The 72,089-nt window shown below is 39.1% G+C and overlaps 2 protein-coding genes across 2 annotated transcripts; one reads left to right on the top strand and one right to left on the bottom strand.

The window, feature by feature from the left end:
* The first annotated feature begins 22,962 nt into the window (after positions 1-22,962).
* PLA2G12B (phospholipase A2 group XIIB) lies at positions 22,963-41,138 on the top strand. The gene is made up of 4 exons (XM_055425492.1): positions 22,963-23,173; positions 32,898-32,986; positions 35,615-35,780; positions 40,542-41,138. Exons 1-4 carry the CDS (start codon positions 22,963-22,965, stop codon positions 40,661-40,663), a joined length of 588 nt encoding a protein of 195 aa, XP_055281467.1. The 3' UTR covers positions 40,664-41,138.
* On the bottom strand, positions 41,139-68,685 carry OIT3 (oncoprotein induced transcript 3). Its single transcript, XM_088841964.1, has 9 exons — positions 68,592-68,685; positions 63,917-64,291; positions 63,048-63,155; positions 58,197-58,319; positions 54,208-54,330; positions 52,500-52,660; positions 50,478-50,893; positions 44,403-44,502; positions 41,139-42,954 (listed from the first exon to the last, which is right to left on the bottom strand). The coding sequence occupies exons 1-9, from the start codon at positions 68,650-68,652 to the stop codon at positions 42,781-42,783; spliced, it is 1,641 nt and encodes a 546-aa protein (XP_088698090.1). The 5' UTR covers positions 68,653-68,685; the 3' UTR covers positions 41,139-42,780.
* Positions 68,686-72,089: the final 3,404 nt, after the last annotated feature.

The following is a 72,089-nucleotide window of genomic DNA, read 5'->3' as shown; positions in this document are numbered from 1 at the left end:
TAGTAAAATCTTCTATACCCATAAATTTGTAGTTAAGGGATACACAAACCAACTAGATATTAAATACTCTGCCAAAAGCTTTGAATGTGTGTGTGTGTTGGTGGAAGGACTAAAAATGCAGGGTTATTAGAATGTGAACTTAAGATAACCATATATATATATATTTACATATATAGTTATACTTCTATATTTGAACCTCATGGTAACCACAAATCAAAAACTTGTAATAGATACAGAAAAAAAAAACCAGAAAGGAATCTAAACATAACACAAAGATAGTCAAATTACAAAGAGCAACAAAAGAGAAATACAAAAGATCCAGAAAATAATAACAAAATGGTAGAAAGTATATACCTGCTGCTGCTGCTGCTGCTGCTAAGTCACTTCAGTCGTGTCCAACCTGGAAATAATTATTTTAAATATAAATGGACTAAACTCTTATCAAAATCAGAGTGGCTGAATGGATACAAAAATAAGACCCATATATATGCTGCCTAGAGACTCACTTCAGAGTTGAAGGCACACACAGACAGTGAGGGGATGGAAAAAGGTACTCCATATAAAAGGAAATAAAAAGAAATCTGGAGTATCAATGAGATAAAATAGACTTTAAAACAAAGACTGTAACAAGTGACAGAGGATATTACATAATGATAAAGGGATAGCTACTATAAAAAGATATAATAAATATAAATTTATATGTACTCAGCATAAGAACATCTAAATACATTAAGCAAATATTAACAAAAAAAAAGGGAGAAAATCGATAGTCATACAACAAATAAGAGACTCTAACACCCCACTTACATCAATGGAAAGATCATCCAGACAGAAAATCAGTAAGGAAACGCAGGCCTTAAACAACACCTTACATCAGAGGAACTTAATAGATACATACAGAGAACATTCCTTTAAGAAGCAGCAGAAAACATATTCTTTTCAAATGGTCATGGAACATTCTCCAGGATAGTTCACATACTTGGCCCCAAAAAGGTCTCAGTAAATTAAAGAAAGTTGAAATCAAATCAAGCATCTTTTCCAAACACAATACTATGAGACTAGAAATAAACTACAAGAAAAAATTTGCAAAAAAGCAAACATGTGGAGGCTAAAAAAATATCCCACTAAATAACCAATGTGTCATTGAAGAAGTCCAAGAGAAAATTTAAAAAATACTCAGAAATAAGTGAAAATGTAAGCTTTGATCCAAAAATCTATGATACGGCAAAAAACAGTTCTAAAATAGAGGCAGTTTATAGCAGTACAAGCCTACCGCAGGAAACAAGAAAAATTTCTAATAAACAGTCTAACCTTGCACCTAAATGAACTAGGAAAAGAAAAAAAAAATAGAAAGTTAGTATCCAGGAAAGAAATAATAAAGAGCAGAGCAGAAACAAATGAAAGAGAGACTAAGGAATAATAATAATAAAGATTAATGAAACTAAGAACTGCTTATTTGAAAATATAAACAAAACTGGTAAACCTTTAGCCAAACTCATGGAAAAAAAGAGAGGCCTCAAATAAAATCAGAAATTAAAGAGAAGTTATAACCAAACCATAGAAATACAGAGTGTCATAAAAGAGTACCACAATTATATGTCAACAAAATGGACAATTTAGAAGAACTAGATCAATTTGTCGGAGAAGGCAATGGCAGGCCACTCCAGTACTCTTGCCTGGAAAATCCCATGGATGGAGGAGCCTGGTAGGCTGCGGTCCGTGGGGTCGCTACGAGTCAGACATGACCGAGTGACTTCACTTTCACTTCTCACTTTCACACATTGGAGAAGGAAATGGCAGCCCACTCCAGTGTTCTTGCCTGGAGAATCCCAGGGACGGGGGGGCCTGGTGGGCTTCCGTCTATGGGGTCACACAGAGTCGGACACGACTGAAGTGACTTAGCAGCAGCAGCAGCAGCAGCAGCAGATCAATTTGTAGAAACACACAATGTCCTAAGACTGAGTCAGGATGAATCAAAATATGAAGATACTGGCTACCAATAATGAAAATGAGCCAGTAATAAAGTGTTAGTCATTTAGTCATGTCCAACTCTTTGTGACCCTGTGGAGTGTAGCTCACCAGGCTCCTCTATCTATGGAATTTTCCACACAAGAATACTGGAGGGGGTTGCCATTTCCTTCTCCACCAGTAATAAAAACAAACAAGCAAAAAAAAAAAAAAAAACTCCTAACAAAAGTCCTAGACCAGACAGCTTCACAGGTAAATTCTGCCAAAAATTTAAAGAAGAGTTAACATCTATCCTTCTCAAACTATTTCAAAAAATGGAAGAGGAAGGAATACTTCCAAATTCATCCTATGAGGTCAGCAACCCTGATACCAAAACTAGAAAAAGACAACCCTCGAAGAGAAAATGATAGGCTAGTATCACTCCTGACACTCGAAGATGAACTCCCCAGGTCGGTAGGATGCTGGGAAAGATTGAAGGCAGGAAGAGAAGGGAACGACAGGAACGAGATGGTTGGATGGCATCACTGACTCAATGGACATGAGTTTGAGCAAGCCCCAGGAGACGGTGAAGGATGGGAAGCCTGGCGTCCTACAATCCATGGGGTCATAGACAGCCAGACATGACTGTACAACAATAATCACTCCTGAACATAGATGTCAAAATCCTCAACAAAATATTCCGTTCCGTCGCTCAGTTGTGTCCGACTCTTTGCGACCCCGTGGACTGTAGCCTACCAGACTTCTCCGTCCATGGGATTCTCCAGGCAAGAATACTGGAGCGGGTTACCGTTTCCTTCTCCAGGGGATCTTCCTGACCCAGGAATCGAACCCGGGTCTCCCGCATTGGAGGCAGACGCTTTAACCTCTGAGCCACCAGGGAAGCCCCCTTAGAAAGCCAAATTCAACAACACTCTAAAAGTATCATACACCACGAGCAAGTAGCATTTACTCCAAAGATACAAGGATGGTCCCATATCCACACACACACAAATCAGTGTGATAACACCATATTAACAAACTGAGTAATAGAAATCACACGAACATCTCAACAGATGTGACTAAAAGTTTCTGATAAAATTGAACATTCATTTATGATTTAAAAAAATGTTTACAGTGAATGTAGAAGAAACATACTTCAACGTAATAAAGGCTAGATATGACAAACATATAACCAACATAATACTCAAGGGTGAAAAGCTGAAAGCATTTCCTCTAAGATCTGGACCAAAACGAGGATGCCCACTATGATTATTTTATTCAACATAGTATTGGAAATTCTAGCCATAGCAATCAGAAAAAGAAATAAAATAAATCCAAACTGGAAAGGAAGAAGTAAAACTGTCACTATTTGCAGATGACATGGTAAATATATATTTAAAAAATCTTAAAGACATTACCAAAATATTAGAATTAATTCAGTAATGTTGCAAAATATTAATATACAGAAATCTGTTGCATTTCTATACACTAACTACAACTATCAGGGGAGCTAAGAAACAATCCCATTTACAATTGCCTAAAAAACAATAAGATATGAAGGAATAAATCTAACCAAGAAAGTATAAGGCTTCTATTTAGAAAACTATTGTACAATGATGAAAGAAACTGAAAATGACACAAGCAAATGCACACGGAGTGGAAGAATTAATATTGTTAAATAACCATATTCCTCAAGGCAATCTACAGGGTCATTGCAATTCCTGTCAAAATACCAATGGCATTTTTCATGGAACTAGAGCAGGTAATTCTAAAGCTTTTATGAAAACAGAAAAGATCTTAAATAGGCAAAAGAATCTTAAGAACAAAGTTGGAAACATAACAGTCCCTCATTTTAAACTATGCGACATTGCTACAGTAACCAAAAAGTGTAGTACAAAAAAACAGACACATTGATCAGTGGAAAAAAATTGAAAACCTAGAAATAAACCCACATTACATGGTCAGTTAATCCCAACAAAAGAGAAAAGAATATACAAAGGGGAAAATACAACTTCTTTAATAAGTGGTGCTTGGAAAATTGGACAGCTATGTGTAAAGATTCAAATTGGACTACTTTATCACACTGTATACAAAAATAAACTCAAAATGAACTGTATTCAAATGTAAGACCTGAAACCATCCACTTCCTAGAAGAAACCATAGACTGTATGCTCTTTGACAATAGTCTTACCAATATTTTTTTGGATATGTCTCCTCAGGCAGGGGAAACAAAAGCAAAATAAACAAATGGGACTATATCAAACTAAAAAGTTTTTGCATAGCAAAGGGAACTATCAATGAAACCAAAAGGTAGCCTACTAAATGGGAGAAGATATGTGCAAATGATTTAGCCGATAAGCAGTTAATAACCAAAATACACAAAGATGTCATATAAACAACAACAAAAAATAAACAACCTGATTCAAAAATGGGCAGAGAAAAAACAAAAATGAGCAGAGAACCTGAATAGACACTTCTCCAAAGACAACATAGAGATGGCTAACAGACACAGAAAAGATGCTCAACATCTCTACCCATCAGAGAAATGCAAACCAAAACCATAATGAGATTAACATCTCGTACTTGTCAGAATGGCTATTACCAAAAAGACAACAAATAAGTGTTGGCAAGGATGTGAAGAAAAGAGAAGAGGCAGTCCTAAGATGGCAGAGGAGTAGGACGGGGAGACCACTTTCTCCCCCACAAATTCATCAAAAGAACATTTGAATGCTGAGTAAATTCCACAAAACAACTTCTGAATGCCAGCAGAGGACATCAGGCACCCAGAAAAGCGGCCCATTGTCTTCAAAAGGAGGTAGGAAAAAATATAAAAGATAAAAAGAGAGACAAAAGAGGTAGGGATGGAGATCCATCCTGGGAAGGGAGTCTTAAAAAAAGAGAGAACTTTCCAAACACCAGGAAACACTCTCACTGGTGAGTCTGTGGTGAGCCTTGGAACCTCAGAGGGCAACATAACCAGGAGGAAAAATAAATAATTAAAAAACAAAGATTACGTGCCCAACTAGCAAACAGGGGCTGGGCAGGGAGGTGCGGGCTGCATTGCTTAGAGTAAGGACTGGGTCTCAATGCCCTGAGGGCAATCTGAGGGAACTAACTTGAGATGGCAAACCAGACTGAGGGACAGCTACTCCATGAAAAGCCCTAAGACGGAGAAGCTCTATACAGTCAGCAAAAACAAGACCGGGAGCTGACTGTGGCTCAGATCATGAACTCCTTATTGTCAAATTCAGACTTAAATTGAAGAAAGTAGGGAAAACCACTAGACCATTAAAGTATGACCTAAATCAAAACCCTTATGATTATACAGTGGAAGTGAGAAATAGATTTAAGGGATTAGATCTGATAGAGAGCCTGATGAATTATGGATGGAGGTTCATGATATTGTACAGGAGACAGGGATCAAGACTATCCCCACGGAAAAGAAATGCAAAAAAGCAAAATGGCTGTCTGAGGAGGCCTTACAAATTGCTGTGAAAAGAAGAGAAGCGAAAAGCAAAGGAGAAAAGGAAAGATATAAGCATCTGAATGCAGAGTTCCAAAGAATAGCAAGGAGAGATAAGAAAGCCTTCCTCAGTGGTCAATGCAAAGAAATAGAGGAAAAAAACAGAATGGGAAAGACTAGAGATCTCTTCAAGAAAAGTAGAGATACCAAGGGAATATTTCATGCAAACATGGGCTCAATAAAGGACAGAAATGGTAGGGACCTAAGAAGCAGAAGATATTAAGAAGAGGTGGCAAGAATACACAGGAGAACTGTACAAAAAAGAGCTTCACGACCCAGATAATCACAATGGTGTGATCACTCACCTAGAGCCAGACATCCTGCAATGTGAAGTCAAATGGGCCTTAGAAAGCATCACTACGAACAAAGCTAGTGGAGGTGATGGAATTCCAGTTGAGCTATTTCAAATTCTGAAAGATGATGCTGTGAAAGTGCTGCACTCAATATGCCAGCAAATTTGGAAAACTCAGCAGTGGCCACAGGACTGGAAAATGTCAGTCTTCATTCCAATCCCAAAGAAAGGCAATGCCAAAGAATGCTCAAACTACCGCACAATTGCACTCATCTCACATGCTAGTAAAGTCATGCTCAAAATTCTCCAAGCCAGGCTTCAGCAATATGTGAACCGTCAACTTCCAGATGTTCAAGCTGGTTTTAGAAAAGGCAGAGGAAGCAGAGATCAAATTGCCAACATCCGTTGGATCATGGAAAAAGCAAGAGAGTTCCAGAAAAACATCTATTTCTGCTTCATTGACTGTGCCAAAGCCTTTGACTGTGTGGATCTCAATAAACTGTGAAAATTCTGAAAGAGATGAGAATACCCGACCACCTGACCTGCCTTTTGAGAAACCTATATGCAGGTCAGGAAGCAACAGTTAGAACTGGACATGGAACAACAAACTGGTTCCAAATAGGAAAAGGAGTACGTCAAGGCTGTATATTGTCACCCTTCTTATTTAACTTATATGCAGAGTACATCATGAGGAACGCTGGGCTGGAAGAAGTACAAGCTGGAATCAAGATTGCCGGGAGAAATATCAAGAACCTCAGATATGCAGATGACACCACCCTTATGGCAGAAAGTGAAGAGGAACTCAAAAGCCTCTTGAGGAAAGTGAAAGAGGAGAGTGAAAAAGTTGGCTTAAAGCTCAACTTTCAGAAAATAAAGATCATGGCATCTGGTCCCATCACTTCATGGGAAATAGATGGGAAACAGTGGAAACAGTATCAGACTTTATTTTGGGGGGCTCTAAAATCACTGCAGATGGTGATTGCAGCCACGAAATTAAAAGATGCTTGCTCCTTGAAAGAAAAGTTATGACCAGCCTAGATAGCATATTAAAAAGCAGAGACATTACTTTGCCAACAAAGGTCTTTCTAGTCAAGGCTATGGTTTTTCCCGTGGTCATGTATGGATGTGAGAGTTGGACTGTGAAGAAAGCTGATCGCTGAAGAATTGATGCTTTTGAACTGTGGTGCTGGAGAAGACTCTTGAGAGTCCCTTGAACTGCAAGGAGGTCCAACCAGTCCATCCTAAAGGAGATCAATCCTGGGTGTTCACTGGAAGGACTGATGCTAAAGCTGAAACTGCAATACTTTGGCCACCTCATGCGACGAGTTGACTCACTGGAAAAGACTCTGATGCTGGGAGGGATTGAGGGCAGGAGGAGAAGGAGACGACAGAGGATTAGATGGCTGGATGGCATCACTGACTCAATGGATATGAGTTTGAGTGAACTCTGGGAGCTGGTGATGGCCAGGGAGGCCTGGCGTGCTGCGATTCATGGGGTCACAAAGAGTTTGAATCGACTGAGTGCCTGAACTGTGCTGAAGACACCGCCAGGCCCGCTCACAGAACAAAGGACTGACTAGAGCTAGCTGGCTGAGGACTGGCCCATCCCCTGCCAGAAGCAGGCAGGGCAGGGTAGCCAGAGCTGGAAGGGGGCAATTGCGGCCCCACAGAGGCATCATCTACAAAACTGTAAGCAGACTTCATTGCTAATCAGAACTTCTTAGGATTCTGGATGGTTGACATCCACCTGAGAAGGTACACCAGTTGCACACCCAGAAAACTGAGCAGCAGGGACAGGGGAGGTGATAAGTCGCAGCGACTGTGCTCACCAAACACTTGGTCACCTGAGATGCTTGGACCTGGGACAGGTACAAAATGCAGACCCAACCGAGTCTGTGCCTTTGAGGCATATCTGAGTACCTGAGCGGCTTAGACCTGGGAAGTGCATACAACCCAGAGCATATAACCTCAGACAGTTCCCAGCAGAGTAACCTAGAGCCTAAGCAGTGTAGACAGGGAAAGTACACACGCCATGAGCAGGGGCAAACCCAGTGTGCCCAAGACACTGTGAGCACTCCCCACAGATGCCAGTGTTATTTGTTTGCAGCATTCCTCCCTCCCCACAGCACGACTGAACAAGTGAGCCTAAAAAGGTGTCCTCCACCACCCCCTTCTGTCAGGGCGGAAATTAGACACTGAAGAGACCAGCAAACAGAAGAAGCGAAAACAGAGGGAACCGCCTTGGAAGTGACAGGTACGACAGATTAAAACCCTGTACTTAGCACCGACTACATAGGAAGGGGTCTATAGATCTTGAGAAGTAGAAGCTGGATCAAGGAACTGTCTGAAAATGAACTTACCCCACACTGTCTACAACACCACCAAAGAAAGTCCTAGATATATTTTAACTAATATCACTTTAAATTTAAAAATTTTTTTTTAAATTTTAAGTCCTCTATTACTCCTTTAATTTTCATTTTTATAACCTACTATTACTTTGCAAAAAAAAGACCCTATTTTTTAAAGCAAACTTCATATATATATATATTTTATAATTTTTGTGACTTTTTTTTTCTTTAATATTGTATTTTTGAGAATCCAACCTCTACTCTAGATTTTTAATCTTTGCTTTTTGGTATTTGTAATCAATTTTGTACATTTAGGAACCCAATCTTCAGTACCCATTTTTACTTGGGAGCGAGATCACTGGCTTGATTGCTCTCTCCTCCGTTTGACTCTCCTTTTTCTCCACCAGGTCACCTCTATCTCCTCCCTCCCCCTTCTCTTCTCTACCCAATTCTGTGAATCTCCTTGTGTGTTCCGGACTGTGGAGAACACTTAGGGAACTGATTACTAGCTGGATCTGTCTCTCTCCTTTTGATTCCCCCCTTTTATCCTCCTAGCCGCCTCTGCCTCCTTCCTCCCTCTTCTCTTCTCTGTGCGACTCCGTGAACCTCCAGACTGTGGAGAGCACATAGGGAGGTGATTACTGGCTAGCTGGCTCTCTCCCCTTTTGATTCCCCCTCTTCTCCTCCTGGTCACCTCTGTCTCCCTCCTCCCTCTTCTCTCCTCCATGTAACTCTGTGTACCTCTCCAGGTGTCCCTCACTGTGGATAAACTTTTCATCTTTAACCTAGATGTTTTATCATCGGTGCTGTATAGATGGAGAAGTCTTGAGGCTACTGTAAGAATAAGACTGAAAATCAGAGGCAGGAAGCTTAAGTCCAAATCCTGAGAACACCAGAGAACTCCTGAATCCAGAAACATTAATTGATAGGAGCTCATCAAACCCCTCCATACCTACACTGAAACCAAGCACCACCCAAGGGCCGACAAGTTCCAGAGCAAGACATACCATGCAAATTCTCCAGCAACACAGGAACATAGCCCTGAGCTTCAATATACAGGCTGCCCAAAGTCACTCCAAACCCACTGACATCTCATAACTCATTACTGGACCTTCATTGCACTCTAGAGAGAAGAAATCCAGCTCCACCCACCAGTGGAGTCCCAAACAGGATAAACCCAAGGCAAAATACCCCAAGACACATGTTAATCAAATTAACAAAGATCAAACACAAAGAACAAATATTAAAAGCAGCAAGGGAAAAACAAAAAATAACACACTGATACAAGCTTCCCTAGCCAGGAAACCTTGACAAGCCACCTGTCCAACCCCACCCACAGTGAGGAAACTCCACAATAAAGAGAACTCCACAAACTGCCAGAATACGGAAAAGCCACCCCAAACACAGCAATATAAATAAGATGAAGAGGCAGAGAAATACTCATCAGGTAAAGGAACAGGATAAATGCCCAACAAACCAAACAAAAGAGGAAGAGATAGGGAATCTACCTGATAAAGAATTCCAAAAAATGATAGTGAAAATGATCCAAGATCTTGAAAACAAAATTACAGATAAAGAGCCTGGAGACAAGGGTTGAGAAGATGCAAGAAAGGTTTAACAAGGACCTAGAAGAAATAGAAAAGAGTCAATATATAATGAATAATGCAATAGAGATAAAAAACGCTCTGGAGGGAACCAACAATAGAAAAACGGAGGCAGAAGATAGGATAAGTGAGGTAGAAGATAGAAGACAAATGAAACAGAGAGGAAAAAAGAAAAATGAATTAAAAGAAATCAGGACAATCTCAGAGACCTCTGGGACAACGTTAAACACTCCAACATTTGAATCATAGTAGTCCCAGAAGAAGAAGACAAAAAGACCATGAGAAAATACTTGAGGACATAATAGTTGAAAACTTCCCTAAAATGGGGAAGGAAATGATCACCCAAGTCCAAGAAACCCAGAGAGTCCCAAACAGGATAAACCCAAGGCAAAATACCCCAAGACACATGTTAATCAAATTAACAAAGATCAAACACAAAGAACAAATATTAAAAGCAGCAAGGGAAAAACAAAAAATAACACACAAGGGGATTCCCATAAGGATAACAGCTAATCTTTCAATAGAAACTCTTCAGGCCAGGAGGAATGGCAGGACATACTTAAAGTGATGAAAGAAAATAACCTACAGCCCAGATTACTGTACCCAGCAAGGATCTCATTCAAATATGAAGGAGAAATTAAAAGCTTTACAGACAAGCAAAAGCTGAGAGAATTCAGCATTACCAAACCAGCTCTCCAACAAATGCTAAAGGATCTTTTCTAGACAGGAAACACAGAAAGAGTATATAAACTCGAACCCGAAACAATAAAGAAAATGGCAATGGGATCATACTTATCAATAATTACCTTAAATGTAAATGGGTTGAATGCCCCAACCAAAAGACAAAGGCTGGCTGAATGGATACAAAAACAAGACCCCCATATATGTTGTCTACAAGAGACCCACCTCAAAACGAGGGACACATAGAGACTGAAAGTGAAAGGCTGGAAAAAGATATTCCATGCAAACAGAGACCAAAAGAAAGCAGGAGCAGCAGTACTCATATCAGATAAAATAGACTTTAAAACAAAGGCTGTGAAGAGAGTCAAAGGACACTACATAATGATCAAAGGATCAATCCAAGAAGAAGATACAACAATTATAAATATATATGCACCCAACATAGGAGCACTGCAATATGTAAGACTAATGCTAACAAGTATGAAAGGGGAAATTAACAATAACACAACAATAGTGGGAGACTTTAATACCCAACTCACGCCTAAGGATAGATCAACTAAACAGAAAATTAACAAGGAAACACAAAAGTTAAACGATATAATAGACCAGTTAGACCTAATTGATATCTATAGGACATTTCACCCCAAAACAATGAATTTCAACTTTTTTCAAGCACACATGGAATCTTCTCCAGGATAGATCACATCCTGGGCCATAAATCTAGCCTTGGTAAATTAAAAAAAAACTGAAATCATTCCAAGCATTTTTTCTGACCACAATGCAGTAAGATTAGATCTCAATTACAGGAGAAAAAAATCTATTTAAAATTCCAACATATGGAGGCTGAACGGTGCTGAATAACAAATCACAGAAGAAATCAAAAAAGAAATCAAAATATGCATAGAAATGAATGAAAATGAAAACACAACAACTCAAAACCTGTGGGACACTGTAAAAGCAGTGCTAAGGGGAAGGTTCATAGAAATACAGGCATACGTCAAGAAACAAGAAAAAAGTCAACTAAATAACCTAACTCCACACCTAAAACAACTAGAAAAGGAAGAAATGAAGAACCTCAGGGTTCGTATAAGGAAAGAAATCTTAAAAATTAGGGCAGAAATAAATGCAAAAGAACAAAAGAGACCATAGCAAATATCAACAAAGCCAAAAGCTGGTTCTTTGAGAGGATAAATAAAATTGATAAACCACTAGCCAGATTCATCAAGAAACAAAGGGAGAAGAACCAAATCAATAAAATTAGAAACGAAAACGGAGAGATCACAACCGATAACACAGAAATACAAAGGATCATAAGAGACTACTATCAGCAATTATATGCCAATAAAATGGACAACCTGGAAGAAATGGACAAATTCTTAGAAAAGTACAGTTCAGTTCAGTTCAGTCGCTCAGTCGTGTCCGACTCTTTGCAACTTTCTAAAACTGAACAGGAAGAAATAGAAAATCTTAACAGACCCATCACAAGCATGGAAATTGAAACTGTAATCAGAAATCTTCTAGCAAACAAAAGTCCAGGTCCAGAAGGTTTCACAGCTGAATTCTACCAAAAATTTAGAGAAGAGCAAACACCTGTCCTGCACCAGAGATCAAATTGCCAACATCCGCTGGATCATGGAGAAAGCAAGAGAGTTCCAGAAAAACATCTATTTCTGCTTCATTGACTATGCCAAAGCCTTTGACTGTGTGGATCACAATAAACTGTGGAACATTCTGAAAGAGATGGGAATACCAGACCACCTGACCTGCCTCTTGAGAAACCTGTATGCAGGTCAGGAAGCAACAGTTAGAACTGGACTTGGAACAAGAGACTGGTTCCAAATAGGAAAAGGTGTACGTCAAGGTTGTATATTGTCACCTTGCTTATTTAACTTATATGCAGAGTACATCATGAGGAACGCGGGGCTGGAAGAAGCACAAGCTGGAATCAAGATTGCTGGGAGAAATATCAATAACCTCAGATATGCAGATGACACTACCCTTATGGCAGAAAGTGAAGAGGAACTCAAAAGCTTCTTGATGAAAGTGAAAGAGGAGAGTGAAAAGGTTGGCTTGAAGCTCAACATTCAGAAAACAAAGATCATGGCATCTGGTCCCATCACTTCATGGGAAATAGATGGAAAAACAGTGGAAACAGTGTCAGACTTTATTTTTTAGGGCTCCAAAATCACTGCAGATGCTGATTGCAGCCATGAAATTAAAAGACACTTACTCCTTGGAAGGAAAGTTATGACCAACCTTGATAGTATGTTGAAAAGCAGAGACATTACTTTGCCAACAAAGGTCTGTCTAGTCAAGGCTATGGTTTTTCCCGTGGTCATGTATGGATGTGAGAGTTGGACTGTGAAGAAAGCTGATCGCCGAAGAATTGATGCTTTTGATCTGTGGTGTTGGAGAAGACTCTTGAGAGTCCCTTGGACTGCAAGGAGATCCAACCAGTCCATTCTAAAGGAGATCAATCCTGGATGTTCATTGGAAGGACTGATGCTAAAGCTGAAACTCCAATACTTTGGCCACCTCATGCAACTAGTTGACTCACTGGAAAAGACTCTGATGCTGGGAAAGGTTGGGGGCGGGAGGAGAAGGGGATGACAGAGAATGAGATAGCTGGATGGCATCACCGACTCTGTGGACATGAGTTTGATTGAACTCCGGGAGTTGGTGATGGACAGGGAGGCCTGGCATGCTGTGATCCATGGGGTCGCGGAGAGTCGGACACGACTGAGCAACTGAACTGAACTGAACTGAACTGAACACCTATCCTACTCAAACTCTTCCAGAAAATTGCAGAGGAAGGTAAACTTCCAAACTCATTCTATGAGGCCACCATCACCTTAATACCAAAACCTGACAAAGATGCCACAAAAAAAAAAAAGAAAGAAAACTACAGGCCAATATCACTGATGAACATAAATGCAAAAATCCTTAACAAAATTCTACCAAACAGAATCCAACAACACATTAAAAAGATCATACATCATGACCAAGTGGGCTTTATCCCAGGGATGCAAGGATTCTTCAATATCCACAAATCAATCAGTGTAATATACCACATTAACAAGTTGAAAAATAAAAGCCATATTATTATCTCAATAGATGCAGAGAAAGCCTTTGACAAAATTCAACATCAATTTATGATAAAAACCCTCCAGAAAGCAGGAATAGAAGGAAAATACCTTAACATAACAAAAGCTATATATGACATACCCACAGCAAATATTATCTTCAATGGTGAAAAATTGAAAGCATTTCATCTGAAGTCAGGAACAAAACAAGGGTGCCCACTCTCACCACTACTATCCAATATAGTTTTGGAAGTTTTTGTCACAGCAATCAGAGCAGAAAAATAAAAGAAATTCAAATTGTAAAAGAAGAAATAAAACTCTCAATGTTTGCAGGTGACATGATCCTATACATAGAAAACCCTAAAGACAAGACTCCACTTGAATATAGTAAATTTGCAGGATATAAAATCAAGACACAGAAATCCCTTGCATTCCTGTACACTAATAAGGAGAGAAGAGAAAGATAAATTAAGTAAACAATTCTATTCACCATTGCAATGAAAAGAATAAAATACTTAGGAATAAATCTACCTAAAGAAACAAAAGACCTACATATAGAAAACTATAAAACACTGATGAAAGAAATCAAAGAGGACACTAATAGATGGAGAAATATACCGTGTTCGTGGATCGGAAGAATCAATATAGTGAAAATGGTATACTACCCAAAGCAGTCTATAGATTCAATGCAATCCCTATCAAGCTACCAGTGGTATTTTTCACAGAGCTAGAACAAATAATTTCACAATTTGTATGGAAATACAAAAAACCTCGAATAGCCTATCTTGAGAAAAGAGAATGGAACTGGAGGAATCAACCTGCCTGACTTCAGGCTCTACTACAAAGCCACAGTCATCAAGACAGTAATGTACTGGCACAAAGATAGAAATATAGATCAGTGGAACAAAATAGAAAGCCCAGAGATAAATCCATGCACCTATGGACACCTTATCTTTGACAAAGGAGGCAAGAATATACAATGGAGAAAAGACAGTCTCTTTAACAAGTGGTGCTGGGAGAACTGGTCAGCCACTCATAAAAGAATGAAACTAGAACACTCCCTAACACCATACACAAAAATAAACTCAAAACGGATTAAAGATCTACATGTAAGACCAGAAACTATAAAACTCCTAGAGGAGAACATAGGAAAAACACTCTCCGACATAAATCACAGCAGGATCCTCCATGACCCACCTCCCAGAATATTGGAAATGAAAGCAAAAATAAACAAATGGGACCTAATTAAAATTAAAAGCTTCTGCACAACAAAGGAAACTATAAGCAAGGTGAAAAGAAAGCCTTCAGAATGGGAGAAAATAATGGCAAATGAAGCAACTGACAATTAATCTCAAAAATATACAAGCAACCCCTGCAGCTCAATACCAGAAAAATAAATGACCCAATCAAAAAATGGGCCAAAGAACTAAACAGACAGTTCTCCAAAGAAGACATACAGATGGCTAACAAACACATGAAAAGATGCTCAACCTCCCTCATAATCAGAGAAATGCAAATCAAAACCACAATGAGGTACCATTTCACACCAGTCAGAATGGCTGCTATCCAAAAGTCTACAAGCAATAAATGCTGGAGAGGGTGTGGAGAAAAGGGAACCCTCTTATGCTGTTGGTGGGAATGCAAACTAGTACAGCCACTATGGAGAACAGTGTGGAGATTCCTTAGAAAACTGGAAATAGAACTGCCATATAACCCAGTAATCCCACTGCTGGGCATACACACTGAGGAAACCAGAATTGAAAGAGACACATGTACCCCAATGTTCATTGCAGCACTGTTTATAATAGCCAGGACATGGAAGCAACCTAGATGTCCATCCGCAGACGAATGGATAAGAAAGCTGTGGTACATATACACAATGGAGTATTACTCAGCCATTAAAAAGAATACATTTGAATCAGTTCTAATGAGGTGGATGAAACTGGAGCCTATTATACAGAGTGAAGTAAGCCAGAAAGAAAAACACCAATACAGTATACTAACGCATATATATGGAATTTAGAAAGATGGTAACGATAACCCAGTATGCGGATTCATGTCAATGTATGGCAAAACCAATACAATATTGTAAAGTAATTAGCCTCCAATTAAAATAAATTAATAAATTAATTTATATTAAACTTTATATTAAATTTATATTAAAAATAAAGAAAAGAGAACCCTTGTGCACTGTTGGTGGGAATGTAAATTGGTACAATCACTATAGAAAAGAGTACAGTTCCTAAAAATTTAAACTAGAACTACTGTATAATCCAGCAAGTCTACTTTTGGAGATTTTTCTAAAGAAAAGAAAAATAATAATTTGAAAAGATATTTGCACCCTTACATTCATCAGAGCATTATTTGCATTAACTAAGATGTGGAAGAAACCTAAATATCAATCAATAGATGAACAGATAAAGAGGTAGCATATGTGTATATATGTACACACACACACACACACATACACACAATGGCACATTAGTCATAAAAAAGAATGAAACTGCCATTTGAAACAAGATAGATAGACCTAGAGGGTACTTATGCAAAGTGAAATTTAAATCAGGCATAAAATGACAAATATTATATGATTTCACTCAGAATCTTAAAAAACAAATGAGCAAACATAACAAAATGGGAACAGCCATGAATACAGAGAACAAACAGGTGGTTCTGGGGGGGGTTGGGTGGGGATGAGTGTAAAAGGTAAGGGAGATTAAGAGACACAAATATCCTGTTACAAAAACAAATGAGTCACAAGGATGAAATGTACAGCATGAGGAGTAGAGTCAATAATATTGAAATAACTTTGTATAGTGACAGATGATAACCAGAGTTATCACAGTGATCATTTTGTAATGTATAAAAATATCAAATCACTATTTTGTACATCCGAAACTAATAAGTCAATTATATTTCAATTAAAAAAAACTACTCAGAAGCTGTAATCAAATCTTAAAATTGTTGACAAAAACTGATTCTCTGATATCATTTAATGACAACACTAGCTATGCCATTTAAAAAATTTCCCTTGTAATATAGAAATGTTTTGTGTATGGTTTAGAAACCATCTGAGCAGAGGGTGGGGGCAGGGAGCTGAGAGAAGCAACTAACAAGCCTTGCCTGCAGCAGAATGTGAGGGTGGGGTGCTGAAGCTCCAGCAAAGGTCCCAGGGAGAGGTTGGGGCTGGCAGCCATGAGGATACACTAAGAGGGCAACTTTGACATGGCCGTGGAATTGGATGTAACTGCCACTCCCAAAGCCAGAGAAGGTGCCTGAGGCAGTGGACAAAACACCGCAGGTGCTGTCCCAGCCTCAGAGGTGGCAGTTTTCACAAGGTTGTGAGCGGGCACAGGTTACTGCTCACACCTTGCTGGGGGCTTAAACAGCTTGGCCTCTCCTAGGGACCCACGAACTGGGGTCTTCTCCTGTGGGAGAAATGGTAAAATGTCTTTATTTCTCACACCTTCTTTCTTAAGTTCCTGAAATATCTCTTGAAAATACTGAGAAAGGATGATGTGGAGAAAAATGCCATCAAGGCCATTTTTAAGGACGGGAGCCCTGGAGTGCTCTACCCCTTGGGGTCATAGAAAGTCGGACATGACTTAGTGACTGAACAACAAAAACAAAACATTTTAAAAGTGAATTAAAATAAAACGATGAAAGAATTTCATATGTAAGGAGAAACAGGTGGCTAATCAGGTGTAAACGAAGAACTGTAAAAACAAAATGCTTTGAATTTGCTGGGATTTTTCATTTTTTTTGCTTATAAAAACTGAATTTTGATTAATCAGAAAAATGTTTCTTTTATCTGTTGATATATCTTACATCTGACATTGATTTATTATGCAGTAATGTGGTCTCTTTCAGTAATTCAAATAATGAAGGAGCTGGCTTCATTATTTCTTTATTTCAGCAGAAATAAATGTGGAATCTAGCTTCCTTCTGAACCTCAAAAAAAGGGGCGCTTTCCCTAGTAGTCCAGTGGTTAAGAATCCACCTTCCAATGCAAGGGACATGGGTTCGATCCCTGGCTAGGAAACTAAGATCCCACATGTCATGGGGCAACTAAGCCCATGCACACCAACTAGAGAGCCTATACACCTCAATGACTGAGCTCACGTGCTGCAACAAAGACCCGAGCACAGCCAAGAAAAGAAAAAGGATCATACACCATGATCAAGTGGGATTTATTTGAGAGATGCAAGGATGGTTTAGTATCTGCAAATCAAGCAATGTGAAACACCACATTGACAAAATGAACGATGAATATCATGTAATCATCTCAAGAGACACAGAAAAGTAGTTGACAAAATCCAACATCCATTTATGATTAAAAACTCTCAAAAAAGTGGGTACAAAGGGAATGTACCTCAGCATAATAAAGGCCACATATGACAAATCCACAGCTAACATCATACTCAAAGGAGAAAATCCGAAACTTTCCTCTAAGATTAAGAACAAGACAAAGATGCCCATGCATACCACTTTTATTAACATAGTATTGGAAGTCCTAGCAGAGCAATTAGGCAAGAAAATGAAATAAACAGCATCCAAATTGGAAAGGAGGAAGTAAAACTGCCACTATTTGCAGATGACATGATATTATATATAGAAACTTCTAGAGACTTCACACACACACAAAAATATTAGAATTACAGAGCAATTCAGTACATTTGTAGGATACAAAAATGAATATATAAAAATGTTGCCTTTCTATACACTAAAAACTATCAGAGAAATTAAAATCACAAACTCATATACAATTGCATAAAAAGAATACAATATCTAGGAATAAATTTAACCAAAGCAGTAAAAGACAACTCTCAACAAGGGGAAAATAATAGCAAATGAAACAATTGACAAAGGATTAATCTCAAAAAATACACAAGCATCTCATGCAGCTCAATATTGGGAAAACAAACAACCCAATCAAAAAGTGGGTAGAAAACCTAAACAGACATTTTTTTCACAGAAGACATACAGATGGCTAAAAAACACATGAAAAGATACTCAACATCACTCATTAGTGAAATGCAAATCAAAATTACAATGAGGTATCACCTCTCATCAGTCAGAATGGCCATCAAAGTCAAAAATTCTACAAACAATAAATCCTGGAAAGGATGTGGAGAAAAGGAACCCTCTTGCACTGTTGGTGGGAAGATAAGTTGATGCAGCACTATGGAGAACAGAATGGAGATTCCTTAAGAAACTAGGAATAAAACTACCCTATGACCCAACAATCCCTGGGCATACACCCTGAGAAAAACCATAATTTGAAAAGACACATATACCCCAAGGTTCACTGCAGCTCTATTACAATAGCCAGAACATGGAAGTAACCTAAATGTCCATCGACAGATGAATGGATAAAGTTGTGGCACATATAAACAATGGAATATTCAGTTCAATTCAGTTCAGTCGCTCAGTCGTGTCCGACTCTCCGTGACCCCATGAATCACAGCACGCCAGGCCTCCCTGTCCATCACCAACTCCCGGAGTTCACTCAAACTCATGTCCACAGAGTCGGTGATGCCATCCAGCCATCTCATTCTCTGTCGTCCCCTTCTCCTCCTGCCCCCAACCTTTTCTAGCATCAGAGTCTTTTCCAGTGAGTCAACTCATCGCATGAGGTGGCCAAAGTTTTGCAGTATATTACTCAGCCACAAAAAGGAACAAAATTGGGTCATTTGTAGCGATGTGGATGGACCTAGACACTGTCAGACAGAATGAAGTTAAGTCAGAAAAAGTATCATATAGTAACATATATATGGAATCTAGAAAAATGGTACTGATGTAACTATTTGCAGGGCAGAAATAGAGACATATATATAGAAAACAGACTTGTGGACACATGGAGGAAAGAGAAGGTGTGATGAACAGAGAGAGCAGCATTTACATGTATACACTACCATGTGTAAAACAGATAGCTAGTGGGAAGCTGCTGTGTAACACAGAGAGCTCTCAGCTTGGTACTCTGTGATGACCTAGAGGGGTAGGATAGGAGTGGGCTGGGAGAGAGATTCAAAGGAGGAACTATACTTACAGCTGACTCATGTTGTAGTACAGCAAAAACTAATACGATATTGTAAAGCGATTATCCTCCAATTAAAAAAAATTTTTAACTATAATCTGGTATCACCTTATCAGTCAGAATGGCTATCATCAAAAAATCTACAAACAATAAATACTGGACAGGGTTTGGAGAAGAGAGAATCCTCTTACACTGTTGGTGGGTATGTAAATTGGTACAACCATTATGGAGAATAGTATGAAGTTTCCTTTAAAAACTGAATATAGAACTAAGAAATGATCCAGCAATCCCATTCTTGGACCTATATCCTGAGAAAACCATAATTTGAAAAGACACATGCCTTCCAATGTTCACTGCAGCACTATTTACAACAGCCAAGACATGGAAACAACCTAAATGTTCAATGACAAGAATAAAAATGTGGTACATATATACAATAGAGCATTATTAAACCATTAAAAAAAAAACAAGATAATGCCATTTGCAGCGACATGGATGGATTTAGAGATTATTATACTAAGTAAGTCAGAGAAAGACAAATATATGATATCACTAAAATGTGGACTCTATTAAAAAAGTGATACAAACTTATTTACAAAACAGACTCACAGATCTTGAAACTTACGGTTGCCAAATGAGAAACATTGGATGAAATCATAAATTAGGAGCTTGGGGTTAACATACACACACTACTATACATACAATAGATAACTAATAAGGACCTCCCATATAGCACAGGGAACTCTACTCAATATTCTGTAAGAACCTATATGGGAAAAGAATCTGAAAAAGAATACGTGTGTGTGTGTAAAATGATAGAGGTATTAACTAACCCCACTATGATAATCCTTATACAATATAGATAGGTATCAAATCATCATGAAGTATACCTTAAGTTTACATAATGTTATATACCAATTATATCTCAATGAAGCTGAGGGAAAAAATTAGGCAAAGAAGGACTTGAATAGACACTTCTCCAGAGATGACATATAAATGACCAAAAAGTTTACAACAAGGTGCTTAATATCACTAACCATTAGAGAATACAAGTCAAAACTGCAGTAAGATACTACTTCATACTCTTTAGGATGACTATTGTCAAAAAACAAAATGGAAAATGACAAGTATTGGTTAGGATATGGAGAAATTAGAACCCTTGTGCATTGCTGGGGGCAATGTAACTGGTGCAGAAAACAGTATGATGATTTCTCAAAAAGTTAAATGTAGAATTACCATTTGATCTAGCAAAACCCATTTTAGCTATGTACTCAAAAGAAATGAAAGCAGGGACTCGAACAGTGATTTGTATACTAATTTCACAGCAGCATCATATAGTAAGTACTGACACAAGCTTCAACACAGATGAACCTTGAAAACATGCTCCATGAAACAAGCCAGACCCAAAAGGACAAATGTTGTATCAGTCCATTTCTGTGAGGTACCTTCTATAGACAAATTCATATGGACAGAAAGGATAATAGTGGTTGCAAGCAGTTGAAGGAAAAGAATGGTTAATTATTGTTTAACATACATTTCCATTGGGGATGATGAAAAAGTTCTGGAGATGGATAATGACGACAGCTGAACAACATTGTGAATGTCTTTAATGTACTTAAGGACACTGCATTATCCATTTAAAAATAGTTAGAATGGTAAATATGAATAAATAATATTTACCATATTAATAATAAATTTTAAGGTATCAAAAAATGGGGAAGAGATACTTTTAATAACTCCAGTAATAGTTGGATCAGCAGAGCCTTCTCAAAATAAAAAATTATCAAAAAGTATCTGAGACCTTGCATTTGCCAAGAGCAACTGGCAATGCTTTCAATTGTATGAACTGAAAATGAAGCTATTAAAAGTATAAATTTTAATGACTTAATAAATGAACTTGCAGAAAAGTCAGAAAAATGATCAAGGTGTCATACATTAATAAAGTATTACATATTATATAAAACTATGACATCAAAAATATTTCTGCAATTTATAAGTTAATCTTGTTACTCAGTTATCACTATTACCCAATATTTATAACACAAAAAACATTTTTTTTTAAAGGAAAAAGCTTTCTATTTTAGGTCCTTTAATGGCAATTTCCCCCTGCTTTTTGAAAAGGAGCTCCACTTTTCATTTTAACTGGTTATGCAGCTGGTTCTGTTTCTCAGCTTTTAGCCTTGATAGCCTGCTTATCTTTGACTGAGTCATTTGTATCTCAGTTTTCCCACCTCTCAAATGGGTATGGTATTTACCTTTCTTTGTAGAATTGATGTGAAATTAAAATACACACAGATACACACATGGTTTGAAAAATTATAGGTACTTAAAAATATTGGTGACATTGCTGCTGTTCATATGAAATATTTTATAACGAATACCATTACTGGAGTCTTTAAACAAATACATTTCTTATCTAAAATGAAGAAATTTAATTCACTATTTTCTGTGGAGATTTCCAGACTTGACAGAGAAGCAAAATAACTCATTTGATCCATAGTTATTATTTTTTAGCCTAGTGATTTCATGGATAAAATTTATTTCTTCACATGATTAAAAGCAACTGAAGATGACACCAAAACACTAGACTTCAGTTAACATTTTTAAAGCCTAAAATTTTGAATACTGTTTCTGATGAACTCTCTTTTAAGCAATTCAATGGAAGAATAACACTAAGAGTGCCGAGTTCCCCAAGTTCTGTCTCAATCTGTATACACCAGATGCAACTGAGTGTAAATAAAAATACTGCTGTAAATACAGAGGCAAAAATGCCCCAGCAGTAGGTTGGCTATGATGAGGAGCTCTGTCAGATTAGAGGAGAGTCTGAGAGCAAAACAGGCACCAACACAGAAGGTGGGGTGCTAAATCTGAACGCCCCATTCGCAGACACTTAGAGCAAACTCTGACAATACCCAGACCATTGGTACAGGTGACACTGTTGACTCACCATCGTTGGGGGTTTCCTGGGTCTTTTATGCATCTTCCTGCATCTCGCTAAACACCATCTGTAGGTGACTGGCTTAGGGGTGTGGCCACGTCCTTTGTGTCAAGAGGCTGGTCCTGGGGGACCAAACTTGTAACTGATCTGTTAACCAGCTTGTTCGGGGTAGAATTCCAATTGCTCCACAGCTTATGCCTCCAGAAGCTGACTAACTTCCCTGCTCCAGGGCTGGGGAATCCACTGTGAAGTGTTCGCTCTCTCACTAGCCGTCCCCCAGATAGGCCCTCCTACTGCCTAACCTTTGCCCTTTCTAATTGCCCTGATTTCATCCTAACCTCCATAGCTGTGTTTAAAGTCCAACTCTGGGGAACACACAGATTGAGCGTTCCAGGTAATCCCTTTTCCAGTCCTGCCTGGCATCTAGCCGGTGGGCTGTGTACCTGGACTTCCTGGGACACTGGCTGGGGGAGTTTGCGGAGGGACTTCAGCACCCACCTGGCTACAGGATGACGCGGGTCATCAACTTCTTGATTTTTTGGCTCAGCCTGGCTGGTGGCCTGGCTCAGAGTGACACCAGCCCCGACGCAGAGGAATCCTATTCAGACTGGGGCCTTCGGCACATCCGGGGCAGCTTTGAATCTGTCAACAGCTACTTCGATTCCTTTCTAGAACTGCTGGGAGGGAAAAATGGAGTCTGTCAGTACAGGTGCCGATACGGTGAGTCCACGGTTTCTGTTCCTGTGAAACTATCGCTGGTGGACCTGTGAACAGCCTGAGCAGGGCCACAATCTGTCATGCACTTTTTCCCTGTTATCCACTTCTTAGAGGGTAGTTGCCAGATTCAGAAAATTAAAATGTAGAATGCCCATTGAACTCTGAATTTCAAATAAACAACCAATATTTGTTAAAATATTTGAGATGTTTGGAACATGCTTATAATGACAAATTACTGATTGTTTATTTGAAATATATATTTCACTGCACTTCCTGTGTTTTATCTGGCAATCCGACTCCAAGGAGTTTTGCAATACTTGTTCCCTGGGGCTATTTTAATGGGTTTGTTTTGAGGCAGGTAGATACTTAGGAAAAGGTGGCAAGGGCAAGGAGGAAAACGAATAGGGGATGTCTTTGTGAGGTGTTCCTAGGGCTGAAAACTGAAGCTGATCATTCAGGGAAAGTTCTGAGCTTCCTCAGTCACTCTGTGCCTAGCTTGGAAATGGATTCTCCTCTCCCCCTAATATAGCTCACACCTTCCTCCCAACTGTGTCAGTCTCTGATCACTTTGCCTAATCCATCCCGCCCCCGACCCCACCCCGCACCAAGAGAACTGTTCCTGCAATGGCAATGGCAGGCCTTCCTTGAGTAGGATGAGCATCTGCCAGCCACCTCTGCCCACCAGGGATCAGGCCCTGAGTGACCACACTGTCCCTCAGGCCTGGTCTTGGATGTGGAACTGAATGGGTAGGAGCACTACCTCATCTGAGTTGTAAAGAGGGTACATAGAGAAGCTGGGTGCAGGCCTAGCTGCAAAACAGCAGACCCTGAGGTCTGTTCTTGCTTTCCCCTACACTGTAATTCAGTGTAATGGGAGCAGAAAGCAGGGCCCTGGACCTTGCAGCTGGGGGGCAAGGGGTAACTTCCAAAGAAAATGTTTTTGAAAGCATACACAGTCTCCTAACAGCATCCATTTCATTGTTTAGTTTATCAAATATTTCATCATGGGATTAAGAGATGAAAATGGTGATTGAGCCTAGTAGGAAAACACTTGAGAAATATTCTCTCCAGACACAACAGATAAAACTCAGCTTGGAGAGAGACTCAAAAAAGCCACACACTTGCTGGGCTCAGCCAATGTCTTGCACGCCTTTTTACCCCTGAGCAGGGGGAATCTCTTCTTACAAACTGAAAGTGACTAAGAAACTGTGGTTAACACTCCAGAACCAAAATTTTTACAGAATAGAAGCTTTAACTTCAGAGGGAGAGAGTGAAAAAAGGAAGCTGCATCATCTCTGTGAAGATTCCATAGAGTAAACCTGTGCTAGGGCCCACCTGGACTTTATCCAAGGTGTGTTTATCCAAGGACAAATGCAGAGATGCCTTGTTACAGGGACCATGCTCACCGAGTTTGCATGGATGAGGCAGGAAAGGGTTAACTCCAGGTATTTGATAAACACAGGTGCTCCTTTCCTTCCTTGCGGCAACCCAAGACTTATTAAGTCTGTGGTTTAGCAAAGAGATAACAGCAGGATTTTTTTTTTCTTTTCTCTTTCTTTAGGGAAACAAGATCCAAACCCTCTTTTCTAGTAAAATGGCATTAAAAGATTTCAGCAAAGTTTGGTTGCAAGTTTCCACCTGGGTCAGTCAATGTAGCAATCACTGGTGGGGGATGGGAATAGTCAACAGAGAGATTACAGGGTCTCAAGTAACTCCAGTCACTCTGCAAAAAGAAACCTGTCCAAAGAGGAACCTGAAAACCATATAGGAAAGAGGGGTTAATTAAGCCTTGTTACCTTTGGAATGCAGAGAGCCAAGAACCTGAAGGCTGCACCCAAGCAGTACAGACTATCTTCTCAAGTTGATTTTGAACAGATAACATCTAATAACTAATTGTTTTTTACAGTTTGCTTTGTGACATATTTCTTGTGCAAAACACTTTCTTCAAAGCACTGGCTCCCAAACTTGCCTGTGCTGCAAATCCCTTTAAGGTCATGTTTAAAAAGACTGTTTCACCCCCACCCCTCTTATACTGATTGGGTAGGTCTGGGGCGGGGCCAGAAAATCTGCATTTCTAAGAGCTCCCAGGTGATCCTCCTGCTGCTAGGGTCCTGGGATCACACTTGGGGGTGGGGGGACTGCTTTTAAAAAACCATATTATTTTTCTTTTTTTCCAGAAGGAACAATTTAGCAAGTTAGTCTACAAGAAAAATTGCCGTTTGGTAGGTGCTTATCACTACTTAAAACAGTGGTTCCTACCTCACTCAGCACTTAGAATCACCTGGGCGGCTTTAAAAAACACTTGCTGCCCAAATCAATTAAAAGGGAATCTCCTTAGGTTGGACCCAGCCATCATTATTTTTAATGTTTCCCAGGTGATTACAAATTGCGGTTAAAGTAGACAACACTATTTAAAGGATCGTTCTGGAAGAACTTCAGCCCATAGTTGTTCAGACAGGCAATTTGTGCTTGTATCCTGCTAGCCTGTCAACGCTATTTGCCACACTTCTACCTACTGTTTGTTTTCATGTTAACACACAAAATCTGAATTTACCAAAGGATCGGGCTATAAATATAGAGATTCAACACGAATCAAGAGCATGCATGGTACATACACCTGGTTTAAGGAGTCTGTACTAATGTGAACACGATTCCCTCTCCCACCTCAGGGATTCTGATTCAATAGGGCTGTGCTAGGGACAGCACAAATGGTCCTTGAACCAGACTTTGATGGAAAAATCAAGGGTTTGATCTGGGGGTGAGGGGTGCAAGACATCTCATTTCTAGTGACCTTGGACAAGTTACCTAACTTTCTCAACCTTTGTTTCCTCATATTTATATCTAATGTTAATAATATCTATCTTGCAAGATTGTTATAAGAATTAAAGACACTGTATATAAAGAATTAGTGCTGTTAGAAAGTTAAAGTCATTCAGTTTTATCCAACTCTTTGTGACCCCATGGACTGTAACAGCCCACCAGGCTCCTCTGTCCATGGGATTCTCCAGGCCAGAATACTGGAGTGGGTAGCCATTCCCTTCACCAGGGCATCTTCCTGACCCAGGGATTGTACCCCGGTCTCCTGCACTGCAGGCAGATTCTTTACATCTGAACCAAGCTACCAAATGGAGCGTGGTAGGTACCAAACAAATTTTATAAATGTTTCAGAAAGATAGTCTGGAGAATGAGTTCACTATGCAATCAGATTCTTCCGATTCTTTTTCAATATAAAATTAAAAAACATAGAAATCCCAGTGGCTGGAAAACACCCTCTCAGCTTCTGGAAGAAATCATCAAATGATGATTTAGATGTTCTGTGCCTTTATGAAGGTCTCTGGGGCAGAGTTTCTGTGTCTTGTATATCATGATTTAAGATATCATGCACAGTGTCACACTTGGATAAAAGGATAATTTTCTTCTTGGGCTAAGTTCTAGGAAAGCAGGTATCCTTAAACATCAGTGTTCTTATTTTCTAGAGAACTTTTTACCTGTTTTGAAATTTTAGAGCAGAATTTTATGAACCTGTGAGTTTGTGTATTTTTCCAGACAAAGAATTCACAGCCTTCATCAGATTCTTAGAGGATGTATAGCCCAAAAAGAGGAAAGAGCTACTGACTTAGAGGGCAAAGGTTGTTCTCAGGAAAGGTGATGAACTGTCGAGGTTTGCCAGGATGGGGGGCGGTGGTTCCTGGGACAAAGGACTTTAAACACTGAAACAGGGATTGTCCCAGACAAATCTCTGGGACAGGTCGCTCACTTGACCTCATACAATAACTGAATCTGTTTTAGCGACTGGAATAGAGTTTACTGCTTCAGTTAAATTGTCACAGTTCTGTTTTGCCCCCTTGCTGCGCTCCTCATGCTGTGTTTGAGGGTTTCTGGTAGGAAGCAAAATGTGCACTTCAAATTCGGCACTCTGACCGCTAGGTCAACCTCTGGTGGAGCACAGAGCTGCCTCTGCCAGAACCAGCTGCGTGGGGAGAAAGTACTGACCCTCCCCTGTGGCTTAACCCTTGACCTGGGTGATAAACCCCAGACATTTTTACTGTGACAGAGAAAAACCGGTTGGGCCCAGAAGGTAGTGGACCTGTCTGCTGGTAGAACTCTCATTTCATGCCTAACTCCCTTATTTGTCTTTTAAGTGTTTTGTGGTGGTTCACTTTAGTCAGATGTTTTAAATTTCCACAAGAGCAAATCTATCGGTACTTCCTTTATATCCTCTGCATTTTTTGTCTTGCTTAAAGGACCAGCCTCACATCAAAATCAAAACAGTTTTTAGCTTGTTTTTCTGTGAAAGCTTCTGTGGCTAATATACATAATAAATGAGTGTTGCTGTGTTCTGAAAAGAATTTTTATGAGCACTAAAATTTTAATTTCAAGTTTACTATGTCACAAAATATTATCCTTGTTTTGACTTTTTCCCCAACCATTTAATAATATAAAAATTATTTGTATCTGGCAAGTTATACAAGAACAGGCAATGGGCTGGACTTGGACCAGTGTTTGCCAAGCTGATCCAGATCAGGTGGTCAGCCTCCCACTCCTGCTGCTGCTGCTAGGTCACTTCAGTCGTGTCCAACTCCGTGTGACCCCATAGACGGAAGCCCACCAGGCTCCCCCTTCCCTGGGATTCTCCAGACAAGAACACTGGGGTGGGTTGCCATTTCCTTCTCCAATGCATGAAAGTGAAAAGTGAAAGTGAAGTCGCTCAGTCGTGTCCGACCCTTAGTGACCCCACGGACTGCAGCCTACCAGGCTCCTCCATCCATGGGATTTTCTAGGCAAGAGTACTGGAGTGGCTTGCCATTGCCTTCTCCGCTCCCACTCCTATAGGTAGCCAAAACCCAAAAATAAAACTAGTTTGTGACATCATGCATAACTGAGGCCTAAACTCAAAACATCAAACTGAAAATACTCAACTCAAATCTGCTCCAACTGTAACATGAGGATCTGGTACATAATTTCTGTCTGGACTCAAACCATCACGTTTTTTCTTAGAATTTCTATTTCAAACTCATTCCTCAACAGACTTTCTGCAACTATCATGAAACATTAAATACAATAAAAGTAACTGTCATCAATAGTAGGCCAGATAGGACGTGTCTATAATAGGTGACCCATTATCTTTCAAACTGGGAGTCTTATCTTCTGTGAGTTATTAAGTCCAAAGAAGGCAGAGGGTAACAGGAAACTGGACTGAGCCTGCTGCAAAAACCCTTGATCAGAAAAAGAGTTAAATTTCACCATCAAATTCAGACATTTGTTTGTTTACTGAAATTTTCCCTCTGATTTCTATAAACCTAAGTAGAACATTTGTAAAATAACAACCCAAAGAAGAAATAAAATCACCATAGTCTCACTTCCAAGAGATAATACACATTTAATTTTGTGATTATTTCCATATATATAACTTGATTACTAGTATTATTTAATACACTTTACCCATTCCCCTACTCCCAGTACAACACACACATACACAAGTTAGTAGAGTATCAATACTAAGTTATATTTCTCAAGGCCTTTGAAAAGTAATGGAGGAATCACTGGTGGGCTGGCAGACTCCATCAACGAGTACAGGACACTTCCAATACAAATAATAAGAAAGGTTGAGTGGAAAAATTAAATATTAAAACAAATACATATACACTCAAGCTAGAATGAAATAAAGGGAAACCTTCAAGTTCCTGAAATGAAGAGGAAACACAAAACCAAAGTGATAGCAGGAGCTTATGCTGCTGTGGTCCTTGGAGGTGTCAGTCTGGAACATTATATATAAACTCCATGGGCTGAGGAATGTGCTTTAATGCTCATACAGAGAGAGGAGAAGAATTGTAAGATTTGGGAAGTTGGAATTGAACAGCCTGCAGAAAGTTTAGAGCCTGGGAAACTGTCTAGTCTGTTTAAAAGGGGTTAGAAGTAGCAAAGATGCTTTCTACCCACCTGTGGGGGGGGGGCTTGGAGGAGGAATAAATACCCACTAAAAAACTCACTGCTTGAAGCATGTAGTATATGTACAGATGAGGAATCTGAATCTCTTCAGTTGGCCTGGTGTGAGTATCCCAAGCTGAGAAATTAACAAATACCTGTGTGTCTCAATTATCTTCAGTCTCCTAGAGCCACAGCAAAAGCAGCTAGGGACTACTCTGCAGTATGTGACTCAGGGCACAGAATTCTTTTAAAACAAGCCCTTCTGAAAACAAGTACATACCATCTGAAAAGATAATCCACCATGAGGGAGAGTCAGTGGACATTAAAAACTGAAAGAGCAACCCAAGGATTGGAGATAAAAAAATCATAACATTTGAAATTATTGAAGACATAAAAGAAAGGATAGAAAACGTAATTAGAAAATAAGACAATGAAAATGAATACGTAGATTTGAAAGATTTAAATAGAACTCACAGAAATAAAAATTACAGTCAACAGAAGAAAACATTTCAGTGGATGAGTTACATATCGGATAATCTAGTAGCTAGTCAACCTAAAGATAATTAGTAAAGTAGAAAATAAATTTGATGAAGCTAATGAAAATTCAGTTTGGAGAGAAAAATAGGGAAAATATAAAAGAGAGATTAAGATACAGGAAGGACAGGATCAAAAAGATTCACCATTAAGTATAAAGAGGCCCAGAAGGAGAAATTATAGAGAATGAAGAAACTTAAAAATTCAGACAAGGGCTGTGAATTCTCCAGAGGTGAAAGACCTCTAGCCTTCAGATTGTTCCAGATAAATAGACCACTTATAGATACACTGTAGTGAAATTGTGAGGAATGAAGAAATTGGAAGTTTTGTATATTTCTGATGGAAATACAAAATAGTACAGCTGCTGAAAAAAGCAGGCTGATAGTTCCTCGAAAAGTTAAACAGAATTACTATATGACCCAGAAATTCCACTCCTTCGGTATATATACACAAAAGAACTGAAAACAGATAACAAAACTTGTAGACAAACCAACACTTGTAGACAGTTGATCATAGCACCACTATTCACAAATAGCCAAAAAAATGAAACAAATACCATGTCTATTAATGGTGGATGAATAAACAAATTATAGTAGATCCAGAGAATGGGATATTATTCATACATAAAAAGGAATAAGTACTGGTACATGCTACAACATGGATGAACATGACAGATGGAGATTTTTCTAAAAATGGGTATTGGGTTTCTTTCTGGGATAATAAAAATGTTCTAAAATTAGATTATGGTGATGGTCTCACAGCTAAAACCCACCGAATTACATTAAATGAGTGAATGTATAATATGTGAATTTTATCTCAATAAAGCTGTTGTAGAAAAAGATGTAATGAAAAAAGATTCAAATCATAATGACAACTGCAATAGTTAGGTATTGCTGAGAAACAAGTGACCCCCAAACTTAGCAGCTAAAAATAACAAACATTTAACAAACATTCATTGTATCACACAGGGTGAGGGATCTAGATGCTCTTCTGGGTGGTTCTGTCTCTGAGTGTCTAATAAGGGTTCGAGTCACACTGCCTGTTGATACTACAGTCTCTGAAGATATGACTGTAGCTGGAGATCTTCCAAGCTCATGTGGCTGTTAGCAGGAGGGTTTAGTTCTTTGCCACGTGGACCTTTCCATGAGAGAAGTTATAGTCTTTTATAATGTAATTTTGGAAGCAACATACCTCCATTTCTGCCATATTCTGTTGGTCACACAGACCAACCATAGGACAGTACACACAGGTATAAATACACCAGGACAGGGATCACTGAGGGTTATCTTGAACCACTGTCTTATAAACATGTTGTACCACAGCAACAAATACCCAAACAGACTATGGCAGAGACTGCTTATTGTCCCCATTTTTTCTACATTCATTAGCCCTCCTTCCAACTTCAAGGTGGGCTCATGGCTGCCTATATTGAAAAAAAAACCTTCATTTCCTAGCCCAATTTTGCAAGTAGGTGTTGCCATATGATTAAAATCTTGCCAAAGGGAAGAGGAAGTGATGTTTGTAACATTCTGGAATGGGTTTATTAAAGAGAGGGGCTCTGACCTTTTTGCCTCCTTCTTCCATTCTGCTATTTGTAATATGGATGTGTTGGCTGAAGCACCATCTTAGATCATGAGACCCAGGGCTACATTCCAGGGCTGGTAGAGCAGAAGGTTAGAAGTAGCCTCGGTTCCAGAAAAGGGCAGACATCGTTCCAGCCTTCTCAGCCTTAACTTTAGATCCTGATATTCTTAAGATATTCTATCTTGTTTAAACATCTGAATAATATAGTTTGTAGGAGATATAATAAACATATGGAGTAAATTATAACACTATTGAAAGACATAAAGAAAGATCTAAGTAAGTAGAAAGCTATATTAGGCTCATGTCTGGAAATTTAGAATATTCTAAGAAATTCAGTTGTCTCCAAATTAATCTGTAAATTCAATGTATTTTCAATAAAAATCCTGATGATGTCTCTTGTAGAATGTAATAAGCGGACTCTCAAACTCATATGCAAGAGTAAATGTCCAAGAGTAATCAAGACAATTTTTAAGAATAAAAGGAGGGAGAGCTTTAAAGCATAGACTTAGCATCTAAAATTTAAAACAGAAAGATGGGGTGTAAAGAGACTTCAACTGTACTTATAACATTTAATTAAGCATAAAAATATTTATAGCAAGTTTGGCAACATTGACATTCATTGTCTCTGTATAGTGGGTACATAGGTATTTGTTTCTCTGACTTTAGTTTTGAAATAGTTCATAATACAAAATAATTAAGAATAAAATACCTGATAGGAGAAAATTACAGAAGAGAAAGAAGAAATGCCATGAGTCTCACTTGGAGGATTAATTCTTGGCTTATTTCCTCAGTCTTTGCTATGTCTTGCATCTCCTATAAGAGGCAGAGGGATGAGGGGAAAGAGCATGGGTTTCAGAGACAAACAGGAAAGCTGGATTTATATCCCAATTCCTCCCACTCTCTATATGACTCAGGCAAGTCACTAAATCTCTTAGTCCCATATTTCTTATCTGAATAATGGCATAAAAATACTCACTGCAGATGACTGTTCTGAGGTCATCTAGGCTCAAGATTATCTTTATCTATAATGACTACCCTTCATACACTGACAAGGCTTCTCTGTATGTATTTGCAAGATTATAAAATAACCCAAAAGCCATGGAGGAGAAACCAAGAAATCCAAAGTTTTTCAGATAGTTTCGCCTTCGTTCTATGACACAAACAACTACAATATTGTATAGGCATGTTTTCTTTGTATTTTGGTAAATGATGCTTTGCCTACGTTTATGGAATCTTGCAAATTTTCCTTCAAGTTATTCTAAAAATGTTTGTGGTATTATTTTAATCCTGATCCCTTAAGTGTGTGATCGGGTGGTGGTCTTTGTGTATAGTATGTGGTCTTACAGTGGATAGAAGAATGAGAGACCTTAAGTTTTAGTTTGGTTTTGCCATGGACCTTATCTTCAAGGTCACCCATGTGAGAAATGTTAGAATTTTTACTAAATAAATGCTCATAAGACTCTTCAAGATTGGGAGAAAAATGTCAGTCTGGTCTGGAGATTATTACTTTTTTATGCTAGCATCACTGTCATCATCACCACCTAATTTAAGTCGGTGATGAGCAGGGACTTTTGAAGGAAAAGTTGAATATACTTTTAGACAATTTTTATTTGATGAATGTTTCCAAATGCTTCATTTCTAAACACTTCTTCCTGCTTCTTTCCTCTCTTTCCCCTGCTAGGAAAGGCACCAATGCCCAGACCTGGCTACAAGCCTCAGGAGCCCAATGGCTGCAGCTCCTATTTCCTGGGTCTCAAGGTACCAGAAAGAGTATGTACACCATCATTGTTCTCTTAGTTGACTGGTTTTGACTAAGACTAATCTAAGAGGTGCCCCTGATGGAACTCATCACTTATGGAATATGGTTGAGCAATATAATTAGTATTTTAAACTGGATACAGAGAAAAGAAGATCATTTTCAAAGAAAGCACCTGATTTCCTTTTCTCAGATGCAGCTGTCCCTCAAATTAGCCATTGGGTAGTGAACTTTGAAGTCACCAGTGCAAACATCAGCTGAGCCTTAGTGAACCAAGCATAACTTAATTTGAAATAGATTGGAAAAGTGTGACTTCTTCAAATTGGTGAGACTTGCTAGAGATGTACTGGAGCAAGCTGGTACTGACCAGTGAGGGCTGATTGCTGTATCCTCAGGACTTTTGCAAAGTGGCCGTCTTCATGTCTGAACTGTTAAATCAATTATGTATGGAGTATTAGCATCATAGAAATCTGCAAACATACACACACACACATATCGTCCCTTGCCAACCAGCTGCAGGCTAAAACATTTTTCCTTTTGCCACTGACTATTTCTCAAACAATCAGCTTCCTCTAAAAACAAGTAATAATTAATTTTTTAAAGACCTCTCAGAAACCCTTTTACATTTTTCCCTTTAGAAAAGAAGCTTCATGTAAAAATTGGTAGAAGTATTTCATATCTTGTTTTGGATTCTAAGCTGGTCCTACTCTTGTGTGTTCTTGCCTCCAGTGTTCACAGTTATCAGAACTAGTGTGTTTTCTTTTGTGGAAGCTCTCAATGACCTTTTATATATTCCATAGACACAGAGTCTGCTGGTTGATTGTGTGGATTCTATTGTTCAGCTACCAATGCTGGTGTGTGGGGAGACAGAGGCTATGGTGATGGCCCTACCTCCTTCACGTAACTCAGCAGTATCGCCTGGCTTCCATGGCTGCCTGACTTTCCTCCACAGGCATTTCCCACCACAGTCTCCTTCCTCACATCCGCCCCCCACCCCCTACCCCCATCTGTCTCTCCGCGGTCAACTGCAGCCCTCTCCCTGGTATTGTTCCACAATCCCTAAACTGCAGGTCCCAGCTGCTACACCTTCCAGGGGACCAGCGTCCCTGTCCGTGGTATGTATGGCTGCAGCAAGGACTGTCTGATTCTCATCCCCTTTAGGCTGCCACAGATCAGCTGTTTCACTCTTAGTCTTAAATGTTTCTCCTATGACTCAGACAATTGCCCTAATGTGGGGATAGGATCCCGTTTTCAGTTCCCCCACTGGCCAAGGGCAGGTCCAGCCCTACTAACACTCCTGTTTTTCCCCCTACTTCCTTCGTCCTACGGCGTTTTGCGTGGTTCTATATATTCTCTTCCACTGGTCAGGTACTCCTGTCTGCTCTCAGCTGGTGCTCTGCATGCATCTCTGTGTCTGAAGGTGTATTCCTGATGTAATCCACAAGAGAGATGTACTCCACGTCCACCTACTCCCTCACCATCTTGTTCTTCTCTGATTACTTCTCTTTAATCACTTATTGTACCATGTCCCTTCCCTCTTCAAGTGCATGCAAGCTAAGTTGATTCAGTCATGTCTGATTCTTTGTGACAGTATGGACTGTAGCCCACCAGGCTTCTCTGTTCATGGGATTCTCCAGGCAAGAATACATGAGTGGGTTGCCATGACCTCTTCCAGGGGATCTTCCCAACCCAGGGATGGAACCTACATCTCTTACGTCTCTGGCATTGGCAGGCAGGTTCTTTACCATTAAGCCACCTGGGAAGCCCAATCAAATCTAACTTGTTACTTTGGAAGTCAAGGCTATCAACTTATCTTTCTCCCTAATTAAAAAGTACATATAATAAAAAATATATATCACATTGATAAGACCCTTGAATGACTAAACAAACTGGTTGACTTGCTTATATATGATTTGCTTATTACTTCTTTTCTTTACTTGTTATATCTTAACTATACCATCATCTAACAATCCTCCACAAAAATTGCCATTTGATATTTCTGTGTGTGGAAGTCTATGAACTTAGTTTATGACAGATTTATAATTGTTTATAGGACACTTTATAAATGTGTATGTGTATATATATGTTGGGGTTGTTTGATCGTAGTCCCCTTGTGGTCAGGAACTATGTTCTATACCCTACCCTGTTCCCCAACACGTTACAAACACATACACACACTTAAAACAGTGCTGCATGGAATGGATCCCTGCAAAATTCTGGTGACCTTTTTGTGAACTAAGGCTTAATTTTTCATACTTCTGAGACTTGGAATCTTTGTTTAAAAAAAAAAATCTCACAAAGTAAAGGTTTTAGTTGAATTTGAAAGTACTGAAGCTCTGCCCTCTTGCCTAATTTTCTGATTTTCTATTTTTAGCTCCATAGTGGCCTGTGAATTTGAAAACTACTAAAATCTAAAAGTAGAAAAAGGGGCCATTCAAAGTTTAAACTAATGACTAGATCATGATCAAAACTTAGCATCCTGTGACTGTCAACTTGATGTATTCTTTCCAGTCATCTGGTGCTTCTGAACTGATCTGAATCAGTAACAGGAATTTGAGAACAAGGGAGGCAAGGTTGCCTAAGGTCCTTGGTCTAAACGTGGCATTTTCTTCCTTCTCTTTTTTTCCTTCACTTTTCTCCAGATGGACTTGGGCATTCCAGCAATGACCAAGTGCTGCAACCAGCTGGACGTCTGTTACGACACTTGTGGTGCCAACAAGTATCGCTGTGATGCAAAATTCCGATGGTGTCTCCATTCTATCTGCTCTGACCTTAAACGGAGTTTGGGCTTTGTCTCCAATGTGGAAGGTAGGTATCTTAAGTGCATTGACCTGTGAGCAGAGAGTTTGGTACCTGTTTTCACACAGAAATGTAATCAGAGCTCCTTTACTCAAAGAGACCATCAGAGTTCACTGATCTTTCTTTATAGAACTCTGTGACCAATGAAGCAAGGGGGAAGGGAGACTCTGGGCAATCCTTCACTAAAGTTCTTGCTGTCCTGCCCGGGAGCTGCTGGCGCCACTCCTGATGGACAGGGCCACACCAAAGCCTTCCCAGAGGATAAAAATCTATCCTCTAAGACCAGAGCAAGAGTTGCCCAACTGGTTTTCATTATCCATTCCACTGTTAAATAATTTTCCATATCAGGAATTATTCTGTATAGGTCTATGGGGTTGGGTTGAAGCTTTTTTTTTCTTATTCTCAGTAAGATAAAGAATTTTTAAAAACCTACCTTCTTTTTGTGTAAAGTTCTCTATATCCTTGAGGATAATTATTTTACAATGACTGCTTAGCTGCCTAGCTTCTAGCAGTGATTCTATAATTTCTTTTTCCTAATTTAGCTTAGGAAATTGTAATTCTTTAGTTTCTGAAGCCCGAACAATATATCCAAGTATTAGTGTTACATACTTTTAGATGGTAAAGTTTGAAATTCAGGCTTATGAAGAGCTGGCTTTATGCTACTGGGAAAGTCAGCCACAGGAAGAATCTTGGATCCTGTTATAGATCAATGTCTAGAGTGTTGTTCTAAAGTGAATGTGCATAGACTTGAAATTGTGAATAATTAATGAGGCTCTGTAAATGGGAGTATCCTTCTAACCGCACCTATAAAAGGTGAAAAGTGCCTGCTGCTAATCTAGGATCAGGTCAAGTTACTCCCCACAATAAATTTTAGAACAATTTCATCACTCCACAAAGAAATCCTAGAGCCATTAGCAGTCTCACCACAATGTTCCCCTGTCTGGTTCTAGGCAACCATTAGTCTTCTGTCTCTATAAATTTGCTATTCTGGAAAATTCATATAAATGGAATTACAAACATGTGGTCTTCTGTGACTGGATTCTTTCATTTGGTAAGGTTTATCCATAATGTAGTGTGCATCAGTATTTCATTCCTTTTAAAGCTGAATAATATTCCATTATATGGATAAAACAAGTTTTCTTTAATCAATTGATGGACATTTGGGTTGTCTCAACTTTGGACTATCATGAATAATTCTGGTATGAACATTTATTTACAAGTACTTGTGGTGACATGTTTTCATTTGTCTTGGATATATATTTAGGAGGGGAATTTCTAGGTTATTTGGTAAGTTTGTGACAAATTGATTTCCAAAATAGCTACCCCATTTCACATTCCCACCAGCAATGTATTAAGGCTCCAGTTTCTCCACATCCTTGCCAACACCTGTTATTATCTATCTATTTTATTATAGACCCTATTGGGTGTGAAGTTATATCTCATTGTGGTTTTGATTTACATTTCCCAGTGGGCTAATGATGTTGAGCATCTTTTCATGTGCTCATTAGCCATTAAATAATTGCTTTGGAGAAATGTCTATTCATTTGCCCCCCTTAAAATTGGGCTCTCTTTTTACTATTGAGTCCCAAGACTTTTTTATATATTCTGGATGTAAACCTTTTAACAGATGTATGACTTGCAAATGCTTTCTCTGATTTTATGGGTTGATTTTTCACTTTCTGGATGATGTAATTTGTAGTCCAGAAGTTTTACATTTTGATTAAGTCCATTTTTATCTTTTGAATTTCTTGTACTTTTGATGTCATATGTAAAAGGGCTTTGCCGAACTCAAAGTCACTATGTTTTCTTTTAAAAGTTTTGTTTCAGCTCATATATTTAGATCTATGATTCTTTTTAGTTAATTTTTCTGTACGGTATAAGAAAGAGATCTAGCTTCATTCTTTTGTATATAGATATACACCATTTGTTAAATAAAAGACTATTCTTTCCCACCACTTGTTCCTGCACCATTTGTTGAAAGAGACTATTCTTTCCCACATTAAATTGTTTTTGCACTCTAGTCAAAAAACTCAATTTGTCATAATTGCAGTATTTATTTCAAGACTTTCAAGTCTATTCTATTGATCTATGCCAGTACCACGCTGTTTTTATTACTGTAATTTTGTAGTAAAATCTGAAATCAAGAAGTGTCCTTCAACTTTGTTCTTTTTCAGGATTTTTTCAGATATTCTGTATCTCTTTCATTTCCACATGAATTTTAGGTTCAATTTGTCTATTTCTTCAAGAAATGGCAGGTGAAATTTTGGTAAGATTTTTTGGCTCTGTAGATCCATTTGAGGAATATTGCCATCTTAAAATTATGTTTTCTGACCACATTGAACATGGATGTATTTCCACTTATTTGGGTCTGTTTTAATTTTTTTAAAAACTTTTTATTTTATATTGGAGTATTGTTGATTAACAATGTTGTGCTAGTTTCAAGTGTACAACAAAGTGATTCAGTTATACATATACATTTATCTTTCTTTTCAAATTATTTTCCCAATCAGGTTGTTATAAAATATTGAGCAGAGTTCCCTGTTGGTACCTGAGTTACAGTAGGTCCTTGTTGGTTATCCATTTTAAATATGGCAGTGTGTACATGCCAATCCCCAAATCCCTAACTATCCCTTCTAGCAGTTCTATTAATAAGAGGGAAGTTCATAGCAATAAACATCAACATCAAGAAATAAGAAAGATCTCACATCAACAACCTAACTTTATACCCCAAAGACTAGTAAAAGAAAAGCAAATGAAGTCCAAAGATTGTAGAAGGAAGGAAGGAAGGAAGATCAGAAATGGAAATAAATGAAATGAAGACTAGAAAATATCAAATTAGGAGATTTTTTAAAAAAGACAAACAAAATGGACAAAACTTTAGCTACATTTGCCAAGAAAAAAAAAAAAGAGGATGAAAATAAAATCAGAAATAAAAGAGAAAACATTAAAACTAATATCATAGAAATATAAAGGACCATAAGAGTCTTATGAAAAATTATACACTAACAAGTTAGACAACCTAGACGAAACAGATGAATTCCTCAAAACAAACAACGAATCAAGAATGAATCATGAGGAAATAGAAAAATTTGAACAGTACTGTCACTAGTAAGGAGAATGAATCAGTAATCAAAAATCTCCCAACAAACAAAAAATTTAGGATCAGATGATTTCACTTTTTTTTAAAAGGTGGAAAATTTCTATATATGTTAATTTAATTAGAGATAAATTTTACATGAAGTTAACAAAAGAATCAAATTTCAAAAAATTATTAATAAGCATTATTTCTTAAGAGAAGTCATTGAAATTTACAAAAAATATTATTAAAAGACATGAAAAAAACTTGCATTGTTATTTTGAAATTGATGCTTCAAATTTAGCCAAGAACATTATTCTCTACTATTTCCTCCCTCATCTCTGATTTCTGTTGTTGTATCTGTTCCATGTCATACAGAAAGTGTCTAACCCAAAAGATCTGGGTTATTAAAACTCTGCACATTCCCAAGAAATGGCTATTTTTCTAGCCATGCAAGCTGATGACTAGCCCTTCATCAGCTCTGGGGAAGTGAACTCTTGGAAAATTCTGACTGATGAGATGTTTTGGATGCCTAAGACCCTGAGCCACACTATACTAGTTGGTCTAGATGGCTTATACAATCAGTGTATTTTATGGTGAATACCTGCTTTCCTTCTGGGGGTCTGGGAGTACCAGTGACTGAACTCAGTCACCTAAGCACCATATGCCTATGTAACTGACACCCAATAAAATCCTTGGACTCTAGATTCAGGTGAGGTTCCTGTTTGGTAAGCTTCACTTTTAAAGTGGCTTCAACATTCAAAGAAAAATTAATCAGCTATTTAAGCAGCTTCAACATTTAAAGAAGAATTAATACCAATCCTTCTCTCAGCCATTCCCTTCTCCAGGGGATCTTTCCAACCCAAGAACTGAACCTGGGTCTCTCTCATTGCAGGCAGATTCTTTACCACCTGAGCCACCAGGGAAGCCCTCTCAGTCTTTCAAAAAGTTGAAGACAGGACTTCCCTGGTGGTTCAGTGGTTAAGACTCTGTGCTCCCAATGCAGGGAGCCCAGGTTTGATCCCTGGTCAAGGGAACTAGATTCCACACGCTCCAACTAAGAGCCCATAAGCTGCAACTAAAGATCCTGCATGTGGCAGTGAAGACTCTGCAAGCTGCAACTAAGACTGTCAAACTGAAAAAAAAAAAAAAAAGATTGAAGAGGGAAAACTTCCAAACAAGTCTTAAGAGGCCAGCCTTATCTATATCAAAACCAGATAAGAACACCACACACAAATTTACAGGCCAATATCCCTGATGAATACAGATGCACAAATCTTTCACAAAATATTAGTGACCTAGTTATTTATCCCACACTTGAATAGGGAAAGCTATAGGAAACATAGCAATGTTATTTGAGTCCTCTGGAAAAAAAATGTAATTTTCCATGGAGTGAGCATAGTGATGTGGGAGATTCTGATTGCTAGTCATGGTTTTGACCTGGAGGCCCCATAAAAGGAGGTCATCCCAAAGTGTGTTCTGCTTTATTAGATTGGATAGAAGCGTCTCTGAAAAAGCTTCTCATAAATCTTTTTTTTTTTTTCCTTTTAATTCTGTATTTGGGTCACTGCTTCTAACTCTCCTCTGGGTATCATGTTATCCTTGGAAATACACTGCCTCTTCAAAATTACTCAAACTACTACTTGGGGTAGTCTTGTATATTAACCCTTATATTTCTCTTAATATTTTTCAAGTAGCCTGTGATTCCCTGGCTGATACTGTGTTCAACACTGTATGGACTTTGGGCTGCCGGCCCTTTATGAACAGTCAGCGGGCAGCTTGCATCTGTGCAGAAGAGGAGAAAGAAGAGTTGTGAGGAAGAGGTGATTCCTTCTCCATTTTGAGTGACACCACAGTTGTCTGGGAGATGTAATATGGCGGATGTATCTCATCCTTTTTCCCAAAGTCTGGATACCACAAAGCACAGAAAGGAACACTATTTTACAGCTGAAAGGGAGTCTTGACCTTTGAAAAAGAGGATTGAAAAGAAGACACAGAGTGATTTGAAAACTACTCTTCACTTTAACACCAATCTCCCCAACCAAGACATATTTGCCTGGAAATTCAGGGCTTACTTTGAAGACTAAAATAAAGACTAAAATACTGGAATTCTTGGAATTGATAATTATATTAATAAGTGAAATTTTGGAGAGTCCAACCATTTGAGAGGCAATGACTTTCCTCTGGTCCATGTTTCAGTGGCTAATAAGCATCTCACATATTATAAAGTATAGTTTTTAGAAAATTTGAAAAGAGATGAATGAATTTCACTATCACCAATGTGCTTCCATTTCACTTAGAAGAAAACAGAACCCAACCTGGTAAGTTCCTCCAAGGACAACAATTATAACCACTGGTGCTGAAGAGTTAAAAACAAGACAAGGTCAGAGACTTACTGGATTAAAGCCTGTGGAGGTGCAGGTCAGACAGAGTGAGGTCTCTGGGGTTCCATTTTTTCCCCTCATTGAACTAGTCCTGTTGAAAATCCCAATTACTAAGTGGTGTTAGTGTCATGTTAAGATCCGAGAAGCATTTGGTAAAAACTGCTACTGAAGACAGCTAGGAAAAGTCCATGGAAACTGAAGGGAGTGAGAGACTGAGTCCTGATTGCAGATTAGAATCACCTGATGAGTATTAAAAACACTGGTTCTCAGCACTGATTGTAGATTAGAATCACCGGAGCAGTACTACAACCCTAAAGACCCTCTGGGGGCTGGTGCCTAAGTACTGGTATTTTAGAAACACTCCCCAGTGATTCTGATGCACTGTGAGGCCTGAGGACCACTGAAGTCAGGGACTGACAGACAAAGGCCTGGGCCATATCAGGCTTAGCACCTATTTGGGTAAAGTTACAGCTGTTCCTGTGCTAGGACAGCTGAGCTGAGCAGTTGTGGCAGGGCCTGTATGACCCAGGAAGCCTAAACTAGTTACCCTTCAGCCCTTTACAGAAAAAGTTTGCAACCCCTGATTTAGATTATTTTCTCCTTTTTCTTCCTTTTGTTAATGTTACTGGTTCCAATACAAATTGTTGGTTGCAGTCTTTTCTAAAAAGAAAAGTCGAAAAACTGTTTTCTGATCTTCTGTAAAGCCATAAAACGAATTGTCATATTTAGCAAGTGGATTTAACTGAGGATAACATTTATCTCTGTGGTTTAGGATATTTACTTCAATAAAATTTATTAAGCACCTACAAAATAGAGTATGGTGTAGCTTTATAGCTTTTTCTATTGTCAGTCTGAGGGCACAGAATGCCAAATAACAGGGCATATGTTACCATATTTTGTCTACTGTTCAGTCACTGAACCACTTAAATGCATGTTAATGAATTTACTAACATTTATTAATTGAAAATAGTTTACTTAAGACAACATAAAAACCCCGGAGGAAAATATTATGCAGGAGAAAATCCAAACAGTTTATTTTTAGCACATACAGTGATAAACTTCCAAATCCCCTATAACTATTCTGTATTTGAATGGAAATCTTAGGGTATAATTATTGTTTACATATTTAAGGAGTCAGTGGGCATTTAAGTCATAATTTCAAGCCACTATTTCATTTTTTAAATTCCTCATTTGAAATAATATACCCAACTTCTGATTTTAGTGGTGAAATGGTATCCTACACTAGGTGTTTTATGGCAGGAAATAAATGGGGGAGCATGGAAGTGAGCTGTGTTTGGGGTACATGGCACCGCTTTCCACATTAGGAGGATGAAGCTCCATCTGGAACAGGCTGGGCAGCAGTGAGGTGACTTTTCCTGACCCAGTGGGCTGGAGTCAGAGTGAGTCGGTTCTGGGGGTTTGTCTAAACCCAAAGTGTAAGGTTTAAAGCAGCATGGTGTTCTAGGGTGTCAACTGATGCTCTCAGAAGACGAGGGGAGAATTCCAGAGAGACAGGCAGCCTGCAGGAGGACTTGGGTGGTGGGTTGTCCTAGTCCTCCCAGTCGATGCTGATTGGACCACCTGTCAGCATCTGGCTCTGTGGACCACTGGCATCCTCTCCTTCTACTGCCTCCCGACGCATTCGCCGGTGGCAGCCCTGAGCACAGCGAGAACGCTCGTCTAGCATCCCGCAGACCAGGACCCGGCAGTGCAGGAACACTTCCTGAAAGATTACAATAATAAAGAACAAAAACAGTGAAGACAGCTGCCAGTCGGGGGGTGCCTACTAGAAGCCAGACACTACCAAATGTTTCATATGTTTTATCTCATTTCATCTAAACAACCGCCCTTTGAGACTGATGTCATCCCCATTTTACAGATAAGGAAACTAAGAAGGTTAAGGAACTTGTCCAAATTCACACATTTAGTAATGTGGCAAACATACTCAATCACATGGGTGACTTAAAACCTGACATCCACAACTTTTGCCTCCATGCCTGGACACAAGAGAACTTTGTGAGAACAACATCTAATAACATTAACATCTTGATTCGTCACATCAAGGTCTGGGCATAACATGGGGTCCCACCCACTTCTGTGTAAAGTAACAAGTTCTTTCTCCAAGCTTCTTCCTATAAGTAACTTCCCAATGCACGCTGCTGAGTTGAAGAGGAAGATAAGGGTTAGCCATCATGGTTAGCAGTTATTTCGGAAGAGTGATGAAGCTGGACAGCACATGAATACACTTAGACGCGGTATGGAAAAAACTGTTGGCCTCAAACTTTCCTTTGTTTAACTGTTTCAACAATTTCACTAAAATAAAAAACCTTCCACTTTAACATATTATGTCAATATATGGCCTCTTATAACCTCTATTTACTTATATACATTAAAAAACTTTTTCATATTCAATTTGCATTTAATTGTTTTATGACAAGAGTTTTTTCATGTCTCCTTTTTCTATATTTCATTGTACATTAACTGCTTAATTTGCATTAATTGATGCAGTGGTTTAAATGCATCTCTCGTAACAGTACTCTATAAGCACATTCAACAAACCATGTTTTTATTTTTGTTTCTGAGAAGGTGTCAGAATTGAAATTTTTAGACTGATAATTTTATGGTTATTACACATTGTCAGATTATTAATTAATTGTCAGGTTATTACACAACTTTCCAGAAAGTATATCAACTTATACTGCTACTATACACATCTCACTATAGCCTTGAAAGTTGGGATTTATAATTTTTATAAATTTAATATGTATAAAATAGTCTTGTAATTATTTGAATTGGCATGTAAAACAGTGAAATACTGTTTTCACTGAACATTTCACTATTTGTCTTTTTTGCAAATATTCTTTCCATATAGTTTGCCACGTGACCACTACACAGGCTTTTTCAATCACACCTGCTCACAGGGATTTTGTGTTATAATCACATCATATTTTCTTTGAACAAGCCTAGTTATTTTATTGGGAGGGTGCAGATGATTCTGACATTCATGGAGGTGTTAAGATTCTAGATGGCCAGTTTTATAGTATTTTTCATAAAGGTCATGCAGAGCCCAATGGTAGGCTTTAGAATGTGAACAAATTGGGACAGTAGGAAGACTCAGGTTCATGGTGGGAGAGGGCAGGCAGCTTTATAAGGTAAAGGTCTTCAGCTCACCTTGTGGTCCTTGCCCACAAACTTGAAGACGGGGACCTGAAAGTGCTTTGCGAGGTGATCCCGGGATGTGTACTGCTTTACTGAGTCATCTGAAACACAGCTGGAAGTAGGGCAGGATAGCACGTAAGACTTGATTTCTTAAACAGAGGTGGAAAAACAATCCAGTCCAACATGTTTGGTCCAAGGAGAGGCAAATGGGGTGGAGGAGGTTGGGCTGCACTCAAGATTTTTGAGAATGAAGGAAAAATGAAATCCCTTCCCTGTGAAGGCATCTCAGACACAGCCCTGCTCGTTAACGCTCTCTGTCCCATCTCTCATTCACTGTACCCACAAACTGTGCACCAGGGCCTCCTGTTAAGTCAATATATTGAAGTGTTAGCAACAGCAACAACATTTATTATAAAGATATCTTTTGATATTGGTGTATGTTTTTAAGGCTGTATTTTCATTTTTAATATATTGTAGGAATTCTGCATTCATGTACTTTATTACTGACTTGAGAAGGCTTTTCTTTAATGAAATTTCACTATATTTATCAGACACCTAACAGATACTCACCCCTGAAGGGGATCCAAAGGTGAGCAAACCCCAATTTGTACAACAAGGAGCTGCATAAAGATGTCAGTTTCTTACATAATAACTAGACCTATTGGGGGGGGGGAAATCATTTACTTCCAAAATGTTTTAATACCTCTTTTCACAGATTTAATGCCAAATTTTAATTTGATAGGCTTTGAGATTTTAATCTCAGGTCTACCACTTGAAGTGAAACTCCTAGGCTCACCTCAGGGTTAGCTGGGGGAAAAAGAGGGGTTATTGATTCTCCACTTTGAGCCCAAGGATTAGAATAGATGAACCATTTTTCCTAAAGGCCAGGGCTCATGCATATATTGTCTTTTCAATCTGAATTCAAAAGGAACTTTTACCTATTTTCCTCTTCATGGATGCTTCATAGTTTCTACCAGGCCAGTAAAAAAAAGTGGGATCAGATATAAACACCTATAAAACTGGATGCTTACTCCACATACTTACAGAACACTTTCTAGTTCATTGCTAATTGCTGTTTCAGGGCAGTCAAAAAATCCAATAAAATTATTAAAAAATATGACACCTTGACTTGTAATTACTGGTACCTTATTCCCCTAAACTGAAGAGGATCTAGAAATATAATGTGGTTTCTGTTATTTATTATATTTATGTACACATTGTCATTTTCCTGAGGTTAAATGAATCTATGCCATTTCTGATTATGTTCTCAAATACCTATTGCATATCTAATCTGAGTGACACACTCTGCTGGGTGCTGCAGAGGAGTCAGAAATGAACAATATGGTCTGTGATGTCAGGGAACTTTAAAGTCCAGTAACTATGAGAACAGTAGTAACGTGACATTAAAATGGCACTTTTCATCTGAGTGCCTCAGCATCTTTAATTTATCTTTACCTAAAATACTATTTTTTAAAAATTGAAGTATAGGTGATTTACAATGTTAATTTCTGATGTACAGCAAAGTGATTTAGGTATACACATACATGTTCTTTTTCATATTCTTTTCCATTACAGGTTATTACAAGATATTGACTATAATTCCCTATGCTATAGTGTGTGTGTATGCTTAGTTGTGTCTGACTCTTTGCAACCCCATGAACTGTAGCCCACCAGGCTCCTCTGTCCATGGAATTTTCCAGGCGAGAATACTAGAGTGGGTTGCCATTTCCTCCTCCAAGGGATATTCCCAACCCAGGGATCAAACCCACGTGTCCTGAGTCTGCTGCATTGGCAGGTGGATTCTTTGCCATAAGTGCCACCTGGGAAGCCCTATGCTATACAGTAGGACCTTGTTGTTTATTTTATATATAGCAGCGTGTATCTGTTAATCCAAAGCTCCTGCTTTATCCCTTCCCCAAATCCCAATTTACCCTTTTGTAACCATTAGTTTGTTCTCTATGTGAGTCTGTTTCTGTTTTGTAAATAAGTTCATTTGTATCATATTTTAGATTCTACATATAAGTGATATCATATGGTATTTGTTTTTCTCTGTCTGACTTACTTCACTTAGTGTGATAAGCTTTAGGTCCATCCATGTTGTTGCAAATGGCATTATTTCATTCTTTTCTGTGGCTGAATAGTAAAAAAAAATACTATTTTTTAAAGAGAAAATGTGACACAAAGAGTTGTTGTAGGGTAACACATTACAGAATAGAACCCAAGACAAATTCTGGCTCTTGATTTGGTGTTTGCTGTGATTAGACAATTCTAGTTCATCAACTCCAAGTTCATGTGCTAAAAGAAAGTAACAACAAACAGTACAGGGTAAGTCACAATAATTGATTACCCAAGAGTGGCCCAATACTGGATTTTGGAATTCAGTGTTTCTTTTTCTGGAGATAAACTTTCTAATTCTACTTTGCTTAGGCTTGCATTAAATTTTTTTTGCATTCTCAGAGCATATGCTGACTAAAACTAGAGGGGAGCAAATCAGATGTGTTAAATATCAGGGAAAACCAGCCTGACTTAAATTCAAGCTGAGGACAATGAATAATCAACCAATTTACAAATACAAGTAAACAGTACTATGTTTATTTTAGGACTCTGAACTAGCCCCAAATTAGTATTATGAAAACGCTCATTCAATAATCCATTAGACAAATAGCTAATGACCTTTACTGTATGTAGGCAAGGCATTAAGGAAGACAAAAGGAAGATTTCTAGTTCTGGTTAGAACAATCAGGGAAGGCTTCATGGAGGGGAAAAAAAATCCCAACGTGTCTCAAAGGACCAGTAAGAATCAGACAGGAAGAAAAAGGAAAGGGGATTTCAGGCAGTAGAAAATGGCAGCTGCAGAATCAGGAGAGTGTAAGGAGCAACAGATACTGTGAATTGCCCATAGTTCTCTTTGGCAGGAGCAGAAACCGGAGAAGGTAGAGGTCAGAGGGTGAGGCATAGTGAGCCAAACTGAGAGCTGGATTTTATCTCGAGGGAATATCTCAAATGCACCATTACTGTTATTAGCTAATACTGTACTATCCAATACTGCACTCGAGATGAAACCATTTGCCTATGCATAGTGGAAACAGGGCCATATAGCTGTGTTTTCGAGTTCTGCTTATGCTTTTGAACAATTTTAATATCTTCCATAGCATTGTTTTTGTGTGTGCTAAAGGCTGGAAAATTAAATAGCACATCTTCTTAGAACAGTCTAAAACATAAGCATATAGTCCTAACTGAGGGTCTGAATAAAGTTTATAAATAAACTTCACAAACTTTATTGAGACTGTAGGTTACATGTTTTCCCAGTAAGTGAGTTAAGACTATGTGTTTATGTTTGCAAAAGTAAATGCAAAGGGCAGGAGAAAACTTGTGGTAAGAGAAAAATTCACTGCCAGTGATAGTTTCACCAGTGTGTAGACATCAGAACTTAGCAAATCCACACTTAATCTGTTGGCCACACTGGGTGGCTTAGTTCCCTGACCAGGGATTGAACCCAGCTCGCTGAAGTGGAAGCGTAGAGTCCTAACTACTGGACCTCAAGGGAATTCTCCAAGCTGTATATTTTGAATAGCATATTTATTGTATACAAACAGCACTGCAATAAACCTGTAAAAAATTGAAAAGTACCCAAAACCCACCCCCCCCACACAAAGTAAATCCATCCCCAAATCTATTTAGCACTAATTATGTGACTGAAAAAAAATAAAGATATAAAAATTGATGCTTCTATGTTTCATTTTAAAACTTTGTGGAGATCACTTTAAGAAGGCAAGAAACCCAAAGGCCTGCCGTCTCCTATGAGACCTACCTCTAGCCATCCAAAGCAGCTCAGATGCCTTTTCCAGATTCTGAAAACAAGCTAAGGAGGCTACAGGAATCTGAAGTTAGAGGTTCTCCAGCTAGTAAACAGCTAAATTTACCAACCAAAGGAAGTCAAGAGCCATCAGTATGTTTTCAGTAGGAATCTGTCTATCTATATATATATATATTTGTTTTTCTTTTGACTGGATACCCAGGGCTCTGTGGAGACGAGACTTGAGAGCTGGGATGTAGGAGGCTGTGTTTGCAAGCTTTCATCTGTCCAGGTGAAAGATAATGAGGGCTGGAAATAAGGTGGTAAGAGTGGAGAATGGGGTTGGGATATTGCTACTTTTAGAAAGGCTTTGCAGTTGATCCTAATGTATATCAAAAGTTTAAAATCACTGTGCAGGAAATCGATAGCAGCCAGTAAAGGCTGCCTGTGGTGAGAGATCCAGGGAGTTAAAAGCAAAGGAGAAATTTCAGAGTCTATCAGGGTAACTAGCAAAGGGCATGAACCAGGGCACATCTGTGGTGCTCTTCACTAGGCCATTTGCCTTTTCTTAAACAGCAGGTCCTGACCTGCTAGAGATATGTCCCATCTGACATTGAGGATGAGGAAGGAACTGATGAGATACAGCTATGAGTTTGGGATGTGAGTGTAATTTTCCTGGGAATGTAAGCAGTAGATGTGGTAACTGTTAGGCTTTCAATGATACATGGACACACGCAAAGTTCTCAATCCAACAACCTCAACAAATATGGAACTCTGCTTTGTATAAAACAAGCAAGCAGAAACAAAGTTCACTTGATCTCTCCTCTCCTAAAACCAACCAATTATTTCATCTTTCTCCTTCACGACCAAACTTCTTAAAACAGGGGTCAGCATTTGCTGCTTCCACTTCATTATCCTCTTGAATTTCTCATTCCCCATCTGCCACCCTTATGTGAAGAGCCTGCTCATTGGAAAAGACCCCGATGCTCAGAAAGATTGAGGGCAACAGAAGGGGGCGACAGAGGATGAGATGGTTGGATAGCATCATTGACTCAATGGACGTGAGTTTGAGCACACAGGGAAGCCTGGAGTGCTGCAGTTCATGGGGTCGCAAAGAATCAGACACAGCTTAGAGACTGAACAACAACAACCATGCCACCCATGCTCTACAATCTCTCTGATCAGGTTAATCAATCCTATGTATGCATATTAAGTTGCTTCAGTGGTGTCCAACTGTGTGACCCAATGGACTGTAGCCCACCAGGTTCCATGGGATTCTCCAGGCAAGAATACTGGAGTGGGTTTCCATGCCCTTCTCCAGGGGATCTTCCTTACCCAGGGATCGAGCCCTTCTCTTATGCTTCCTGCATTGGCAAGGCAGGTTCTTTACCACTAGTGGCACCTGGGAAGCCCCAATCAATCCTATAGTTTCAACTATAAACAGGGGTAATCCTCTGTTATTTGTCTCTACTGTTTCTGGGTCTAACTGACATGCATTTTCAACTGCCACTGAAATTCTCTTAAGTGTTCTGTGGGTATTTACAATTTGTTTTTGTTAGTTCAGTTGCTAAGTCATACCTGATTCTTTGCGACCCCATGGACTGTAGCCTGCCAGACTCCTCTGTCCATGGGATTTCCCAGGCAAGAATACTGGAGTGGGTTGCCATTTCCTTCTCCAGGGGATCTTCCCAGACCAGGGATCCAATCCACGTTCCCTGCATTGGCAGGCAGACTCTTTACCATTGAGCCATCAGGGAAATCCAAGCATTTACATTAGAATACTATTATTTGGAATTATCATTTTCAGTATTTTTATAGCAAATCTGCTTTTCAACCTATGTCCTTTCATCTTGGTTAAGGACATCTAGTCAGTCATACAAGTTAGAACTCTTGGAGTCATTCTGGACTCTGCTCTTCCTCACCAGTTTTTACCACCAAAATGTGCACAAGTGGTTTCTGAACTAATTAAGAGCAGGCAAGAGTGCTGTTTGGTTTTATGAAATGATTGAAGTTGCTGCTGTGTCCAGAGATCAAATGTGAAAGTGTTAGTCCCTCAGTCTGTCCAACTCTTTTCAATCCCATGGACTGTAGGCTACCAGATTCCTCTGTCCATGGAATTCTCCAGGCAAGAACACTGGAGAGGGCTGCCATTGCCTTCTCCAGGGGATCTTCCTGACCCAGGAACTGAACCCAAGCCTCCTACACTGCAGGCAGATTCTTTACCATCTGAGCCACCAGGGAAGACCCAGATGAGAACTAAGGCTAATCCATCATTCAAGAAGCCTACTTACCCATCCTGGATGAGGTAGTACTTCATGATCTCGTCGATCTTGGATGTGGGGGTGGCAAAGCAGCTCTCCACCAGGCTTTCTAAGCCATTCACGTGCACCAGGGGCTCAATACCAAAGTAGAGGGAATCTCGCAGCTTGAGAGTAGGCAGAGCTTCCCGGTAAGGCTCTTCGAACTCATGGTCCTTGAAGATCTCCAGAGTGAATGGGAAGATTCCATGACTGCGGCTCATGATTTCCAGTGGGGTGTTGCGAAGGTTGGGAACATAGCCTTCAGAAATGGTGTACAGGCGTGGAAACTCACAGGTCACAGGAATCAGCAGTTTGCTGGTTCGAATGATGATGTCGCCGCTGCTCCCTGGAGTCTGCTTGGGTAGACCTGTCACAAGGTTGCTAGCCACGATCTTGTCGTTCACCACCTGAGCCAGGCCAGAGACAGGAGAGGAAAGAGTCTCTGTTTATTTCTGCAGAGCACCCTACCCACTGCCCACCATAACATTCTCCAAATTTCCCTTTACGTCAAAACACAAGAGATTCAGTTGCTAAAACCTAAAACTTAAAAAAAAAATCACTTCTCCTCTTTTTACTAATATGTTTTGACTATTAAGAGTTTTATATACCACTTCATGGTCAACCCACACATTCCTTTGGAGTATTAGTCATAAAAGCCTGAGCTATGCAGAATCAGCAAATTCAAAGCTCTGATAGTTTGGAAAAGAACAGCCTCTGTATATTATATTTTTCTGGAATCCTAGACCTGGTGATTGTGCAGCAGCATGACCTTGGGCTAAGTTCATCTGCACATGGGCTTCAGCTGTCGCATTTACTCAGATGATTTTCAGTTCTTCATCTCTAGCCTTGTCTGCTCGCCTGTTTACCAAGAACCCCTGGCTCATTGCAGGGCATTTCTATTTGATTATCCACAGATATGACAAAACACAATTTGCCTAAAGTGGGTCCTTCTCAAATATCTCCCCAATTCTTATCCCAAGTCTAATTAGCTCTCTGATTTTTCTGTTTCCATAAATAAATACTTGTTTATTTGATTGCAAGGGCCTCTACACCAATCTCCTGGGTCTAGGTCCTTTCTTTTCTATTCATCTTGTCCACTTCTGATTTCATCATAACAGTGCCTGCTTCATCCCAATCCTATGGGAAAAAGCCAAACGTCTCACCCCAGCACACAGAGCAGATCTTTGAAAGCACAGTCTCCCTCCACCCACTTTTCCAGTTTCCTTTCCATTATTTATTCCTTGCCAGGCAGGTTGTGTTGCCCGCTCACTCAGCATAAGCCTCAAGAATTCCCACCTCTGAGACTTGATCACTCGTTTCTCATCTGAAATGCCCTTTCTCCACCTCTCTGCCTGTATAAACCACGCATATGCTTCTACCCCAAATCAAGTCTCACTTGTCTTGACTACTCCAGGGTTTGTCCCTTTCTGGCCTCCTATACCACCCGTCAACTGTATCACTGACTCATATGTTATGTATGTTGTCTTTTAGGAACCATGTATGTTCCTAAAAGTCAGGAATCTTATTTTGCATATATTTCACATATCCCTCAGCCTCCCCAGCACAGGGCTGTGCACAGATTCTTGGAAGGAAGGACAAATCTTTTACCTCTACCTGGTTCAATCCTTGGACTCACTTGTTATCTCATGAATTAATCATTGTTTTCTTCAAGTAAAATAATTGGTCAGAGGAGACACAGTAGGCCTCCTGGTACAGGTGCTGACCCACTCAGGAAAATGTCTGTGCATATTGGAGAGATGGTATTCAATACTACTTGAGAACTGAAATAGCAGAATTCTTTTTAACTTGCTGTCTTCCCAGTGTCAGAAACACAGCACAGTACAGATGCTCAATAACACATTTGTTAAATGAACAGCATATGAATTTTTGAGCGCCATTCTTTTATGTGGAAATATGTCATCTATGACACAAGCCACAATGCACACCTTCATCAACCAATTCCCAAATAACTAGATTTGGTCATTCCCCAAGAGTCCTCCAGGAAGAACCTACATCAACCACTGTGCCACATGTCTTGAGGGAGAAGAGGATGTTGACATGGGTGCCATTGGACACGCCTCGGCAGGAGGTGTTGGTCAGGAAGAGCTCCAGACCGCCAACCAGGTCCCTGGGGATGCTCACTTCGATGGTGTTCGACTTGCAGAATACAGGAACTGTGGGGACAGGGGATGCTGTTAGAACCAGGAAAGTGGAACTGGGAGAAGGGGAAGGAGACTACTAGGAGAAACAACTTCTCCCTCTTGCACTTTGAGCTTTTTGTTTTATCCGCAAGAAAAATCTGTGAGGCTCAAAACAAATTGGTGAATAAAAGCTGGACTCCTAACTCCCAAGGTTGTGGTCAAATAATGCTCTTCAAATACTGTATTATTTCCCAGATGAAGAAATATTGTTCTGAAGTTTCAATTTAACAAACATTTCAAAGCGTGTCTAGCATAATTCCATGCATCAAAACACCTAAAGGATGAACTTTTAGCGGAAACACAATTTATCGGCAATACAGAAAAAGTACTGCTTTGATATGGGCTTAAATTACATAATGTTACTGCTTTGACTTCACCATTAATTATGGCCCCATAAAACAGTGGTAATAAAAACAGCATTAGTGCACTTGGGGAAGAGTTCCAAATCATCCTTGAATGGCTCAGTAAACCATAAACTGTGACTATAAATCCACTTTAATTTAATATAGAAAGATTGCTTTTCTTAAGCATTCTCGTCTCGAGACTGCACAAATGTCCAAAATGAGTACTTCTGAGTACTGTCAGACAAAACGTGAGGGCAATATCAGTGTATGAAGGCACATAATAGCAATGAGTCAGTATAAAGAAATCACAGATAGGTGCTTATTAAATATTTGCTGGATGAATAAATTAATATTCTGGACATAAATAACTACATTTCCAGAAAAACAATGATCTGTTAGAAAAGAGGAACTCCATCTAAACTAAGTATTGAATATTAGTTTTACAACTAATACTAGAAATCAGGGTAAATAAAATCAAAAGTAAAAAGCAAAGGAAACCATATGTTCCAGCAATCCATTTCTGAGTATAGATCCCAAAGAACTGAAAACAGGATCTCAAAGAGATATTTGCATACACCTATTCATAGCAGCATTATTGACAATAGCCAGGAGGAGGAAGCAATCCAAATGTCCATCAGTGGATGAATGGATAAATAAAATGTGGTGTTCACATGCAGTGGAATAGCTTTATAAAGGGAAGAAATCCTGTCATACGAGCTACATGCATGAAACCTGTGGACAATTTACTAAGTGAAATTAAGTCAATCACAAAATGACAAATTGTAGGAATCCATATATATGATGTACCTAAAATAGCTGGCTTCATGGAAATTGAAAGTAGGATGGTGGTTGCCAGGGGCTGCAGGGAGGAAGGAAGGAGGGGTAGCTGTTTTTAATGGGTACAGAGTTTAATGGGTGCAAGATGAAAAAGTTCTGATGATTTGCTGCACAAAAATGTGAATATACTTAACACTACTGAACTACACACTTAACACTGGTTTAGATGGTAACTTTTATGTTACATTTTTTAACAGTAATTTTTGAACGGTTCTAGAGTGAACACACACTGCTGAAAGAGCTGGTATTCTAAAAGATGAGAATCTTGACACACTTGGGTGAGGAAGACAGGGAGATTTGGGGCGGAAGAAGTCAGAGCAGAGGCTGAGCAGGTACTACCTTGGCAAGTGTGGTTATCCTCAGACAGCACCAAGCCTCGGGGACATTCACACTGATAGCCTCTCTCAGATGTAAGGCAAGAATGGCTGCAGCCACCATTGTTATTGTGGCATCCTTCAATGTCTGCAATAAAAACCAAAAGAAAAAGGAAAGATCTTGTAGCCCTCTTCCCCAAGAATTCTGGTTCTTGGACTCATGGTTTGCATCAGGCACTATACTTGGCTTACCATAGTAAGGTAATGTCCACAAAGAAGTTTTGATTAAATGTTAGAGCTACAAAGAGCCATCTTACAACACAAACACAGCTCTCATCACTTAAACTGGTCATTTTGTAGAATGCCCTTCAACCCGGATTTATCTGTTTTTCTCATGATTAAAATATAATTTGGGGAGGAAGACCGGAAAGTCATTTCTTAATTGCTGTAACATTTAGTCCACCCAATTTTGAAATGTTTATTACTGAGGTAAAAGGAACTGACAGAATATAAATTCAAGCAAAGCAGCTAAATGTATCAGAGTTACTCAGAGTTATTGCCAATGGCTGGAACACCAGCCCCTCTCCTCGAATCTCTAGGAATAACAGCATAGAGACATTTTTCTTGGGTTGACAGCACATTATAAAAATGAGACCTGGACAGCAAACTGAGAGATTCCACTCTACCGAGCTCTTTCATTCTTCTCTTATGAGGTAGCTTTTTAAAGTTTTCTTTTTAAAAGTTTCGCATTTTCAAAAAGCATACTCAATCAAATGAGCAAAAAAGGAAAAATATTCAGTTGAAAAATGAAGAAACTACCACATAATGTCATAGTTAGCAGAGGAAAAATAATGACCTTTGTGGGTTCTGGATGCTATTTTCTAGATCATGGATCATCAAACTCTGGCTGCTATATGCTGTTGTATATAAAGTTTTATTAGCACACTCAGTCATGCTCATTTATTTCCCTCTTATCTATGGGGTGCCTTCTCACTATGAGGGTAGAGTTGAGTAGTTTCAACAAACTCCATATTAAATATCCACTGTTCAGTCTCTGCAGAAAAAGTTTGCTGCTCCCTGTTTTAGGGGTAAGGTAATAATTAAAAGGGAATGCCTTCAGGAATCCTCTGGTAGTCTAGTGGTTAGGACACTGAGCTCTCAATCCCAACAGTCCAAGTTTGATCCCTGGTCAGAACTAAGATCCTTCATGGCGTGGTCAAAAAAAAAAGGTGGGGGAGAATGCTTTCAATTCATTTAAAATGTTCAAGGAAAGATATTAGCCAATTTCCAGTTATAGTTATACGTCTCAGTTCAATAACGATAAAAACTGATGTTCTTTGGAACATCAGTTAATTAAGTTGGAATGAATCAATTTTTGTGAAATAGGGAGAGAGAATAAATTTGCAATGAATTAATCTTCACAAAATTTAAGAGAAATTAAGTTGTGACCTGTTTATAAATCTGTAGTTAAAAAAGATAAAGGATTCTTACAGGCTTTTTAAATAGCTGAAAATGATATATAATAATATAGAAGAAAGCATAAAATATGCTAAAAATGTTAAAATCAACATTAATAGGAAATTTTTTTCTTAAAAGTGATGTTCCTTAAGTCATTTAATTTTCCTGGGTGTCAGTTTCAATAAATGTAAAATGAAAGTGTCAGATAAAATGTTCATTAAGAAAATTTCCAGATCTAAGACTGCAAAGCACAAAATAAGCTGAAATTCTTACTTGGATTGAAGAATTTTAAGTCTCTTACAAGGATATATGAAAATGTTTAGAATGGATATATCTAGCAAGTGGGATTCTGGGTCCATATCTTTCTTTTACTTCTCTGTATTTTCTTCTATGAACATAACTCTTTCATAATAAAACAAACAATAAAAATTACTTAAAAGTTAAAAAGACTTTTATTTTAAAAAAGAAAATATGCTAATCTAACAGACTAGCTAAAGAAACAAATATGTTTGGACTATCAATAAAATGTAAGGATTTCCATAAAAACAAAAAACCCAAAAAACTCTCCAAAAAGTAAGGGCTTCAAATATGAATCTTAATCCTAAAGTATAACTCATATTCAAACTTTATCTTCTGCTAAAATATTTTTCATTATGATTATTAGGTTTTAAAATTATATGAGTATTAACTATAATATTTCCAATAAAATACTCATAGATAATTACAAATGTTCCTCATGGAACATTTCATTAATATACAAATATGCAAAGATGGTTGTATAAAATAAGATTTAAGGAGGATTCAGGATATTACCCTTATCCAATAAAACTTAAAGTACATTTTTTATAAGAGACAGCAGTTTAATATCCTGGCTAGTGGACCCTGAGTTAATGCAAACTTTGTGGCATGAAATAAATTGTGAGCACTAGCCATAATTTTTCCTTTTAGGGTAGCAGTTTATTATTTTGAATATAGTTAGAATAAAGTGAACTCACAAGCAGTGTTATAATGTATTATGCCACACATTCAGTTACCCTCTGGGACATAGCATATGTCCTCTGTAAATAATGATAAGCAGCGGCAGCAGCATTTATCTCTTCATATAATCTGCAGAGTGTTTTTCTTTTTTGGTCTCTCAACTCTCAATGTCATGAGATTCAGATTTATTAAAGTCAGAAATTATGAAATTTCAGCCCAGATAATATGCAAGGGCAAATGTGCCTTAGAGAAGGGATATTATCAAAGCTTCATGTCATAATAGTAGACAATTTCCATTTCAGTTGTTCAATATACATTTCAAATTATTTTTTATTACTTAATTATACAAAATGTATACAGAATTTCTGGACTTCCCTGGTGACTCTGTTGGTAAAGAATCTGTCTGAAATGCAGGAAACCACTGCAATGCAAGAGACCCAGGTTCCATCCCTGGGTTGGGAAAATCCCCTGGAGAAAGAAATAGCAACTTGTTCCAGTACTCTTAATCTTCCCTGGTGGCTCAGAGGTTAAAGTGTCTGCCTCCAATGCGGGAGACCCAGGTTTGATCCCTGGGTCGGGAAGATCCCCTGGAGAAGGAAACGGCAACCCATTCCAGTATTCTTCTGGAGAATCCCATGGACAGAGGAGCCTGGTGGGCTACAGTCCACAGGGTCCCAAAGAGTCGGACACGACTGAGCGATTTCACTTTCTTTCCAGTACTCTTGCCTGGGAAATCCCATGGACAGAGGAACCTGGCGGGCTACAGTCCATGTCCAACTCTACAGTCTAAGAGTCGTACATGACTTAGTGACTAAAACTGCCACCATACAGCATTTCTACTATCAAATCACGTAAGTTTACTTATCTCCAAAACATGTGTTAATCTCTAATAAATGCAAAGTATATGAGTAAAATAAATGACTTCATAAAAACCAGTTTCCCAAACTTCCAAGATGGTAAGACTCAGGTAGGAAACTTGGTAAAAACACAAACTGTAAGGCCCCTCCCACCTTACTGAACCAGAGTCTCCAGAAGAGAGACCTGGGAAGGGCCAGCTTTAAAAGCATGCAGGTGATTCTCAGCAAGGAAGTCTGAGAAACTGCTATAAACCATTTGTTCTGCCACCTGCCTCCATTATCTTGCTACTTCAGATGTGCTCCCAGGGTCTGCAGCATAGCCAGCACCTAAAAATCATTTAAAAATGCAGGATCTTCACCTGACCCCAGATCTACTGAATCAGAACCTGCATTTTAACAAGATGCCAGGTGATTTGAGGGTGTATTAAAGTTTGAGAAACATGGAATACCCTATTTTTATATCCCAAACTAAAAATGCAGCTCTCTGCCTCTTGCAACATGCAACAGCTCCCTTCTGCCAAAGCTTGGAGATAAAATCAACACTGCATTCTGTCTGCAACACAGGCATCCTGCAGTGATACTCAGTGATGATGGTTTGTGGTTTCTTTACACAGCCAAATTGCTGCTCTCTTCTAACCCTCGACAGTTCCATAAATGTCCAAAAAATAAGCCAGTGGCTTAGTGGGGGCTCTTGATGTGAATCGCTTCTTGCCCATCTCACCTTCACATGTCTTGCCATCACTTCTTAGCACACGGCCAACCCCACACTCACAGCGATAGGAATTTTTGAGGTTTACACATATCTCACTGCAGCCACCATTGTTTTGCTCACATTCATTTTCATCTGTAGAAGAGAAACCACACCATTTACACAGTGCTGAGCCATGCAGTCTTTTCCCAAGCCCCTTAGCAGAATCACTACATCTTTTCAGATCCTGTTCATAGACTTTCCACAAACCATCTCCAATATATTCACTTCTATAATATTAACCTGGTCTCCTCAACCAAGTTATTTGTCCCTCTGCCCTCTGCTGGAGCGGAAGGCAGCTGGTTGTTTGCCATTTCCCTCCTCAGGGCAAAACTGTTGGGGAAATGAAATTCCCTTTGTTATCTGGTTTCACTTATTTGCTTGTATTGGCGAATCTCATTTTCTCCAATTCCTGAAACTTATAAGTCAAACTGTGCTTTAAGTGCATTAAATAAATTTACATTGCAAAAGGATAGGTCTGATGAAATTTTCAGTCTTCCTTAATATATGTATATATTTTATTCAAGTATAGTTGACATACAATGTTTCAGGTGCACAACAAGGTGATTTAGTCATACATATACACATATATTAGTTTTGAGATTATTTTCCATTAGAGGTTACTACAAGATATAGACTATGGTTCCCTGTGCTATACAGTAAAACTTTGTTGATTGTTGCATATCTATTTTTTAAAAAAATAAAAATCTAGCATTCCATTCATACTAAATCAAACAAGTAGAATCAAAATGTTATGAACTGTTTAGTTATGCAAAATTCATGTTTTCTAAATTATATGTATTATGTATACTATTAGTGAGGCAGTCTTCTATTGGGTTGGCCAAAAATTTTGTTCAGTTTTAAGTAAAAAAAGACACATTTTTCATTTTCATGAAGAACTCTATTGACTCTATTTACTAACCAAACTAACTTTTTGACCAACCCAATATTATAAACAACAGGCTTTAAAATCTGTTTTAACTATTGGAAGGGCCTTCCCTGGTGGTCCAGTGGTTAAGACTTTGCAGGCAGTGAGGGTTCAATCTCTGGTCAGGGAACTAAGATCTCACGTGCCTCATGGCCATAAAAACAAAATATAAAACAGAAGCAATATTGTAACAGGGCTTCCCTGATGATGTAGATGGTAAAGAATCTGCCTGCAATGCAGGAGACCTGGGGTCAATCCCTGGGTTGGGAAGAGCCCCTGGAGAAGGGAATGACAAACCACTCCAATATTCTTCCCTGGAGAATTCCATGGACGGAGGAGCCTCGCAAACTACAGTTCATGGAATTGCAAAGAGTCAGACACGACTGGGCAACTAACACAATGTTGTGACAAATTCAGTAAAGACTTCAAAATACTAAAAAACCACCTTTAAAAAAATAAACATTGGAATATTCCCATATTGTACTTAAGTGATGATTGCTATCCTTTTAAAGAATCTGATAAAGGATAATGATTCTTGTTATAAAAAATGTACCCGTTGGCAACAAATGTCAATCCACTTCCTTTCTACAAACAAAAAAATGGGGATTTATCATGGGTTGGATATAAGATATAAACTAGGGACTGGGATTTAAATACCCACTAGATGACAGAAGGCATGGCTGTGGGTCCCTGAGAGAAGATGAGCTGGAACTGAAACCCTGCTCAAGACCAGGACCTTGGAAAAGGCATCCCCGTAGTGAAAGGGGGAGCAGAAGGGCTCTGCTCTGAGGCCCAGATAAGCAGTAAGGAGCTCTCTGCCTGAGGTTCTGAGAGAGAAAAAGCCTTCATAAAAGCCAAGTCTGGCTCTGCCATGGTTGAAGTATGAAGTCACAATTCCCACATCTCGTGGGGATCTTGAAACTGAGAAATTGATGTAAACTTTGACCTGGATTGGTGAAACTTCTGTGACAAAAGCATCTGAAACACTGCTGTGTAGTAAAAAAAAAAAAAAAAAAAAAAAAAAAAAACACCAACTTCTTCAAACCAGGTGAAAAGAGTGGAGTTCCACAGAAAAAACAATTACAATAGAAGATGGTTTACCATAAAACACTACACAGGCGGAGATGATCTGCTATGAGAAAGCTGATAAGGTAACAACTGGTAATCTCTGAGCTATAGAGAACAGAATAACCCAAGAAAATACATAATACAAGGATTTAAAAAATTACTAAACATACAAGGCCAGTAGCCAAATAAAAGAATGTGTAGGAAGACAAAGCAGAATTGAAACCAAACACACAGAGCCTGTAGAAATGAAAAATACAGTTGATAAGATTAGGCCCTACTGCCTGGACAGTGGATGAACAGGGGTGCTGGCAGCCTTCCTGGGTACAGCCACACCAGTCTGGACTGTTTATCTTGAGACTGATTTTTTTTACCTGAGAGAGAAATACACTTCTATTTATCTAAGCCATTGTTATTTGGGAGTTAATTGTCCATTACAACCTAACTTAGATACTCAATGCCCCAGCAATTCCACTTTTATAGGTATAAAATGAAAAAAGTATGGAGAAAATCTCACAGAAGAGTTAAGGTTCTAAAAACTATTTAATTTTAAGAACACACAAAACAGTGCTATATAGTTAGTTATATATGTTATATTGTTATTCTTATTTATTACATAAATAATAAAAGCATAAAAACAGGGACCAGAAGGACATACACGAACTTCAAAATACTAATTCCCCTGGAGGGTGAGAGAAGTAAAAGAGATGGCATGAGATGGCTTTATCTGTGTCTGTAAAATTTTATTTAAAAAAAAAAGAAGAAAAATTTAGCTATAAATCTGGGTACATGAGGGTCTGTTATATTATTTTTCTTTTCTCTCTGCCTCCCCCAAATACATAATTTATAATAAATAATTTAAATTGTTATATATTTTTTAAAAAACTAAAGTAACATTGACACATACACATAAACACAAAGCTTTGCCTCTAATTTCAGGGAATTCATGATCTCCCTGAAACCAGTAGACAGACCCCAGGTAGAAACTGGCAGCTTTTCCCTGTGTCCTGATAGGCAGAAACATCCAAGATAAGTTGCAAAGCAAGAGATATGTATGGTGTGTATAACAGGTGACCTTTGATTTAAACAACAGCAATAATTAAATGTGTATATTTTTATTTTTATATCTGCCTGAAGAAATCCTGGAAGCATACATAAGTAAATAAGGTAGGAGTTTACTTGGGCTGGAGTTGGAGGAGGAGGAAATGGAACAAATGGAGGACAGAGAGCTAGACGTTTCACTGTATACCTGTCATGCTGTTTAATTTGGGAGCTATTTAAATACATTACCTATTCAAAATTTATATTAAAATAAAGGCAGAGAAATGAATGAAAAACCCCTGCCTTAAAAGGAAGCCAAATATTTTCCAACAGATGTGTGTGTATATGTGTGTGTGTGTGTGTGTGTGTGTGTGCATGTGCCTGTGCTGTGTGAGAGGTTGGGGGGATTATAGGAACCATCATCTCCCATACCCCAAATCTGTTTGCAATAAGTCAAAATCGACCATGCGAGAGCATAACAACTGTTATGGGAGGGCCTAACCATGCTCCATAGAACAGTTGGTGGGGGTGGTGGGGAGCTGAGAAACAAAAGCTTTTCTAAAATAAGAACCCTTTGATAGCCCTTTTATCCTGATCCCCATAGCACCCTGATCTTGTTACTGCTCTTCTGGAAGAGGCAGGTGTGGGGCAGTGCTTCCCTTTCTCTCTAGACTTGTTTTAAATCTCTTTGAGTCTGAATATAAAAAGCTTCATAACATTAAACAGAAAAGAGATGACCTTCAGTCCTGGGTTTTTCAACTCTATTTTCTCCCAGTTGTGGACAACAAAACATATATACAATTAGACAACTCTGCATTTCCAATGAATAACCTGATTCCCCTTTTTTGCCACTCAGACAAACCAAAATTATATCACTGAAGCTATAGGAATATACCTGTAGGTAATTCTAGACCAAAGCTATCCAACAGAAATACAAAGCAAGCCACACAAATAAAATTTCCTATTAGTCACATTAAAAATTTTGTTAAAAGGCATCAGTAAAATTAATTTTAATAGCATATTTTATTTAATCTAGTATTTCCAAAATGTTTCATCTTAATATATAATCAATATTAAAATCATTGAGATATGTTCTTTTAACTAGTCTTCAAAATCCAGTGTATATTTTATACTTATAGCATGTCTCAATTTGGATGATAAATTTTCATCAGAAATATGTTTTTTGTACTTCAGAGTAATGAAATTTATAGTTTACTCAAGTTGTTCCATGTATTTTTAGTTTTCTAATGACAATCAAGTATTAGCTTTTAAATTAAAATTACGTAAAATTACAGTTCAGTTTTCCAGTCACAGACGCCACATTTCAAGAGCTTCATAGTCACATATGGCTAGTGGCTACTAGATTGGACAGCATAATCCTAGACTGTCCCAGTACAAGATATAAATTTGACTTGAGGCTTTAGTTATGAACTAAAAAGGCAAACTCCATTCCAAGTGTTCAGAGATACAAAGTGGAAAAACGGTGCTGCTATGAGTCAAGAAGATTTTTTGATTTGATTTGTCTTTGCTCCTAATGGGACTTCCCTGGTGGCTCAGACGGTAAAAGCGTCTGTCACGGGAGACCCGGGTTCGAGCCCTGGGTTGGGAAGATCCCCTGGAGAAGGAAATGGCAATCTACTCCAATACTATTGTCTGAAAAATCCCATGGACAGAAGAGCTTGGTAGGCTACAGTCTATGGGGTTGCAAAGAGTCGGACACGACTGAGCAACTTCACTTCACTTCACTTTGCTCCTAATAGCCTGTTTCTACTGCAAGATGAGTTTCTTACCAAAGCATGTCTGTCTGTCCGGGCCTAGCACGGTTCCTGGAGCACATGTGCACTCACTGGTACCCAGGCAGCTGCCATGGCAGTCCTCATCACAGATGTCATAAAAATCTATGGAAGGATAAAGATGACATTTCATGAGGGGCGAGGGTCAGAGGACACTCTCATCCATGAGAAAGCCTCATAAGTTCAATCACGGGGCATGAATTCCTAATCAACATCAAGAGAATTCTCACTGTTCTGGGTTTATATAACCCACTGGCAAGAGGTACTGTTCAGGGGCATGGGCATGTTCTGTCATTGAGATACATGAGTCCTAACTTCAGATCCACAGACCCCTGGGTGACCCTGGTGTTCTCTGCAAAACCTCACCAAACATGAGCTATAGATTAAATAACATTATGTTCTACTCTTCTATGCAATCTATTTTTAAAATGTATACAGATTTTGATGGGATTAACAACATGAAAATTCTTTTGAAAAATATTACTGATCTCAAGTAGCTTCTTCCCATTATACATCATTTCTAAAAAATATCAATGGATACTAAGCACAATGCAACCATATGGATGTCTGAAATATATCTAAAGAAGGGGTCCTCCATGCTCAGAAAGGTTGGAAATACACACTAAATTACATAAAAGACAAAACTGATCAAAGTCATAGCTCCCTTCCCTTTCTCTTCTTAGGAATTTTTCAGAAATCTTAAGAGTAGACCCCAGAAATCATGAGCTAGAGATATTTGTGCTCCTAAATCAATGTTCTTCAGGCACTGAGATACTACTACAACAGAATTTCCTATGGCACTATTCTCTTTGATGCCATTTCTGTGGCCTTTGAGGGGAGGAAAAAGAGTCCAGGGAAGTACTCACGACCACAGTAGACATGAAAGCAGACGCTGGGCTTGGTCAGACGATACACATAGTAGCCTCCAGGGCAAGACTTGACCTCCACAGTGGTGTTCCATAGGCAGCAGTTGCCGTTGAAGCTCGCACAGGCCTGGCGTTGCACAATGCCATCACCTTCCAGAGGGTGGCTGCCATTGAGCCAGACAGGTGCATGGGTTCCACAGTGGTTTTCTGGTATGCAGAAGGTGGGCATAGCATCCCCTGCCATGCCTGTGAAGCGGTACCACTCCCCATCCACATTGTTGTCACATAGAGGGGAACCTCGAGACTCATCGAATTGGTGGTCGGTGTTCCTCCATGGCTCGTTCAGACTGATGTAAGCAGAACAAGGGTCTAGGGCTGGGAATGAAAAGGACACCTCACAGGCACCTTGATAATTTGGATCACAGTGGCAATAGCCTGAGTTTACTTTCTTGATCTTAGATTTCAAGAAAGAAATAATCTAAAGTCCCTAAAAGCAGTTTTTTAAGATTCTTCAAGTTGATGTAAACATATCTCATAAATGCCTTTTACATTTGAAAAATTATTTCAAATCTACTTAAGGCTCTGTGTTTGCATTGGACTAAACCTTTTATCCACAGTATTCCTCTGATAGGATAGTTGTTCAGACCAAAGGAAGTTATAATCTTACTGAACACTGCACTGGTCAGACTGGATTTTGAGTACTGTGTTCATACCTAGAGGCTATACTTTATGAAAGTAATGGACAAACCTGATGTCCAGAGGATGGTGACCAGATTTAGAAGGGAGCCTAACAATTACTGGAGAAGAAGCTGAAAACTATCATTTGGAGAGAAAAAAAAAAAAAACCCTGCATATTATGTATTACTTTTCCAAAAATCTGGAAAAAGCTTGTCAAAGAGGAATTAGGTATTCTGTTACAATGACAAAACAAATTGTTATGGGGAAGTGCATTTCAGTTCAGCTATCCAGTAATGGTAGTTTAATCGCTAAGTCATGTCCGACCCTTGTGACCCCGTGGACTGTAGCCTGCAAGGCTCCTCTGTCCATGGGATTCTCCAGGCAAGAATACATGGAGTAGATTTCCATGCCCTTCTCCAGGGGATCTTCCCAATCCAGGGATTGAACAGGCATTTCTTATTATGTTTTCTGCATTGGCAGGCAGGTTCTTTACCATGAGTGCCACCTGGGAAGCCCAGTAATGGAGAAGCTGTATCACAGTGTGGTAAGGTCTTCATCTTTGGAAATTCTGAAAAAGACTGGATGGTCCAACTGCCGCTGCTGCTGCTGAGTCACTTCAGTGGTGTCCGACTCTGTGTGACCCCATAGACGGCAGCCCACCAGGCTCCCCCGTCCCTGGGATTCTCCAGGCAAGAACACTGGAGTGGGTTGCCATTTCCTTCTCCAATGTGTGAAAGTGAAAAGTGAAAGTGAAGTCACTCGGTCATGTCTGACTCGTAGCGACCCCATGGACTGCAGCCTACCAGGCTCCTCCATCCATGGGATTTTCTAGGCAAGAGTACTGGAGTGGCTTGCCATTGCCTTCTCCAGGATGGTCCAACTAGATGGTCATTTATAAGCAAGATTATGGGTGGAATTTTGCACTAGTAGCAGTTTGGCTTGATAATAAATATGTAAACTTATTCTGCTGAGAAGTAAAAGGCCTCTGGCACATGCTTTGAAATATACAGTATAGTGGCAAGGGTAGTCTCCATGTGAATGTTGGTACACATTCCACCAGCTTATGGAAAATATCATGAACTTTGTGTCTTCACAATTAGCCATGGCATCACTGTTTAGAATACAGGAACATTTCAAGCATGCATTTTTAAGGCATAAATAACATAGACAAGTATCTCATCAAAACCATTTTAATGACTGAAGACACCAATATCTCCAGTATTCTCACTGCTTCTCTCAATTTCAGGAAAATACTGAATTAACATAGGCAAATTTTGCTTATAAAGAATCTTACAATAAAATCAAGAAATTCTAGAAAGGAGACCTAGCCAGAGGATACTATCCTTCTTAATGCATGTGAGGCTGATTTAATTGACATTGTAGGCAGGGAATTCATATCAAGGCCAGTAAACTTTGTGGACAAGAAATTCAGCTTTAGTAAATACTGCACAATAATTAAATGTGATGGGCCTTGCTGATAAGTTGTCAAGAAAATATTTTGAATTTTCCCAGTCTACATTTCCAATTCAAGTTTACTCTCAAAACTTCAGTCACATGTAGAGGAGGGTGTAGCCTAGTGCCCCACTGAGAATATAACAGGGACAAGAAATAAGCAGAACATTGCATATTCTAAGAAAAAAACTTTTGCAGAGTTACACATGGAAGGCACAACCCTCCCCTTAAAATGTCCCTGAGGTTCCCCAACTGTGTCCTAGACCATGGTTTGATGTCCCTCGAGGGGAAGAAATGTCCACATATGGACTCTCTACCCTCTGAAAAGGGAAACATTCCCTCATCTGCTCTCCCAGCTGTGGTTCTCTTATGAAAAAGCGTTTCCAGGGCAATTTCACAGGTGATTATATATTCATAGAAATATTTGGTTCATCTCCTTGGCTCTAATTTTACAAGAAATGGTTAGGCACTTAACTTGTAATAGCTTTTACAGAAATTCCTAAACCTCCCTCAATAACTATTTCAAGATTTATAAAGTTTTTCCTTAAATATAACTATCATTTCTTGTGCTATTTGTTAAAAGTTTATTTCTTCTCTTGTAGGGATGTATGGCACAAATAGAAATTTACTATCTTCTGTAAAATAAATATATATTAAAAGTTACTCATGCAATATTTTCTAACATTAAATAAACCCATTCCACTCACCCCCCTTTTAAGGGAGTACTTCAATCCTTTAATAATCTGGCCTCTGGTGTTAATTCCTGTTTTCAGACTCTCAGTGTGGAGGCCAGCATTCGGTATTATACCTGCTGCGTCCTGAGTTGCTGATAGATGTACACACACCCATATATACACTCCTCAAATGAGAACAGCCGGGTGGATTCCTCTCGAAGTTCAAGTCAGGGGACCTGGCTGGCAGAGAGCCCGTCAGCCTTTACCAGGATTCTCGCCCATCAGCCCCCTGGCCAGCTGCCCCTCCCGTATCCCCCGAGCCGGGAAGCGGCGGGGACGTCCGTGCGAGCAGGGGCCAGCACCTCTCAGCGGCCCAAAGCCGCGAGCAAATGTCAGCATCGCCGCCCTTCCATGCCCGGGGACCAGGAGTCCTTGACCGCTCAGGTCCGCACCCCCGGCCCCGGCCCTCGGGTGGTCGCGGCGCCCTCTGTCTCTCAGGCCGGAAACCCGTCCTCTCCCCCTTCACTTCCTTGCCTCCCACCTCCTCTCTTCTCTAGCCCTTCTTTCCCCTTTTTCTCGCTTGCCCTCTCCTCCCAGGCAACCTCACCCCCACCTCAATCCCCAGCCCCTAAAGTTTTCCCTTTTAATGGCTTGGAGTCAAACGTCCTAGAAGTGCTGGTGTGTGTGTGTGTGGGGGGGGGCGGATTAATAAGATCTAAGAAGGGAGCACGCGTCTGATGGGAGAGTACAGGAGGTAATGGACAGTTAAGGGAGGGAAGGGAGTGGGGAGTAAGCCGAGAGGAAGTTGAGGGAAGGACGACTTTGGCTCAAGCGACTCTTGGTTACTTACTGGCAGCAGATAACAGGGTGATTAAACTTGGCTCAAACCTATCTTTAGGACTATTTTTTAGGCCAGTTGTTGAGAAGAATGTATAAAGAGTTCACATCTTCTGGCACCGTTTCCCCTCATACACTGGTATGCTTATCTTTGCCACAATTAATGAACCACTCTTGATACCTTAACTCAAGTCCACAATTTCAATTTCTTTAGTTTTTGCCTATATCTTTCTCTGTCCCAGGATCCCATCCTGGAAACCACATGACATTTAATTTTCCATGTCTCCTTACTGTCTCAAGCCTAGTTTTAACGTTCATTCTTAAAGGTACTAGAGCAAGGCCTTAGTTACCCCAAAGAAACAGGGGCAGTTAAACACGGAGCTTCCCCAAAATGCCAAGAAGTATGGTTCTCTTCATCTCAGAGTCTTCTCACTCTGTCTTCTAGTTAGAACTTAAATTCTAACGGGAAAAGGAGAGAGGAAATTGTTACTAACTATAATGAAAACTGTTTTGTTGGCCTGTTTTGTACCAAAGCTGAGGGTGGAGAGTGTTTAAGATTCACTCAGTCAGTGCAAAAGTCATATTTTAAGATGTCAAACCTAAGAAGTCTGATTTATCCAGATCTGTGCCTCTATGGGCACAGTCAGTCTCTTGTATTTGTTAAAGGAAAAACTCTAACTTCCACTCTGAAAATCTTTTTCTTTGCTCTTAAAGTTAGGACTATAAAAGTGCCTAGAAAATAAAGAGGTTAGAATTCCTTTTACACATACTCCAAGAAATATTTAGCTTGTGGAAAGTTGTTTGGATTTGGCAGATCCGTGGAAATTTTGGATGCCCAGGTAAGAGGCTAAATGGAACACGAAAGGAAATTCTCTGAAAACATATCTCCATAGGTTATCAATGACTTTTCTTATGCTATTCTAGAACCAGTATTTAAGATACTGGAATCTTGCTCTTAATAACCTGTACATAACAGCAAATTCCTCCAACAACAACAACAAAATATTGTGCCAAGTACTTGACACAAGACTTACCCCTTGGTGACACAAGTCTTACTATGATGAAGAGGCAGGCGAAAAGCAGGAACTGAGGCATCCTTCTGGACCAGCCACCAGAGACAGACTGGAAAATCCTCTTGATTTCAGTTTTCCTTTGTCTACTTCTTTTTCAAACACTTTTAAAAAAGGCCTCTAGGCTCTTATGAAAAAGACTTTTTAGTACTGGTTGGGGCTTTATCAGAGGAAGAGGATGAGTGGGATAAGGTGTCCATTGCTCTGGCCTTGACCCCAGATAGAGGCACTGTTTTACATTGTCAAGAGTTATTTTATTGATATTTTTTTTTAGGGGAAAAAAAAAACCCTCACAACCCCTCATCCTCCTATTGTTTTTTCTCAAGACTTCCCTGCAGTGAGGCCTCCAGTATCTTATCCAGAAGGGAACTCTAAAAGAGGGACATCCCCTCACGTCAAAATCTTGTTTTGTGACTTTAAGAAATTGATTTCATGTTATCGAAGCCATAGCATAGCATACTAAATGAGAATGCGATAAAGTCTAATTCTGGAAAATGATCTTTAGAAAATGTCTTTGTCAGGTGGTCGAGGAGTTGATAATACACAAAAAAGCAGGAGGGATCAGTATGGAATGAGGACAATATTCTCTTTAAGCAAGCTTCCAAGTCTGGTTTATTATGTTCTTTGGTATCAAAACTTACTGAAGAAACAAAGTTTAAGCTGTGTTTGAGGAGCAGTATCTCATGTTTTCACAGAGCCTTTCCTCTCTGAATTTAAAATGGCTTAATGTTATTTATTTTACTAATTCTCCCTAAGATAGGGGTTGTTGTTGTTCAGTTGCTCAGTCTGTCTGACTCTTTGTGACCCCATGGACTGCAGCATGCCAGGCTTCCTGTCCTTCACTAACTCCTGGAGCTTGCTCAGACTCATGTCCATTGAGTTGATGATGCCATCCAACCATCTCAGCCTCTGTTACCTCCTTCTCCTCCTACCCTCAGTCTTTCCCAGCATCAGGGTCTTTTCCAATGAGTCAGCTCTTCGCACCAGATGGCCAAAGTGTTGGAGCTTCAGCTTCAACACCAATCCTTCCAATCAATATTCAGAATTGATTTCCTTTAGGATTGCTTGGTTTGATCTCCTTGCTATTCAAGGGGCTCTCAAGAGTCTTCTCCAGCACCACAGTTTGAAAGCATCATTTCTTTGGTGCTCAGCCTTCTTTATGACCCAGCTCTCTTATCCATACATGACTACTGGAAAAACTATTGCTTTGATATATGGACCTTTATTGGCAAAGTGATATCTCTGCTTTTTATTACGCTGTCTAGGTTTGTCATAGCTTTTCTTCCAAAGAGCAAGTGTCTTTTAATTTCATGGTTACAATCACTGTCTGCAGTGATTTTGGAGCCCAAGAAAATAAAATCTGTCACTGCTTCTATCTTTTTCCTTATTTTCCATCAAGTGATGAGACTGGATGCCATGATAATAGTTTTCTGAATGTTGAGTTTTAAGCCAACATTTTCAGTCTCCTCTTTCACTTTCATCAAGAGACTCTTTAGTTCTTCTTAGCTTTCTGCCATTAGGGTATTGTTATCTGCGTATCTGAAGTTATTGATATTTTTCCCAGCAATCTTGATTCCAAATTGTGCTTCATCCAGCCTGGAATTTCACATGATATACTCTGAATATAAGTTAAATAAGCAGGGTGACGAATACAGCCTTGACATACTCCTTTCCCAATTTGGAACCAGTCTGTTGTTCCATGTCTTATTCTAACTGTTGCTTCTTGATCTGCACACAGGTTTCTCAGGAGGCAGGCAAGATGGTCTTGTATTCCCAACTCTTTAAGAATTTTCCACAGTTTGTTGTGATCCACACAGTCAAAAGCTTTAGTGTAGTAAATGAAGCAGAAGTTTTTCTGGAATTCCCTTGCTTTTTCTATGATCCAGCAGATGATTGACAGCTTAATCTCTGATTCCTCTCCCTTTTCTAAATCCAGCTTATATATGTGGAAGCCCTTGGTTCACATATTGTTGAAGCCTAGCTTGAAGGATTTTGAGCATAATCATGCTAGCATGTAAAATTAGCATAATTGTGCAGTAGTTTGAACATTCTTTGGCATTTCCCTTCTTGGGATTGGAATGAAAACTGACCTTTTCCAGTCCTGTGGCCGCTGCTGAGTTTTCCACATTTCTGGCATATTGAGTGTAGCACTTTAACAGCATTTTCTTTTAGGATTTGAAATAGCTCAGTTGGAAATCCATCCCCTCCACTAGCTTTGCTTGTAGTAATGCTTCCTAAGGCCCACTTGACTTCATACTCTAGGATGTCTGGCCTAGATGAGTGACCACATCATCATGGTTACTCAGGTCATTAAGATTTTTTTGTATAGTTCTTCTGTGTATTCTTGTCACCTCTTCTTAATATCTTCTGCTTCTGTTAGGTCCTTGTTTTTTCTCTCCTTTATTATGCATCTTTGCATGAAATGTTCCCTTGGTATCTCTAATTTCCTTAAAGAGATCTCATCTTTCCCATTCTATTGTTTTCCTCTATCTCTTTGCATGGATCACTGAGGAAGGCTTTCTTATCTCTCCTTGCTATTCTTTGAACCCTGCATTCAGATGGGTATATCTTTCCTTTTCTCCTTTGCCTTTCACTTTGCTATCTGAAAGGCCTCCTCAGACAACCATTTTGCCTTTCTTTTTCTTGGGGATGGTTTTGGTCAGTGCCTCCTGTGTGTTACAAACCCCCATCCATAGTTCTTCAGACACTCTGTCTACCAGATCTAATCCATTGAACCTATTTTTCACTTCCACTGTATAATCATAAGGGATTTGATTTAGGTCATACCTGAATGGCCTAGTGGTTTTCCCTACTTCCTTCTATTTAAGTTTGAATTTGGCAATACTGAACTCATGATTTGAGCCACAGTCAGCTCCTGGTCTTATTTTTGCTGACTGTATAGAGCTTCTCCATCTTTGGCTGCAAAGAATATAATCAGTCTGATTTTTGTATTGACCATCTGGTCATGTCCACGTGTAGAGTTGTTTTTTGTGTTGTTGGCAGAGGGCGTTTGCTATGACCAGTGCGTTCTCTTGGCAAAACTCTGTTAGCCTTTGACCTGCTTCATTTTGTACTCCAAGTATCTCTTGGCTTCCTACTTTTGCATTCCAGTCCCCTATGATGAAAAGGACATTTTTTTTTTTTTTGGTTTTAGTTCTACAAGATCTTGTAGGTCTTCACAGAACCACTGAATTTCATCTTCTTCAGCATTAGTGGTTGAAGCATAGACTTGAATTATTGTGATGTTGAATGGTGCCTTGGAAACAGAAATCATTCTGTCGTTTTTGAGACGGCATCAAAATACTGCATTTTGGACTCTGTTGACAATGAAGACTACTGTATCTCTTCCAAGGGATTTTTGTCCACAGTAGTAGGTATAATGGTCATCTGAATAATTTTGCCCATTCTCATCCGTTTTAATTCACTAGGAGTTTCAAATTAGGATCTACTCATCTAATTGCT

The sequence above is a fragment of the Moschus berezovskii genome, chromosome 12, assembly GCF_049115385.1.
Source record: "Moschus berezovskii isolate FMDL1 chromosome 12, NW_MosBer_1.0, whole genome shotgun sequence".
Classification (NCBI taxonomy): Eukaryota; Metazoa; Chordata; class Mammalia; order Artiodactyla; family Moschidae; genus Moschus; species Moschus berezovskii.
This window is presented reverse-complemented; position numbering and strand designations above follow the sequence as displayed.

Excerpts from the sequence above, each read along its gene's own strand:
- PLA2G12B (XM_055425492.1), top strand. The coding sequence starts at position 22,963 with ATGACGCGGGTCATCAACTTCTTGATTTTTTGGCTCAGCCTGGCTGGT. Across the intron at positions 23,174-32,897 it reads TCAGTACAGGTGCCGATACG|GAAAGGCACCAATGCCCAGA; the intron begins GTGAGTCCACGG and ends TTCCCCTGCTAG. Across the intron at positions 32,987-35,614 it reads GTCTCAAGGTACCAGAAAGA|ATGGACTTGGGCATTCCAGC; the intron begins GTATGTACACCA and ends ACTTTTCTCCAG.
- OIT3 (XM_088841964.1), bottom strand. The coding sequence starts at position 68,652 with ATGCCTCAGTTCCTGCTTTTCGCCTGCCTCTTCATCATAGTAAGACTT. Across the intron at positions 63,156-63,916 it reads CTTTCATGTCTACTGTGGTC|ATTTTTATGACATCTGTGAT; the intron begins GTGAGTACTTCC and ends ATCCTTCCATAG. Across the intron at positions 44,503-50,477 it reads TACTACCTCATCCAGGATGG|CTGTGTTTCAGATGACTCAG; the intron begins GTAAGTAGGCTT and ends CCCTACTTCCAG.